At 36.3% G+C, this 72,089-nt stretch overlaps 1 protein-coding gene across 1 annotated transcript; it reads right to left on the reverse strand.

Annotated features, from left to right (window-relative positions):
* Nucleotides 1–20,233: 20,233 nt before the first annotated feature.
* Nucleotides 20,234–21,229, reverse strand: LOC131178365 (spindle assembly checkpoint component MAD1-like). Its single transcript, XM_058143327.1, has 2 exons — nt 21,157–21,229; nt 20,234–20,703 (listed from the first exon to the last, which is right to left on the reverse strand). The coding sequence occupies exons 1-2, from the start codon at nt 21,227–21,229 to the stop codon at nt 20,234–20,236; spliced, it is 543 nt and encodes a 180-aa protein (XP_057999310.1).
* Nucleotides 21,230–72,089: the final 50,860 nt, after the last annotated feature.

A 72,089-nucleotide genomic window follows, 5' to 3' on the forward strand; every position in this document is an offset into this window, starting at 1 on the left:
AAGAAATCAAAAGGAAGAGTTCTTGCAAGCTTTGGATTAGTTCCATTAGAGGTTAGTGACTAAACTTGATTTTTATCTTTCAATTCATGTTGAAGGAGTGGTATTTGATGCAAATTTACAAGAAAATTTAGTAAACATCATGTGTATGTTTTGTTTAAAATTCCAGCAGCCTTGAACTTGGTAGGGTTTTGAAGAATTCTTAGAATTAAAATGGTATTGTGGCTGCCCTTAACATTAATCTATTGTTTAGGATAGTGAAAGGTAAGTAAATGTAAGTTTTAGGATGGTTGAGCTAGGGTTTAAGCATGAACTTGAGAACTTGATTATGTAATAGTGAAATTAAGTTTTAATGGTTAATTATTGATCATTTGGCTGTGTGTGAATCAGAAATGAAGTGGTTTGTGTAGTGGGAATTGAGGTTAGTGTGACTGCCCTTGGTGACCTACAGGACTGGGTATGAGTCCAGCAGGTTTGGGCAGCAATAACTGGAGTTGTAGAGATTCAATTGGTGCAAGGCCAATTGGACATGAAACTAGACACATAATGGCACAACTTTGGTGAAGAAACTATGCCCAAAAAACCAAACCAAGTTGACCTAAAGATTGCCCTAATCCCGGTGACCTGCAATCTGCCTGGGTAAAATGACCAAATAAATAGTGTTTAGTCATTTAGTCATAACTCAGTGTAGAAAGGTCCAATTGACCTAAAATTTTACCAGCAACAATCTGAGATATATGCCTACAACTTTCATGAAGAAACCTAACCCAAATTATGACCATAACATATTCAAAAAGTGACCTGCAATCACTGCTCAAAATACTATAGATTTGGTCAGACCAGAAAATCTGGAAAATTTGTAATCTGGCCAGTTGTGGTTTTTGGGCCATAACTTGAGCTACAAAACTCCAAATGGAGTGATTCAAAAAAAGAAATATAACTAGACAAAATAAGGAACAACTTTCATGTTAACCACTTTGCCAAATTCCCACTGCAAAAATGACTAATGGAACAGTAAACACAAAGCTTGAAATCTGAAAATTTTGAACAATTAACATTAAGCTTATAAATGGTATTGGCAACCAATACCAACAATTTTAGAATGCAAAATGTAGTATGTTGGGAGTATTAAAACCAATGTACCTACTGTCCATGTAAAAGTCAATATTTTTGTTGACTAATGAGTTGAATAGTAACACCTAAATTTGAATTTCAAGAATTGTATAATTTAATAGTGTAATATGCCTAATACACCTAGCAAGATTGGTTTGGATAGGTTGGCATGCAAATGGGGTTCTGTTAGTAGTACTACATATGGCTTCATGCCATTCTGTGTTTTATGGCCTCACGTGCCATTCTGTGACATAATAGCCTTTGGCTATGTTATTTAAGTTATTATACTTGGGTTTTATCCCTGATAATTATTACAACTTATTAGCTGTTCTGTTGCACATCGGGAGACACAATGTGACCGATAGTGTGATGGTCCGAGATACTTAATACCAAGTGCCAGTTTACCCGTTTATCCAGTCCAGTCGACTAGTATGGGTTACTCAGGCAATGATAATAAATCTTACCAAATTTTAATCGAATAATACTGCAATAAATATCAGAAATTAAGTCTACCAAAAATGTAAACATACATTCTGCATACTTACTTTATTTTAGTTATTTTATTTTATATTGTCACCACTAAGCAGAATTACTTAGCGTGTCGCTTTTGCCACGCGCAGGTACTGGAGACATAGCTGGGGAGCCCAGCAGACATCAGACCGGGTGAACTTTTAGAGCTGCATACTGAGTCCAGAGTCACCTCACATCTGCAGTGCACTTGGTAGGACATTAGGACTTGGGGTAGCATTTTGTATTTTGCATTCTGTATTAGTTTTGATTGTAATTACAAACTCTTGAACTTATGTGATAATGTAAAGATATGAAATTTCATGTTATTGAAAATTTCTGTATATTATGTTGAAAAAAATGAAATGTTGAGAAATATTCATGAATGTGCTTCAAGTGATGATGTGAACAGAAAAAAATTCTGAAAATAGTATTGAGATTTTGAAATTGAGTTGAGATGTGTGTAATGGAGTTCTGGATTTGGAAATTATATTGGAAGTGCCTTTTAAATAGGTTCAGAAGAACTGTTTTTCCAATTTATAGCTGGCACTCTGCCGAATTTTCTATAAAATTTGAGGAAAAATTCAGATTAATCAAAATTATAGATAAATGAGTTTAAAAGGGGTAACTTGTAATGGAAATATGATTTGGTGCTCCGGCACACTGTGGCATATCTTGCTCAGCTACACTATAGCCGGTAAGGGGTGTCACACCTATTCTGGGAGCTCAATGTGACAAGACACCTTAAGATATTCACATCATGAATACAGACTAGCGACATTTAACAATAAGCGAGTTAAACATTTTCCTGTGGAGTGCTGAAATAATAGATGAATCAATACCGATGCCCTGTAGACCCTGGAACTACTGTAGCTGAGAAGAGGGAGTGACTTGGAGCTATTAAAAGAAATGACAATGGGGCTTTAATAACGAACTTTGATTGGGCTTCTAAGATGGTGCGTGGTTATTAAGAGTGCAAGTTACAGGACCTATAATTTCAATGAAAAGATCCTTTAGAAAACTTGTTTCTAAAGTCTCTGGGAATTTCGACAGTTTCAGAATGAAGAGCAATAAGATTTTATCAAAAATGCAGAGGTTTCTTGACCATCATCTCCTTCTTTCCTTTCGCCCCCTCTTTTTTTACTATAGTATTACTTGCAGGTATTTATAGGGAAGGGGTACTAAAACTGAAGGGTCGGGATTCCAGCAGGAGGAGATGGAGGGCTCAGATTTAAAAGGACACGATCTGACGCCTTAGAATTAAAGAGAATCAAGATTGAGGATCAGGATTTGGTTCAGAATCTTTGTCCTTTTATTCCTTAATCTAATGATCAGGAATTTCACCTTACGGGATGAATCCGAGGGCTGAGAGCGAAAGGCGCCGAATCAGTTATTCACTTTTGATCTGAAGGTCTTAAATATATCCTTATAAGCCTGATCAACGATGTAAATTGAGGTATGTAGGGCTGCTTTAACTGTTTGGGATCCGATGGTGAGGAGTTAATCTTACAAATTTGAGGGTCATGATTGAAATTGATTCTCCAAGACCTCTGATCTCTATAGGTTATTTTCTAGTTCAGTCGATCTCTTTAGTAAACTTGAGACCTCTCATTCCAATCTTTACATCTGATCTCGTTTCTTCCCGATCTTAATTTTCGATCCCCTTCCCATCCCCTAAAGCAATTAATTCTTCAATTATCGATGAACCGCTTCGAGTTCTGCACGCAATAAATGCCAAGGCCTTATATATATGCAGGAGAATTTTGTCCTTCTCATACTCACTATCTCTCTTCTTCGGTGAATTTCCAATTTTTTTATTTTCTTATTCTTAACTTTTTCGGCAAGAATTCTTCTCACGACAACCACCTTGATCTTTTTCCAAATGTTTTCTTTGTCTATCTCTTGAAAATGGACAATTCTGGTGATCAGAGGTTTATGAGGGCATCGTCTGATGACGGTGAGGGAACTGGACTAATTGACCGATCAAGGTCGAAACTGACTACCGTGTTGATCTCGGATCAGCTTACCAGTATGGCTTGCAGACTAATCTCTGACAAGTGGACCGCTAATTTCATTCTTAATATCGGTGATCGCCTCTTGAAGTTCATTTGGCTCCCAACCATATTGGGGGTCTTGACCGTAGCTCAGTTTTGGTCAATGACATCGACGGAGACATCGAGCTTCCCATAATCTTTACCATAGTTGACGAGAGCTACCCTCTCGATCTCCACGTATCTCTTGAACGACTTTTTGAAATCGGGAGTGGTCCAAACCATAGGAGCAATATAGGTAGAATGTAGTAAAGGAAATTTATAATTGTTGATCTTAAAAGATTGCCCAAGTGATGTAATCTGACCTTTTGGAGATGAAATGAAAATTTATTTGAATTTGATTGTTTATTTTATTTTATTATTGCATTATTATCCGATCTCTTATAACTGTGTCCGATTTGATCTTACAATTCACATTCATCGATCGATATCTCCTGACTACTCTTTAAATATCTAATCTCCCTGCCATGTTTCTAAAATTCACTTTTGATGAGTCATCAAAACGGTCCAATCCCGTTAACCAATGCGTTTCTTGGGGCTTCGTGAGCATTTAATGCTCGAGCAGGTATAAATAGGGAGGAGTATTGGCCATTTGCCTACTTACGCCATTTTAAGATTCTCTGAGCAACTATGACGTTCTTTCCTGCTTTCTAAAGTTTTTCGGCACTAATTTACACTCCGGTAAGAGCTTTAATCTTTTTCTGATCAATTTTATCTTTATCTTAAAAAATGAGCAGTACCAACAGTCAGAGAGCTGCCAGTCCTCCTTCTGTTCACATTTCATGGACATCAAATGAAAGTGATGTAGCCAGACCGAGTGAGTGACCTAAACCTTCTACGACCATTTTCCCGATCCATGGTCAAGCGACTAAGTCAAAACAAGCGCCAACTTCGAGGAAAGAGAACTTACCGATTAACGAGTTGCCATCGATCCTCAAGGAGACCGATCTCCAGTCTATTAGCCAAGAGTATAACCTTCTGATTAACTCATTTGAACTCATAAGATGTCATGGCGATCTTTCAGCCGATCATTTCTTTGAAGAAACCGACCTGATCATGGTGTATGAAGAACAATTAAAAGCCGAGCTTTGGTTTTCCCTTGACGAGTTCTATAGAGTCGTTCTGAAGTTCCATCTTGTCTATGTAGCCCAGGTGCATCCGAACTCCTGGGGGACTCTGGTGGCCTTCAGAGGTTTATGCTGAGCTAAAAAGCTCGAGCCCACAGTGAAGGTTTTTGCTAAATCGCATAGGCTCGCTCGATGAAAAGATGATGAATTTTGGTTTTTCCAAGCCAAGCCGAACTACGGGCTCTTCACCGATCTCCCTTCCCCATTGAAGAACTGGAAAAATCATTTTTTCATACTGAGGAGTAAGACCAAAATAGCTTTGAGGGCATTCCACGTAGTTGGCAGTATTTAGTTCCTACAGTACCAAAGAAGATCGCCCTAAATAAAGAAGAGGACGCCATGGTGAAGGAGTTAAAGGATCAGGCGACCGCTCATAGGTACTCATGTTTGGATGTGGTCATGGCCGAACTGAAATGGTGGTTAATGTAAGTGATTGTCCATGAGGACTATGAGCTACAACTCTCTGACCTCGGCCCCGAGATCGATATAATCTAGATGCTTAGTCTCTTAACTTTGGTAATCTCACTAACTTGTTCTCTGTGCAGGTATGGCAAGAGGCGAGAGTGTAAAGGAGAGCCGCAAGCGAAAGAGAGAGCTCGCCCAAAAAGTGCGAGAGATGAAAGTTGCTGCTGCTGCTTAGAAATTGAGGTGGGACTTGTAGAAGTACCGAGCTCTCCATTCTGACCTCTAGAGCAGCCAAACTCGGAGGTAGAGATCATTCTTTCTCCACCTCGACAAGCTGAACCTCCACCTCTGCCGGTCTCTTCAAGTGCAGAAGGGGGATCTTCTAGACCAGTCGTTAGGACGCTCTCCCGAGGTGCTCAGGTCCTTATCCATTCTCTGGAAAGGAATCGTTCAGTTCAGGGTAATCCTGATGTAGCCAAGGTCCTGGGTGCTACTATCTATTTTCAAGAAGACTGGAACAGGATGGCTCAGGATAGCATTGATAATCTCCTGACTCAAATGATGAGCTTGGGTTTGGAGACTATTGCAAACCAGCATATGATCAGAGAAAAGGCTCATCTGTTAAGACAAGAGATTTTAAAGGCGGTATAGGATGTAGCTACCGCCAAAGCCCAACTCTTAACTGCCTAGGACCACATCGCCAAGATAGATCGGATGAAGTCTTACGAAGAAAGGATAGCTGAATTGGAGCGAGAACTTGAAGACATTCGGGCCTGTCGATCTCACTCGATTTACTGAGGAGATCAAAGCGAAAGAAGAAAAGGCATTAACAAGAGAGTCTGGTGCCTATGTGAATGCTCATGGCGCTCTTCTGGCTGAGCTCGTGAAGCGCTATCCTGAAAAAGACTTCTCCTGGATGGAGGAGCTTGTCCTGAGAGCTGAAGATGATAGCAAGGAGGAGCCTAAGAGAGAGGAGATTGGATAGAACATTAAAATGGGAGATTGGCTATGCATTTAGAGCTCATCCAAAATATAGTGTCTACAGCTCATCCAAAATCAACTTGGATCTTGAACCCATAGGTTGATAATAAGAATTAAATACTGAAAATTAAAATCAACTTGGATCTTGAATTCAGAGGTTGATAACAAGGAATTAAAGTGCTGAAAATTAAAATCAACTTTGATCTTGAACCCAGAGTTTAATAACAAGAAATAAATATTGAAAATTAAAACCAACTTGGATCTTGAATCCAGAGATTGACAACAGAAAATTAAAGTAGTAAAAATTAAAATCATCTTAGATCTTGAATCCAGAAGTTGATAACAGGAAATTAAAGTGCTGAAAATTAAAATCAACTTGGATCTTGAACCCAGAGGTTGATAACAAGGAATTAAAGTGTTAAAAATTAAAATCAACTTGGATCTTGAACCCAGTGGTTGATAACAAGAAATAAATACTGAAAAGTAAAATCAACTTGGATCTTGAATCCAGAGGTTAATAACAGGAAATTAAAGTGCTGAAAATTAAAATCAACTTGAATCTTGAATTCAGACGTTGATAACTGGAAATTAAAGTGCTGAAAATTAAAATCAACTTGGATCATGAACCTAAAGGTTGATAACAGGGAATTAAAGTACTGAAAATTAAAATCAACTTGGATCTTGAACTCAGAGATTGATAATAAGAAATAAATGCTGAAAATTAAAATTAACTTGGATCTTGAATCCAAAGGTTAATAACAGGAAATTAAAGTGCTGAAAATTAAAATTAACTTGGATCTTGAACCCAGGGATTGATAACAGGGAATTAAAGTGCTGAAAATTAAAATCAACTTGGATCTTGAACCCAGAGATTGATAATAAGAAATAAATGTTGAAAATGAAAATTAACTTGGATCTTGAATCCAGAGGTTGATAACAAGAATTAAAGTGCTGAAAATTAAAATCAACTTGGATATTGAATCAAGAGGTTGATAACAGGAAATTATAATGCTGAAGATTAAAATCAACTTGGATCTTGAACCCAGAGGTTGATAACAAGAAATAAATGCTGAAAATTAAAAAAAACTTGGATTTTAAACCCAGACGTTGATAACAAGAAATAAATGCTGAAAATTAAAATCAACTTGTATCTTAAACCCAGATGTTGATAACAAGAAATAAATGCTAAAAATTAAAATTTGATAACAAGAAATAAATGCTGAAAATTAAAATCAACTTGGATCTTGAACCCAGAGGTTGATAACAAGAAATAAATATTGAAAATTAAAATCAACTTGGATCTTGAATCTAAAGGTTGATAACAAGAAATAAAGTGCAGAAAATTAAAACCAACTTGGATCTTGAACCCAGAGATTGATAACAAGAAATAAATACTGAAAATTAAAATCAACTTGGATCTTGACTCTAGAGGTTGATAACAAGAAATAAAGTGCAGAAAATTAAAATCAACTTGGATCTTAAATCCAGAGGTTGATAATAGTGAATTAAAGTGCTAAAAATTAAAATCAAGTTGGATCTTGAACCCAGAGGTTGATAACAAGAAATAAATGTTGAAAATAAAAATCAACTTGGATATTGAACCCAGAGGTTGATAACAGGGAATTAAAATGTTGAAAATTAAAATCAACTTGGATCTTGAATCCAAAGGTTGATAACAGAGAATTAAAGTGCTGAAAATTAAAGTCAACCTGAAGTTGACTTAACCAACTATTGTAAATAAGCTTTGTGCATATACCTTAAATGCTCACAAAGAAAATCTGATGTAGGGTGTTCTTCCAAATAAAGTTTACTTAACAAGATCCTAAAGATAAACGATTAATGGAAAAGATAAGAATGAGTTTTGAGGCTTGACCCATGATTTTCTCCAGCACCCTTTTGGCTCTCTCTTTACTTCTTTACCATTTCTGACTAGAAGTGCCCTTTCGGGTTTTCACTTCTAGTTTTTTTTTATTCACTCTTTCGGGGCATCCTTTCGGATTTTCACCTTTCGCTTATTTTGCAGAAAGCGCCATTTTGTGTTTTTGCCTCATTTCCCTCATTTTGCTAGGAGCGCCCTTTCGGGTTTGCACTTCTACCTTTTTTTTTTTTTTTTTTTCGGGGACACTTTGCTTGCTTTGCAGGAAGCGTCCTTGCAAGTTTTCACTTTTTAAATGCACCAGTTGCCTGATGATTGTTTGCCTCCTATAAATCTCAAAATAAAGTATATGAAGTTACCTGTGTTTAGATTCTCATCTTATAAGAAAGCTTTTAACAAATTAATAGTGCATAAACCAAGGTAGACGAGATATGCATAAATTTTTTCGTGGCGTAAGAAGATAATCATTAAAAAGAATAAAGGTACAATTTTATGGCTAAGAGTACAGAGATAAATCTCACAAACGTCCTCAGTTAACTTCGAAGTCCCTTAACTGCAAGCATTTTAAGTGACCTTCTGAAAAGCATTCTGTGTAATTTATTGTCCCTTGATCTTAAAATCATCCTTGTTTCTTCGTCGTCTTCGACTAGAAGCTCCCTTTTGGGTTTTCACTCCCAGCCTCTTTTTTTTTTTTTTCCTGGGGCGTCTTTTCATATTTCCACCCTTCGCTCATTTTGCAGAAAGCGTGACATTTATCTGATCTCCTGATCTTCTAAAGTGTGACAGCCTCTTTTTAACCACATAAGGCCCTTTATAAGTTGGTGACCACTTGGCCTGGGAATTGCTTTGATTCGGGAGGATGTTCTTTAAAACTAGATCTCCTTATTGGAATTCGCGTGGGCGTACGTTCTTATCGAATGCCCTGGCCATTCTTCTTTAGTACAACTACCCATGGCATACTGCTGTCAGTCTTTTCTCATCTATCAAATTTAGCTGATCTAACCTCAATTGAACCCATTCTGTTTCATCTAGTTATGCCTCTTTTAAAACCCTTAAGGAAGGAATTTCCACCTCAATTGGCAAAACAACTTCCATCCCATAGACTAGCAAATATGGGGTTGCCCCGATCGATGTTCTTACTGTAGTCCAATAGGCATGAAGGGCAAAGGGAAGCATATCATTCCAATCTTTATAAGTGACTGTCATTTTTTTTATTATTCGCTTGAGATTTTTATTGGCAGCTTCTATAGCTCCATTCATTTGGGGTCGGTATGGTGATGAATTGAGATGTCGTATCTTGTACTGATCACACAACTTCTAAATCTTCAAACCATTTAGATTCTTGGCATTATTAGTGACAATCTCTCCAGGAAGACCATACCAGTAGATAATATTATTCTTAAGGAATCTCAGAAAGGTGTTTTGAGTGATGTGAGCATATGAGGTAGCTTCAACCCATTTAGTAAAGCAGTTGATGGCTACCAAAATGAACCTGTGTCCATTGGATGCTTTTGGATTAATCGGATCGATTACATTGATCCCCCAAATTGCAAAAGGCCATGGTGAGACGAGATTGTAGAGTTGATGAGGCAGGACATTTATTTGATCAGCATAAATTTGGCATTTGTGACACTTCTGGAAGTGCTCAATGTAATCCTTTTCTAAAGTGGTCCAGAAGTAACCCTACCTTAAGATTTGCTTTGCCATCATATATCTATTGCTATGAGTAGCGCAATTCCCTTCATGGGTTTAAAATAGAATTCTCCATGCTTCTTTGGTATTTACGCATCTCAATAACTCACTATTAGAGCTTCTCTTATACAAGATTTTCCCACTAGGGAAGTATCCCATTGCTAATCTTCTGATCATTCTTCTTTCATTTCTACTTGCCTCAGGAGGATACTCCCTATTTTTGATGTATACTTGGACATCATGATACTAGGGTTTGCCGTCTGTTTCTTCTTCGATCATAAAGTAGTATGTTAGCTCACTCTTTACTTTGATTTGCAATAACTGCGTTATCTTCCCTTCCTCCATCTGAGTCATCACAGCTAAAGTAGTTAAGTAGTCAGCAAATTGGTTCTTGTCTCAGCTCAGGTGAGTGAAAGAAATCTCTTCAAATTCCTTGATCAGTTCAAGGAGATATTTTTGATATGGGATCAGTTTTGGATCTTTAGTTTGCCATTCCCCTTTGACTTGGTAAATGATCAGAGTTGAATCCCCATATACATCTAATTTCTTTATCTTCATTTCAATGGTATCCTGTAAGCCACTCATGCAGGCTTCATACTCTGCTACATTGTTAGTGCAGCCGAACCTCAACTTAAGAGCTATTGGGAAATGTTTCCCATCTTGGGCGACTAGTACTGCTCTGATCCCATTGCCGGTTAAATTAACCGCTCCATCAAAATACATTTCCCACACATCATTTAGACCCTCAGCATCATTGCCCACTGCGTTGATATATTCGTCTGGGAATTCAAAATCCAGGGCCTCATAATCATTGATTGGGTTTTCGGCCAGGCGATTAGCTATCACACTCCCTTTTACTGCCTTTCTTGCATATAGACTATGTCATATTGAGAAAGTATGACCTGCCATTTTGCTAATCTCCCAGGTATGAATGAGCTTTTAAATACATACTTGATTGGATCCATTATGGAGATGAGCCATGTTTTATGATTCAACATGTAATGTTTGAGTCGATTCGCTGTCCAAGCTAATGCACAATAGGTTTTTTCCAGGAATGAGTATCTTGACTCGCATTCGTTGAATTTCTTGCTTAAATAATAAATGTCTCTTTCCTTCCTCCCAGTGTCATCATGTTGTCCCAGAACGCAACCCATTGTGCTTTGCTGAACTGCCATGTACAGGATTAATGGCCTACCCGTCATCGGAGGAACCAATATTGGCGGATTTGACAAGTACTGTTTAATTCTTTCAAAAGCTTCTTGACAAGCTTGATCCCACTTGGCGATATTATTCTTCTTAAGTAACTTGAAAATGGGTTCAGCCTTAGCGGTGAGATTAGAGATGAATCTTGAAATGTAGTTCAACTTTCCCAGGAAACTACGCACATCCCTTTCCATTTTTGGGGATGACATCTCTTGAATGGCTCAAATTTTGTCTGGATCCACCTCTATCCCTTTCTCACTTACTAGAAATCCCAACAGCTTTCTTGATCTTGCACCAAACACACATTCAGCCGGGTTCAGCTTCAGCTGATACTTTATGAGCCTTTTGAATACTTTTCTTAATACCCGTACATGGCTTTCGGTCCCTCTGGATTTAATGATCATGTCATCCACATAAACTTCCACTTCTTTATGCATCATGTCATGGAATAATGTGTCACACCCTACTCCCCCATAAGATGTAACATGATCCCGTAGTACACCTAATGAATTACCGTACTTCGCCTACCGATAACCCACTAGATATACTACAAGGGATTTTAAAACAATTTTCGTGAAATTTTAATCATCGATTAAAATCTAGTGTTATAAAATTTTTTCTAAATTTCGGCAAAGTGCCAGCTATGTTTTGAGAAAACAGTTCTTCAAACCTAAAAAGGAAAACACTCCCAATATGTTTTCTCAAATACAACTCCAATAACTTCATTTCAACTCACAATTCAAATCTCAATAATCAAATCAATTCATTTTTAAGGCAATCTCATCATAAAGAACATTTCATTGATTACAAGACTCAACATTTATATCACAATAATTTACATTTAATTACATATCAAAATATTTTACAAGAGTTTTTATACAACTGCTCAAATAATTTACATACATATTATTACATGCATACATCAAAACCTGTGTACATGGGTATACCTGGAGCTGATCTGAATGTCTCTTCAAGGAAGCTTATTCAATTGCTCTATGCTCTTTTTACCTGCGATAGCATACAAAGCTATCGCTGAGTGGGGAATTCAGTGGTGCACAACTACAATTTAAAATATAGTATAATATACCTTAACAAAAATTACAGCAAATAATTTGGAAATCTGGATACTCATCAAATTTCAATACTCAAAATATTCATTGCCAATAATATAAATCATTTGTATGAAATAGCTTTGATCACGAAATTCAATTTATCAAATCACAACCAAACATTTAAGGTAATTCTAACAAAATCAATTATACATAAATCATAATTGAAATCATAATTCTTTACTATTCAAAAACCATTCTTTATCTCAAAAGCCATTCCTTATCTCAAAAACCATTCTTTATCTCACTAACTATGTAAGACTAATCTGAAAGGGCCATCTTCGGGGTGATTCTAACTCCCTATGGTCGGGGAGGGCGAATCAGATTCTAATTCCCTATAGTCGGGGAGGTCGAATCATCGTGCACAGTACACATCACAACAATGAAACTTCCGAAAGGGCCATAACAAATAAGAACTTAGATCTAACCTCTAATAAGAGGAGAATCTAAGCCTGTGCACGTACCATGGTAATCAAAACACAACTAACTCCATTGTCTTCTCAACAAATGAGGGAGACGGGTAATAACTTAGTCAAGCATCTATAGTGAGCTATAAAACAATATCATAATCCTTTTAGTGAGCATAAATCACAATACAATTCGATTCAAAGTCAATCCCAATATCCAATAATTTTTATGCTCATCACAATTCAAATTATAAATTTGCATTTTTCCATGCAAATTGCCCATCACAATTCAAAACATGTTCTATCACAATTTTCCAAAACATAACTTATTCAATCCACAACAATGATTAATACTTGTGGAAATACCATTTCACAAAGCTAAATTCATACATACTATAATAATTTCAATAATCGTTGAATTAAATCCAATGCTTGTTAAACATAATACATAAGAAAAATATGTCATTTAATCATATGAAATATTCAGAACAAAATCAGTTAAAAACTAGTTGTGCACAAACCTGATTTGAGTCGCTCCTAGGCCTTGACTCAATGTTCTTTATGCTTCTCAATATCCTTATCAACTAAAACACACAATTTAAAGTGTTTCAGTATTCAATTAATTTGTTTCCAACCATAAAATCCAATATCTAAATTTTCTTGATACTATTCCCTTCAATTCATTTCATTAGTCAACTTATAATGTTGATCCTTGATGCACTCTAAGTGAGTTAATTTTAATGTTCCCAATATGTCACATTTTAGAGCCCTTTAGTATTGGTATATGTTACCAATTTCATTTTCAAGTGTATTGCATTTTATTGCAATTTATTGGATTTCGGTGTACTATTTTGACTTAGCCAGACGACCTAGTTCCCTCAGTTTTCGGGTTTTGGTCCAAACTACAAACTTATAGGTCTATCTCTTATTGCACGCGGGGCAAAATTTCAGGTCATTCTGAGTTGTGTAGACCAAGATATGGTCAATTTACCAATGCTGGACAGAATGCACTAAAATGGTAGGCTTAGGTAATTTTTAGGTCACTTTTGGCTCGGCCAGTTTTGGTACCTGAACTTGTGCAAGCTATTTAGCTTGGTTCTGGCCATTTCTGGGCCTTGGTGTCTTCATAAGAATTGTAGATCTATGTCTAAACTATTCATGGTAAAACTTTCAGGTCATTTGAACATGTTTTGAGTAGGTTATGGTCAAAATACTAACTGCTGCCCAATTGGTCAATTTCCAGGCTTTCAAGTCACTAATCCGGATTTGGTCATTTTTCAAGTCACCTTCTAGGCAGAATTTTGGTAAGCTTCCTTCATGAAAGTTGGCACATTTTGTGCCTAGTTTCACCTCCAATTGGTCTCATACCAATTAGAGTCATACACTTAAAGTTCTAAGCTAAAATATACACTGCCCTACTATACACTTCTCATCACTTACCAATTACATATTCAACACTTACCAAATTACTTCATTCATGCCAATTCTGGTTTGTACCTTACCATTAACACCTTTAACAACACATTTTTGGTCATTTTGGATAGCTTGTAACCATTCTCAATATGCACACTATAATACAAAATTTTCCAAAGTCCATTTACATCATTTAACCACATGAACATACCCAATTTACATACCCAATTCCAAACCATTATACACATATCCATGCTGCCATCAATAACAACATCTTAAACAACCATAGACAAGTAAAAACAAGCTACATATACTGAATTTCCATGGCTTCCAAAATGTAAATCTCCATTAAAACATCAAACTTCAAAAATTCTTCCATAAATCAATTACCCACAATTTTTGTTACACTTTTAATGAAACAAGAATTGAAAACACTCACTTACCACTTTTGAAGTTCTTCAAAACCTCACCCAAACTTCTTCTTTTTGCTGCCAATGTTTTCCCCAAGCTGAGTATGCAAGGTTTAATGAAGGATTTATGGTGAAAGGAAGCTTGAATCATGGATGCATGGGTGTGGATGTGAGTTTGGCCATGGAGTCTCCCATGGAGTTCATTTCGGCCACTCTTCCAAAGTTTGAAGATGATGGATTAATTTTGTCCCAATTGCTTATATAGGTGGCCCAAGATGAGAGTTAGTGGATCACTTAGGAATAATTTTATGTTTAATTAATTAAAGTTTCATTATTTGCACATTTACCTCATATCTTTCACTATTTATATAATGTACCACATTTTAATTTTTTTATGATATTTTCAAAGTTTAATATCATTTATTTTTAATGGACATTTAGGCCAAAAGACAACTCGGGATGTCAAATGACCACAATGCCCCATTCGGGTTGCATTCCCGATTTTTCTGTAACACCGAGTTTTGTCGTTTTCTCGATTTCTCATTTTTCTTTGTACTAATTAATTAATTTTTCTTTGATATTTCTAATGACATTTATACTTCAATAGATGTTTATTAAATTTTAAAAATATTTTCGAGGGTTCCCCACGGTCCAGGGCTAGTGAACGGTCCACGCCACAACTTCCCGGTGCGGTCACCCATCGCTATGGTTTTCTGCTCGTTTAACTTGGTTACATTTCATTGCTATTATTTTTTCTTTATTTTTCTTGCATTTTCTTTTCTTGTATTTTATTATTTTATGTCTCCTCACTAATATTTAAGTGTAGTTCTAGGCATCCTAGCTGTTCGGACCACACTGGTCACCGGAACAGTAAAACGCACTACCGAACATAGGGGTATTACATAATGTAACCATGGCATGTTGGTAAGTAGCCCCTGCGTTCTTTAGCCCAAAGGGCATCACCCGGTAGCAAAAGACTCCCCACTGGGTGATAAAGGCATTCTTTTCTTCGTCATTGTCCATCAAGATCTGATTATATCCTGAGGTTCCATCAATACATGAACATCTCCCCAGTCCTATAGCATTGTCTATTAGTACATCTATGTGTGGGAGAGGGAAATCATCTTTCAAACTTGCCTTATTGAGATCCCTGTAGTCAACACATACCCTTATCCTGCCATCTTTCTTCATCATGGGGACAACATTAGCCACCCATTTTGGGTATTTTACCACTTTTAGGAATCCAGCATCGTATTGCTTTTTAACTTTATCCCTGACTGAGCAGTGTGTCAGGGTTCATTCTCCACAATTTTTGTTTAACTGGGACTATTTCAGGAATCAAAGGAATCTTATACGTGACTATCTGAGGGTCCAGTCCTAGCATATCATCATAGCCCCAAGCGAACACGTCGATGAATTCCTTTAACAATTGATTCGTGTCTTCTATTTCTTCATTATTCACGATTCTGAGTTCCCTTTTGTTTTCCTCCGTCCCCAAATTTAAGGTACTCATTTCATCTCCATAGGGTACCAGGGTGGGTTCATTTGCTTCTCCCTACTCTTTCACAGGCTCTTCTTCAGGATCACTTGTGTCGATGGCGATTATGGGACTCTCAAAGTTAATATAAGGGATTTCAGAGTTGATTGAATTATTATTGTTGGGTTGGTTATTGGTCCTAAAGAAATGAAAATGGATTATATTAAAGATTGGATTTTAACAATGAACTTTTAAAAGAAAATATTGGACACAGAGCTTGAAAAATACGCTATTAATTTGTTAATTGTTTAATCATAAGAAGAGGTATATTTATAGAATCACACTTGACACCATGGACGAAGTAATCAAGTGTTGATAACAAAATATACTTCACTCGAAATAAAGCATAGGGATATCCTCGGCTTCCTAATTGTTTAGTTCTTGCCTCTTAGTGGTTGGTGGGATTAGTACTTCGGGCATGGAATTTAGGTGCAGGACATTAATAGATGACCCTAAGAGAGATTCTCCATCCTCTTCTTCTAAGTTTTTAATGATCGGCCTGGTAAAAACATCTGTGATTTTTGGAACGCTTTTCCTCATTTCGAGTGATCTGTCAAATTTCTGATCCTTGAGTATATTCCTCATCCAGAACCTTCCATCAGTCAAAGCATCTTCATCATACCCCAACCCTGAGCGACCATTTCTCCAAGCAGCTGACACGGGTTCGATAATTCCTTGCAGGGTGGCATCTAATCCCTTGCCCTTTCCATGGCCATTTTTCAGCATCACTTTTGCAACCATGGCTATAGCTCCCCCATCCCTCAGGGTAGTTCCTTGCAACTCTAATGCTTGAAATGAACTCTCTAGGGATCGTTCAATTATTTCGACATAAGGAACAGACTGCAGCTTAGTGACTAGCATAGCTTCTTCTCCTCTCATCGTGATGATTTTGCCATTCATGACATATTTGATCCTTTGGTGCAGAGTTGAGGGCATCGCATTTGCTGAATTAATCTAGGGCCTTCCTAACAGCATAGTGTATGCTAGTTCAATATCCATTACCTGGAATGTAACATTGAAAGCACATGCCCCAATTTGAAGTGGCAAGTCAATATCTCTTAACACGTCTCTCTTCGTTCCATCAAATGCCCTCACAATCATGGCACTTCGGTGTACTCCAGATAGGTCTACCTAGAGCCTTGCCAGAGTTGCATTGGGCAAGACATTGAGTGTCGAGCCATTGTCAATCAAAACTTTAGCAACCATAAATCCTTTACACTTAACTGTCACATGCAGAGCTTTGGTATGCTTCAAGCCAGCCGGGTCTATTTCGTCTTATGAGAAAGTGACAAAATTGGATGCCTGAATTTGTTCAACTGTCTTTTCAAATTGCCCCGATGTGATGTTGGGGGTTACAAAGGCCTGGTCCAGAACATTTTGTAAGGCATGGCGATGCACTTTCGAGCTTAATATTAATGACAGTAAGGAGATTTGAGTAGGTGTCTTCTTTAATTGTTCAATCATGTCATACTCACTCTGCTTCATGATTTGCAACAATAGTTCATCTTCTTCCTTCCTTTCACTGGATTCTCCTCTCTCTACTACTTTTCCCACCTTTTCCCCCTTCTCGGGTGACTCTCCTACCTCCACTTTCCCCTTACTTTTCTTTTCATCAGTGCTGTAACACCTCTCACTTCTAGTAATAAATTCTACTTCTTGATCTGGTATGGGTGAGTCATTTGTTAGGGCAGGTTTCGATGTGAATTGGAGAGCAGAGTCATTGAAGGGGCCCATATAGGTCATTTTGAAGTGAGCATGGGGGGTAAAACATGGTTTAGGGGTGGTGATGGGTTGAGTGTAGGTATGGTTAAGGGTAGGAGTGGAAGTACTACTAGATGCACTCTGTGTAAAAACATAGAAATTATAATTCCAAGGCACAGCATGGGTATTAGTAACTGGCAGCTGTGGTGGGGTATGTATGACTGTCAGGGGTGGTGCTGACGGTGTTGATGTGGTGGGAATAGAAAAAACCATTTTTGGAGCAGATCTTGAGATGTCTTTGCCATATATGGTGGTGTTTTCTTCCTTTTCTTCTTTTGACTTTAATTAACACCTCAAGTTTTTAAGCGATATCATCCTCCAGATTTCCTCCTTGAATTCATCACAATTCTGCAACTTATAATTGGTTGCTCCATCATGATAAGGGCATCCTGAGCTTGACCGATAATTTTTAGAGTCAAGCCCATGTGGAATTCTATCACACTAACACTGTTCTCTTTTCCCATATCATGATGGGGTAATGGGTTTGAAGTGACATTAGGAGCAGAGCCATTTCCTTCAATCTTCAACCACCCATTCCTAATCAGGGATTGTACCCTTCCTCGAAGTGCTCTACAGTTATTTATTGAATGTCCCACAGCCCCGCCATGATATTCACATCTGGCACTGGGATCATACCACCTGGGATATGGTGGCTGGACGGGGTCTAGTGGGGTGGGCATTATCTGATTGATACCTAACAAGTAACAGTAAATTTCATTGAGTTGGAGCAGTAACGGAGGATTAGAATTCCTTGATGATCTTGGACTAGGTTGAGGAGTAGGTGGTATGAAAGGAGCAGTTTGGTCAAGTGGTATGGGATTGTAAGTAGCTTAGGGAGGATATTGTGAGTGAGGATAATTCGAGAATGAAGGAGGAATGTTTTCTACCATTGAGTTTTGGGCTGAAGGGTATGGACTTTGGGCTAGAGGGTACGGGCGAAAATTATTTTATTGTGGTAAATGAGTTTTCTTTGAAATGGAGTGCACATCCCCTTCTTTCCTTTTCCAAAAATTAATAGACTTTATAGAACTCTCCCCTACTACTTCTTGTAATCTCCCCAACTAGAGATTTGCTTCAATCCTTTCCCCCGTCTGAATGATATCAGAAAAGCTATTGGAAGTGTTCCCAATCATCAAATTGAAATATGGGGCCTTCAAAGTCTCAATGAACAAAGAGAAAAGTTCATTTTCTATCACAGGAGAATAAATCTCAGCTGCCTTTTCCCTCCATCTCTGAGCATACTCTTTAAAGCTCCCCCTTTCTCTCTACACCAGGTTTTGGAGGTCTCTCCGCATGGGGGCAACATCACAATTGAATTTATATTATTTGAAGAAAACATCCGCCAAATCCTTCTAGGAGCTTAATCTACTCCTATCCAATTGTATGCACCAACACAAGGCTGCCCCTGTGAGACTTTCATGAAAGAAGTGTACTAAGAGTCTGTCATCTTCTATAAAAGCGGACATCTTGGCTATGTAGGTGGCCAAGTGGATGCGCGGGTCAAAGCTTCCACTGTATTTGTCGAATTTTAGGACTTTAAATTTTGGCGGTACCACTACATCTGGCATTAATCTCAGTGAAGACACATCAACTGAGCCATACATATTTAACCCTTTAATAGCTCTTAGTATTTCCTCTAGAGTAGATACTTCTCATTCTCTTTCTCTCTATTTTCTCCCCCTATTGCATGAGCTATTCCCCCAGTTGGAAAATTAGTTGTAGGGTAAACTGAAGGGATCGGTGTTAGAGGATGAAGTTCTGCATTAGGGATAGCCTGGTGATAGGAGACAGGTATTTCACTACTTGGGAATGTTAGATTGAAGGTAATTGTTGGGTCAGGGATGGGAGTTTGGAAGGTGAGAAAAGTTGAGGCTTGATCGTGAAGTTTTTGGGCATAAGAATCAATTGTTATTGTAAGTGGGGGAATTACTAGTAAATTTAGTTCCGATGCTAGCCGGGTGGTTTCTTTGCTTTGGGGCATTGCTCTCATTATTTTCATTAGCTCTAAGATCTGTTCCCTTAATTTTGAAACTTGCCACTTTAAGTTCTACACTTGTTCTTACTCTTCCATTATCCTCTTCATTCGGGATCTTGTTAAGTAAACTCTTTTTGGTACAACTGGTTGCTGGATCGGATTTGCTTTGTTGGGAGCAATATTGGTTTTCTGTGGAGTAAATGCATTATCAGTTTTATTTCTACAAATAATTTTATTGTGAACAAAGTCTTGGCTAATTAAAGGATACTATGGCAAGTAATTGTCGAAATGGTGTCTGCCGAGGGTAAATTACATTATTGTTTATAATGGCATCATTTGATAGTCCAACCGTGAATGACGGGGCGTATGCATGGTTATGATACTTGTTCATATGTTGCATACGTCTTTTCGCGTAGCTCTAATGAGGATAAATCTCATGGGAGTTACACTATTCATTCATAAGTTTCAAGGTTTTAGAACGCGATTCTATTATTCGTAAAGCATACATAGTATTGTGCAATTGCCTAGGCTCAGGAAGGCTCCTTAGAATACAATGATATCTTTTGAGATACTCATATAATCTTGCTTCTTATTTCACAAGGTTAAATGTCTTCAAAGCATATTCGGATTCAGGCAGCAGTTCTTATTTCCCTTGCGCTATCATCTTTTCTAGCCGGTCAACATTCCCTCGTAGTTCTTGATAAAGGTTGGCTTGTGTGTCCTTTCCTTTCTTTCCTTGGCACATTCTTTCGAGATGTCATTGATTAATTGCTCCTGATCCCTAAGGTCAAGCTTCCTCCTTTTGTTCTCTTGCTTGTATTCTTCCACCAGTATCTCATGATATTCCAATCTTTCTCGTAATTTATCATTTTGTATCTCTTTCTCTTTTACTGTGCTTTGGAGTGAGGCCTTCTCTTTTTCCCATTGGGCTTTCTGTCCCTCATATTCCATTTCTCCTATCGTCACCTCCTTTTTAAGTCTTTTTACCTCCTTTTCCAACATTTGCTGTTGATCTTCTAACTGTTTCATGCGTTCCTTCAGTTGCTGGTTCTCAGTGGTCAAACTCTGAAGAGGACTACCCAATCCAGTATTAACTTCTTCCAAATAAACTTCTTGGTGAGATATGCTACCCCCAGAGCCTGTCAGTTTAGAGACTCAATACTCCTTGTCCCTCATGTTTCTCCATAGGGAATATTCTTTTGTTGTACTCGGCCCTTTAGGTGACCGTTCCATCAAGATCATCTGATCAAGATGGGTTGGCCCGTAGTCCATAACTTCCTCCAATAGTAATTATGACTATTAAAACTTAGAATCTACTTTTGCCATTGTTGTTCATCCTTTTGACTTATTACTAGCTTCACCATCTTTTCAATAATGGGCTGATCAGAGTACTAGGTTAGACCATTAGTTTCCAGTGGACAGATATGACTGAGGATCCAAAGATACAGCAACTGGATGCAACACTTAATGATTCCCCTACCCTGTTGATGATAATACGTCAGAGTCAAGAAGGTCTCAGAGAGAACGGCAAGTATTGGATTGACATTCTGTTTTTCCACTGCCCAAAACAATTCCGTGACGTTATGAGTTACAATTCCCAGAGGTCTGGGGAGCAAGACTAGTCCATAGATCCCCAGAGCTAGAGCTGACAAAGCCTTGTCCCATCTCTTACCCTAAATATGCTGGTCCAAATGCTTCTTAATGTAAATCCAAGGCCATCCATGTGAGTTTCCCTTAACGGTTTTTTTTTTTTACTTTCTTTTCCTCCGCCGGGACTCCTATTATGTGTAAGAACCGTTTTCATATCTGCCTATGATCAAGATGGAGATAAATACGATTCTAGGCCACATAAGGGATCTCCAGTAGCATCTGATATTCCTCTATCATGGCTATCGTATCAACATCATTAAAAGAAAATACTCTATAACTGGGATAACAAGTAGATAACATGCCCTTTAGTGTAGGAGCTTGTGCTCTGACTCGTATCAGAGAGGCAATTTTCTCATACTTTTCCTCGAACTGCGCCTGGCCATGATTGGGCAATGATTTCCAACTATTTAATAAATCATCGAAACTGGCTGTTCTGATTTCAATTTTACTAGGATCTAATGGGGGCAATGGACGAGTCTCTGCTTCTATTTCACCAGTTTGCAAAGATTCTGAGTCGTGGATTGATCTGAATTTTTGTTGAGCATTCCATTTCTGTTTTGAAACCTCTTCAGCTGACCGACTCGAAGATGCCATTTCAAAGTTTTCCTTACCCTTGGCAGACACCAATTTATAATACCTACAGAGGAAATAAGTTAGCAGAATAAATTCAGGTAATTTTGAATTATACTGCTAGCGTGATAATATCTATACACCTATCAAAGTAGGAAGGTGTTTAGACTATCCTAGCAGTATGATTCAAAACTACCCTCATATTATTTTAAAAAAAAATTTAAAGATATAAACAGAGTAAGGTGAAAGCAAGTACATCCCTTTTTATCCTAAGATAAGGGAACCGTAACACCGGGTAGGTACTATGTAATTGGATGGTCCTACCCTCAAGGATGGTTTACTATAGGTTTTGACTAACGTGACGGCTTAGCTCAAGGTCTAATTTTCTAAAGCCATAGGTCTCCAAATTGTCCCTACTGTAAACAGCAGAGCCTCATTTCACCATTATGATACTAACGGGAAAAATCCACTGGCATCACAATAAGTGAAACAAGTTCCAATATGAGCAAAAGTCTTCATGGATACTGACGGGATAAAAACCATTACATGACTCCCTTCTTCTTCCTAAAGGGTAAGAGAGCCCGGGTATAGGGCTAAAATGTGTGAGGACATTGTGTAGGTGATTGGTGTGTGAAGGGACACTTTTAACTCTTCCTTATTCAAGGGAATTTAGATGAGGATTACTGCAATAAATCAAACAATCAAAACAAACAAAATGGTTAGACAGAATAGTAATAATCAAAATATTAAAACTTTTGATTTTATAAGTTAACCCCCATAATTATCGATTTATAAGGACAGAGAATTAAATTTGCTCTTTGGACTTCTAAACCAAGGTTATTTTATGGGATACGTCCCTAGTGGAGTAGCCAAGCTGTCACAAGGGTTTTGCGGTCGTCGAACGATTCTCACCAAAGTGGAAAAAGTGAGGAGTGGCCACTTTAATTTTAAAAAAAATTAAAGAAAACCATTACTGAAATAAAAACCACTTCTAAACAGAGATTCTGGGTTCAGAGTCCGTTTACGGGTAGGGAAGGTCTTAGGCACCCCACCTCATCTCTTAACGAGAGTTAGCAAATTTAACGATGTGCTCTTTATAACTTAAGATTGATAATTTTGGGGGTTTGGAGTTATGATGTCTGTCCTTGTTATTGATAAAAGGAGCGTCTAATATCTCACCATTTTGGACTTCCCAAGAATACAGGTATATGAGATGACCCTACAATGAATTGGTGTTATGTTTATTTGATTTGTTAAATATTTTATCTAATTTCTCCCTCTTCGAATTAGAACTCTAATTCAAAAGAGGTGTTATTCAGCCCCTAAGGATTCATAATGAATGAGGAGGACCCTCAGCCCACATATTATATACCTTGTTATTTAGATAACTGAAGGCGTATGTTAAAATTTTGATTGAAAAGGATTCACGAAAGGATTCTCTTCCGATCTCTTAAAATATTCTTATTAGAATTTTAGCTTAAAGAATTCGGGTAAGGACTCTCTCCTAATCTTTTAAAATATTTTTATTAGAGTTTTAGCTAAGAGAATTCGGGTAAGGACTCTCTTCCAATGTCTTAAAATATTTTTATTACATTAGAGTTTTAGCTAAGAGAATTCAGGTAAGGACTCTTTTCCGATCTCTTAAAATGTTTTTATTAGAATTTTAGCTAAACTCTAAGAGAATTCTGGTAAGGACTCTCTCCCGATCTCTTAAAATGTTTTAATTAGAGTTTTAGCTAAGAGAATTCAAGTAAGGACTCTCTCCGAATCTCTTATAATGTTTTATTAGAGTTTTAGATAAAAGAATTCGGGTAAGGACTCTCTCTCAATCTCTTAAAATGTTTTTATTAGAGTTTTAGCTAAGAGAACTTGGGTAAGAACTCTCTTCCGATCTGTTTTGGTTAGGAACTTAGGAACGGACTCTCTCCCGGCCTTTCTGATATAGCATCAGACACTTTTATAAAAGTTTAAAATTACAGAAGTCCCTGGAAAATACTCTCCTCGAAACTCCCTATTTTGAAAAGTGAATTTGAAAATCGCGAATATTGATTCGAACCCTACGTCTATCTTTCGTGTAATTCCTCGATCATTACTCCATCTGAACTCCTTTATCTCCACCCATATGGCTTATTGTCTAAATTTTTCTATTTTGGGTTTCACGTCTCATGATCCGAGTTTGTCTTGATTCTCTGATCTTCTAGCCTATTGTTCGGGCTTGACTCATTTCTCCTTTTTTGATCTTGTAATTTATCTATCCAAGCTAATCTCGGTTTTTGACCTCATAACTCATCCGAACCTTCTACATCGATCTGGAATGTATCTAATTTTCTAATTATTTTCCTCATTTATTTGGATTGAAAATTTCTGAGGCGTTACCTTCACCCATGCTCCTCATGGTTGTTACAGAGTGTTAACGGCCTGAGCTTTTAGCCACACGAGATAAGTGAAGAATTGACATTAATGATAATCACAGACTTGCAAATGATAGGAGACCAAAGATAATATGTGACATAAACCGAACTTGATGCACCCCTATTCTGGGAGCTTAATGTGACAAGACACCTTAAGATATTCACGTCATGAATACACACTAGCGACGTTTAACAATAGGCGAGTTAAAACTTTACCTGTAGAGTGCTAAAACAATGGATGAATCAATACCAATGCCCTGCAGACCCTGGAACTGCTATAACTGAGAAGAGAGAGTGACTTGGAGCTATCGAAGGAAATGACAATGGGGCTTTAATAATGAACTTTGATTGGGCTTCCAAAATGGTACATGGTTATTAAGAGTGCAAGTCACAGGACCTATAATTTCATTGAAAAGATCCTTTAGAAAACTTGTTTCTAAAGTCTCTAGGAATTTCAATGGTTTCAAAATGAAGAGCAATAAGATTTATAAAAAATGCAGAGGTTTCTTGACCATCATCTCCTTCTTTCCTCCCCCCCCTCCTTTTACTACAGTATTGCATGCAGGTATTTATAGGGAATAAGTACTAAAAATGAAGGGTTAGGATTCCAGTAGGAGGAGATGGAGGGCTCGGATTTAAAAGAACACGATTTGACGACTTAGAATTAAAAAGAATCAAGATTGAGGGTCAGGATTTGGTTTACAATCTTTGTCCTTTTATTCCTTAATCCAATGATCAGGAATTCCACCTTACGGGATGAATCCGAGGGCTAGGAGCGAAAGGCACCGAATAAGTTATTCACTTTTGATCTGAAGGTCTCAAATTTATCCTTACAAGCCCGTTCAATGGTGTAAATTGAGGTGTGCCGGGCTGCTTTAACCGTTTGGGATCCGATGGTGAGGAGTTAGTTTTACAAATTTGAGGGTCATGATTGAAAGTGATTCTCCAAGCCCTCCGATCTCTATAGGTTATTTTCCAGTTCAGCCGATCTCTTTAGTAAACTTGAGACCTCTCACTCTAATCTTTACATCTGATCTCGTTTCTTCCCAATCTTAATTTTCGATCCCCTTCCCATCCCCTAAAGCAATTAATTCTTCACTTATCGATAAACCACTTTGAGTTCTGCACGCAATAAATGCCAAGGCCTTATATATTTGCAGGAGAATTTCGTCCTTCTCATACTCACAATCTCTCTTCTCCGATGAATTTTCAATTTTTTTATTTTCTCGTTCTTGACTTTTCTGGTAAGAATTCTTCTCATGACAACCACATTGATCTTTTTCTGAAAGTTTTCTTTGTCCATCTCTTAAAAATGGACAATTTCGGTGATCAGAGGTTTATGAGGGCATCATCTGATGACGGTGAGGGAATTGGACTAATTAACCGATCGAGGTCAAAACTGACTACTGTGCCGATCTCGGATCGGCTTACTGGTATGGCTTGTAGACTGATCTCTGATAAGGGGACCGCTAATTTCAATCTTAATATCGGTGATCGCCTCTTGAAGTTCATTTGGCCTTGGCTCCCAACCATGTTGGGGGTCCCGATCGTAGCTCGGTTCTAGTCGATGACATCGATAAAGACACTGAGCTTCCCATATTCTTTACCATAGTTGACTAGAGCTACCCTCCCAATCTCCATGTATCTCTTAAACGGCATTTTGAAATCGGGAGTGGTCCGAACCATAGGAGTAAGATAGGTAGAATGTAGTGAAGGGAAATTTATAATTGTTGATCTTGAAAGATCGCCCAAGTGATGTAATCTAACCTTTTGGAAATGAAATGAAAATTTATTCGAATTTGATTATTTATTTTATTTTGTTATTGCATTATTTTCTGATCTCTTATAACTGTGTCTGATCTAATCTCACAATTCACATTCATCGACCGATCTCTCTTGATTGCTCTTTCAATATCAGATCTCCCTGCCATATTTCTGGAATTCACTTTTGATGAGTCATCAAAATGGTCCAATCTCATTAATCGATGCGTCTCTTGGGCCTTCGTGAGCATTTAATACTCGGGCAGGTATAAATAGGGAGGAGTATTGGCCATTTGCCTACTTACGCCATTTTAAAATTCTCTGAGAATACAATGTTCTTTTTGTCTCTATCATATCCATGAGCTCAGGGTCCTTTAAATTCTTTTCTCTTCCCCAAATTTCTACTTGAACTCTGACCCATAGGTTTCTCCCTCTTCTCTATTTCACACTGCCCTTGTGGGGGTTGGGTTTGTACTTAGGCTTGGGCTGATAGACTATCAACCATTTGTTGAAAGAAGGTGGCCAGTTACTGGGCCATTTGTGCGGTAATTTGTACCAATGGAACTGGTACAGTTGGGTCTTCGACACTTTAAGGAGCTGAGGCCTCCCCTTGTGCCTCAACTGTAACTAGTTGTTCTACTGGTTTATCTCCCTCTTTCATTTCTATTCACAAAATCTTTTTTTCCCGAAATAACCTACACAAAGAGATTTCTCTCCATTAGTTCATGTTTATGATGTAAATGTACTATATGTATCAAACATTTGAGCAGTTGTATTTACCGATAAAATATTTCAAATTCACAGTTCAAAATTTACTTTAAAACCATTGCTCTGATACTATTAAACATGTCATACCTTACCCCTCTAAAAGGCATAACATGATCCCGTAGTATATCTAATAAATTACCGTACTTCGTCTACCGGTAACTCATTAAATATACTACAAGGGATTTTAAAATAATTTACGATCATTTTTATAGTGGTGGGAACGATGAATATTTATTGAAAAGCCTTTAATTGAAATTTTGGTCGTGGATAAAATCTGGTATTACGAAAATTTTTTAAAATTTCAGTAGAGTACCGACTGTATTTTGAGAAAATAGTTCTTCAAAACCTACAAAGAAAAGCACTCCTAATATTAATTTTTTTTTTACTCAACCACAACTCCAATACAAATCATTTTCATCTCCCAATTCATCACAATCAACTCAATTCAATTTTCAAGCCATACTTTTCATAAGGAAAACCATACATGGATTTCAAAACTCAGGAAGAAATTTAGATATTACATTCATTACAAAACTTAGAAATAAATTTGAATATTACATTAATTTGCATTTTAATTACATACCCAAAATAATATTACAAAAGTTCTTGTACAACTGCTCAAATAAATTACATACATATAATTACATGCATACATCAAAATCTATGTACAATGGTATACCTATGATATACCCGGAGCTAATCCGAATGTATCTTCAAGGCGCAGCTACAGGAAATCTTACTAGGCTGCTCTATCTTTACTTTCACCTGCGACAGCATACAAAGCTATCACTGAGTGGTGAACTCAGTGGTGCACAACTATAATTTAAAATGTAATACAATATACATTGACAAAATTATAGCAAACAATTTGAAAATCTAGAAATTCGTCAAAATTCCAAAATGTCAAAATATTCATTGCCAATAATATAAATCATTTGTTTAAGCGACCTTGATCAATAAATTTAATTTATCAAATCATAACTGGACATTTAAAGTAATTCCATCAACTTATGGAAATAAATATTAATTTCAATAAAATTAAGTATGCTCCAATCTCATTTAAAATCACAATTCCTTACTATTCAAAAACTATTCTTTATCTCATTAACTATGCTAGACTAATCCGTAAAGGCCATCTTCAGGGCGATTCTAACTCCCTATGGTCGGGTAGATCGAATCGGGATTTTAACTCCCTATGATCGGAGAGATCGAATCATCGTGCACATTACACACCACAATAATGCAACTTCCGAAAGGGCCAATGAAAAACTTAGATCTAACCTCTAATAAGAGGAGAATCTAAGCATGTGCATGTACCATGGTAATCAAAACAAAGCTAACTCTATTGTCCCCTCAACAAATGAGAGAGACAGGTAATAACCTAGTCAAACATCTATAGTGAGATATAAAACAATAGCATGAATCTCTTTGTCCTTTTTTTGAGCATAAATCACAACACAATTCAGTTCAATGTCAATTCTAATATCCAATAATTTTTATGCTCATGATAATTCAAAACATATTTTATCATAATTTTTCCAAAACTAATTTATTCAATCCACAATAATGCTCAATAATTGTTGAAATACCATTTCAATTGAAACACACAATCTATAGTGTTTCAGTACCATATCTCATAATTAATCAATTAATTTATTTTATGCCTACTTAATTATAGCCTTAAATTTGCTTAAAATGGTATCCTTTGAATTTTGTATTTTGGGTCACTATTCATTGCACTATTTTAGTCAAAATGTTGACTTTTTCAAACTTAATAGGTTTATTAATTCTAATTGCACCCTTATACCACATTTTGGATGTCAATTTTGTTGGCATTGATTGCCAATTCAATTTCTAATTTCCCTAGGTGCAAATCCAAAAATTCAATTTTGGGTCACTGTTTTCTACTGTTCCGTTGGTCTAGTTAGTGGGGGAATTTGGCTAAATGTCCTTCATCAAAGTTGTCTTAGCTATAATTCCCTTTTTGAATCACTCCATTTGGAGTTTTGTAGCTCAAGTTATGCCTAATTTTCTAAGGCTAGCCGAATTGGTTACAAACCCAGAATTCTGGGCACAATTTTGGTTCTGGCAATTTTGGTGTGCCAACTGCAGCTCATTTTTCGGATGGGTTATGGTCATAATTTGGGTTTGTGTTCTTCATAAAAGTTGTAGTTCTATATCTCAGCTTTCCATCGGTATAAAATTCAAGTCATTTGGACCTTCCTACACCAAGTTATGGCTAAATGAACAAACACTGTTAATTTGGTTATTTTTGTATAGTGGCAGTGTGCCAATTACGGGTTTGATCTAATTATTCACTAACTTAGAGTCATTTCTAGTGTAACACCCCTAAATTCGGTAATGCGTTCTACTGTTCCGGTGACCAGTGTTATCCGGACAGCTAGAATGCCTAGAACTATACTTCAATATGAGTGAGGAGACATTAAATAATGAAATACAAGAAAAGAAAATACAAGAAAAATAAAGGAAAAATAATAGTAAAGAAATGCAACTAAGTTAAGCGAGCCGAGAACCCTAGCGATGGGTGACCGCATCGGGAAGTCACGGCGTGGACCGTTGACTAGCCCTGGACTGCAGGGAACCTTGGAAAATATTTTTAGGACTTAAATAGACCCCTATTGAAGTATAAATATCATTAGAAATATTAAATAAAAATTAAATAATTAGTACGAAGAAAAGTGGGAAATCGAAAAACGGACAAAACTCGGTGTTACCAAAAAATCGGGAATGCAACCCGAACAGGGGCATTGTGGTCATTTGACATCCCGAATTGTCTTTTGACCTAAATGTCCATTAAAAATAAATAATATTACACTTGGAAAATATAATGAAAAATTAATTTAGGGGTACCTAATGTAAATAGCAAAAATGGAGGGTAAATGGAGTAATTATCAATTAAAACATATAATATGATTTAATTAAGGTGAGTGGACCACTATGGGAATTAAAAATTCACTAAGTGGGCAGATTACTCCACTAATGTCTTCTTCTTCCTCTCAAATCCTCACTTTGCCGAATTGAATTTTCTCTCCATTGTCCACCATGGCCACACCTTGCATGCAAGCTCCACTCCTAATGATCAAGCCACAATTTCTCCAATTGTTCTTCATTAAACTTGTTCTACACATCATGGACAGCATGTAGGAAGCAAGAAAGAGAAGTTTTGGTGAAGATTTAAGAAGTCTTATCCATAGGTAAGTTTGAGTTTTTGAATATTGCTTTGTTAAAGTTTGTAAGCATGTTATGGGTGTTTGAATTATGAAGAAATTTTTGAGGTTTGATGTTGAATGGGAATGTGTAATTTTGGCAGCCATGAAAATACCTTGAAGACAGGTTATTTGTGCTTGTAAATGGTGAATTAAATGATTGATTAAATGTATATTGTGTAGGAAATTGTTTAGGTGACGTATACTTAGTATATGTAAATGTAAAATTAAATTTAAAGCTTGAAAAGTAATGGAATGTAAGTGTACCATTGTGGCAGTTTGCTAACCCTTGAAGAATGCTGGAATTCATGCTTGGTTTATGGAATAATGATGTTAAAATGTGTTGGTTGTTATGGCAGTTTGAATGCATGTATAGTGGTGTGAAGGTTGGACATGTGAATGAGCTTGGTTATGGAGTTAAATTGTTGTAAATTTAGTTGGGCAAATTCTGCACTTGTTGGTGCACATTGAATGTAATTGTAAGCTGCCAAAATGACCTATAATGTGTTGTGAATTATGTTTAGGTCATGGTACAACCAGAATTAGTTTGAATGTTAAGTTTGGTAGTGCTAAAAGTGATGATTGATATGTATGCAAGAATTGCAATAAGGCAGTTTGAGTTTTAGGCGTATAACTTTAAGTGTGTGGCTCCAATTGGTATGAGACCAATTGGAGGTGAAACCAGGCACAAAATGTGCCAACTTTCATGAAGAAAGCTTGGCAAAATTCTGCTTGCAAGGTAGCTTGAAAAATGACCAAATCCGGATTAAGTGCAAATAAGGCCTGAAAATTGACCATTTGGGCAGCAGTTAGTGTTTAGGCCATAACTCACTCAAAACAGGTCCAATTGACCTGAAATTTTAACCATGAATAGTTAAGACCCATATCTACAAGTCTTATGAAGACACCAAAGCCCAAAAATGACCATAAGAAAGTCAAACAGCTTGCACAAGTTCGGGTCCAAAAACTGGCCGAACCTAAAATGACCTAAAGTAACCTAAAATGACCAATTTTGGTGCAATTTGACCAGAAATAGTAAAATGACCATAACTTGGTCTACATAACTCGGAATGACCTGAAATTTTTCCCCGCATGCAATAAGACATAGATCTACAAGTTTGTAGTTTTGACCGAAACCCAAAAACCGAGGGAACTAGGTCGTCCGGCTAGGTCAAACTAGTATCCCGGAATCCAGCAAATTGCAAGAAAATGCAGTATACACGGAACTGAAATTGGTAACATGTACCAACCCTAAAATACTATAGAATGTGACATATTAATAACATTAAAACCTAAATTACCTAGAATGTACCAAGGGTCGACATAGTAGGTTGACTAAGCGAATAAATGAATTTAGTGAATTAATTATCAAGCATTATCGTTAGAGACAGTTTAAATGAGTACTGAAACACTTCAAATTGTGTTTCTCAGTTAGCAAAGACTCAGGGAGGGGAAGGAAACACTGAGTCAGAGCCAAGAGACAGTTATCAGAGCTTTGTGCACAATAAGTATTTCTTTTGAATTTTTCAATTGAAATAAATTACGATTATTTATATGTTATTGTCTTAAATTGTATTTGTGCACAATAATTTTGACTTCTCATTTTCTACTTAAAAATTTAATTCAACATTATAGTTTTAAATTGTGTTCGTGCACAATACTTTTATATTCACTGCTTTTACTAGCAAATTTATGTGGAGAAATGAGTTATGAATAAGTTTTGATTGCTTTGGTTTTGGGAATATTATTTGGAACTTATTGTGTTGCCAACTTTGCAAATGGAAATTTTGAGATAAAATGTGATTTATGGTTTGTATGAAATATTGTGATTTGAAATTATTTTGATTCACACTTGGCATGACACTGTTATTATGTTCCTCCCTCTTTGACTTACCAGTCTGAGGTGAGTGTGGATGAGTACTCATTATTCAGCTAGCTTCCTCCCTCATTGATTTCGATTATTGGGGTGAGTGTGTTTTGTCGTGGTGTACAACACGGCATGTGTGGAAAAATTGTGTCATGGCCTAAATTGTGTTATCGATTGGCAAAATTGTATTATTCAGTTATTTGATCGAATTGTGTTATTGATTTGCAAAATGGTATTATTCAGTTATTTGATCGAATTGTGTTATTGATTTGCAAAACGGTATTATTCAGTTATTTGATCGAATTGTGTTATTGATTTGCAAAACGGTATTATTCAATTACTTGATCAAATTTGTGTTAGGTGAATTTTGTAAATTGTGAAATGGAATTGTGAATCATTTGATTTGTGAACTGTCAATAAAAGATTTATATATCGTATTTCAAATTGTTATTGTGCACCACTGAGTAAATTTTACTCAGCAATAGCTTTTTATTCTTTGTCAGTAGACAGATGTGAGGCGACAAACTAGGCTGCTAGTACTACATTGAGAGATCATCAGGTATATTGAGTATACCACATTTTGCATTTTGTTTTGTAATGTATGTTCACTGTATGTATATATTGTTCTTGGTTTTGAGCAGTTGTAAAATAAAATTTTACATTAAAGTTGTAAAATAAATTATGAGTTATTTTGACTTGTAAAAATTATATTATATTTCTGGTATCTCAGTCTTTGAAAAATTACTATGGATTTGAGTTGAGAAATATGTTGTGTTGAGAAACATGTTGGAGTTGAGATTTGGAAATATATATTGAAGTGCTTTTTACAGGTTTTTCTGAAGAACTGTTTTATCCAAAATATAGATGGCACTCTGCCAAAATTTTTACAGAAATTCCAAATAATTCAAATGTGTTAGTTCTATCACTTCAGTTCAAAAAGGTTTTTAACACCTGTAAATAGTGCTCACCGCTGTAAAAGAAGTAAGAAAAGTTTTTAAAATCCCTTGTAGTGTATTTAATGGGTTATCAGTAGACGGAGTTGGTAATTCATTAGGTATACTACGGGATCATGTTATGCCTTACAGAGGGGTAGGGTGTGACATCTAAGGCAGGGTTTCTCTATGAAAATTGTGGAATTATGTGTCTACTCTCATTTTCAATTGGCTTCACACCAATTGGAGTAGCAGAATTACAGTTTTGGTCCTTGAAGTGGACCAAGGTCAAACTGTCCAATTTGGGATAGCATCACATTCCATTCCCAATCCAATTCCAACCATTCAAACACATGCCAATTAACTCCAATTGACCATTTCAAGCCTCAATTAGGTCAATTGACAACAATTCCCAAAATCCATAATTTTTTCTCAATTTTTCATGGCTCAAGAACCCTAATTTTTCCAATACTCTAATTTCACAGATTCAAAGTGTATAATTCATCTTCACACCTTCATTCAAGCATGCTCACCCTTTTAATTCAATCAATTGACATCAATTCTATACTCAACCTTAATTCCAGCCGAATTCATGGAGTCCCTCTACATGAAAATTTTTTTCATGTTTTTATACCATTAAAACTTGTTTAACATTAATTCCATGCTTAAAATTCAATTCAAGTTTGAAAAGGGAACTTACCTTAATTCAAGTTTTTTCAATCTACCTCAACTATTCAAATTTCTTTAACTTCTTGCTCCAAATCTTTTTCTTGAGGGTTAATTTGAAGGTTTTTATAAACTTTTATCAAGGATTTATTATATGAAGGAGGTTTTAAGAGCTCAAATTTGTTTATCAATGGAGGATGGAAAAAAAAAATAGAGAGAGAGAGAGCAATGGAAGAGGGACAGCAAGCTTGAGCAAAGAGAAGACCAAAATTTCATTTTTAAATTTTTAGTATTTATCCCTTCATTGACTTGATCAAAATTGTAATTAAAAAGAAATTTATTTATCACATCATGCTTAGGTCATCTTGAGTGATGTCATAACTCTATTTTCATTTTATTTTCTTTTTTCTTTCTTTTTCCTGACTTCGTTAATTTAATTATATATTTTAAAATTTTCATTTCTCAGATTTTATTGCACAGTTAGGTTATGAGTCACCTCTAAGGGTAAATTGACTAATTTGCCCCTCGTCAGTCTGATCTGGTTTACTAAAAATTTAGTATTTCTTCCGGAACTCTGACCTAATTATTTGATCTAGTTCTCTACTTTTTTCTATGATTTTCACATTTCCCCTAGCTTCGCAATTTTTCTTAGCCTGTGGTGTCACAATGCCTCGTACGAAAATAGGGTTACAGTTGACCTCGTAGTCACTTCCCAGTACGGTCAACTATCGCTATGACCCCCAGCTCATTTAACCTTTTATATTCTATTTTTCTGATCTGTATTTAACCTTCTGGTAATCACCATTAATTTTCATTCAGGGCTTTTCTAAGTGCCTTAAATATGGTTTTAATCCTCTTAATTGTCTGGACCAACACCGATCACCAGAACAGTGATTTGCACAGGACTATGCATGTAGGGGTATTACATACTATGCATGAGATTACTTACCTAAATGCTATGATATAGTATACAAATGTGCTTAAAAATATCTATACAATTCAAGTGTATCAAATGCCCCCAAATTCAAACTTTTGCTTGTCCTCAAGCAAAATAAAACTCTGTTTTAAAACGCATTTTAGGGGATAACTTAGGAATATAACCAACAATTCAATAAGCAATGATTGAACTCCTCCAATCCTTCATACCGTTTACCCTCTTTCAAGGCATAAGGGTTTTAACAGCTGCCTATTTGGAACTTCACCTCCTTTCATGGTATTTCGACTAGTTATTCCTTTGTGCAAGGCTATTAATTTGTTTTATCAGGATAAATTTGAGAAACACTTACTCCTCTAAATTTACCTCTATTGTGGATAATTGTGATGAAGTAACTCAATTCTAGCTCTATAGGCATATCTCAATTTTCTTTCTCCACTAATGTAGCATACACTTTTCAAAAGATCAAAAGGTCTTTAAAAGGGTTGTAATGGAGCTAAAGGGATAATGATTTGGTTGCCAATGGAAGGTTTTTAGGGAATGCAAATATGAGGGCATCATGTGTGCATAAAATATCAAGTATACTAAGTTTATTCTATTGATTTTGTATGGAGAGGAAGGGCTTTTGGTTTCTTATAGTGCCAAGCGTGCTTCCATGATACTTATCTTGGGACTCCCTTTTTTTTTTTTTTTATGTGTATGTCCTTTTGTCCTCTCCCCCAAACTCATTGCTTTTGCTGGGTTAGGAAGGCAGGTTTTTCTTTAGTTTTAATTTCACACTTGCACTCTTTCTCGAGTTCTTCATCCTCTCTCCATTTTCCTTTTTGCACTTAATATACTTTTTACTTATGCATTTAGCTTCCTCAAAAGGGTAGGTATGTGTTTAGGCTATGGGCTAGGTCAATAATTATGGGTAAACAAGGAAAATCATATAGGTAAAAATATAGGCTCAAGTTGGGTGCAAGGAACATATTGTGACAAAGGGTGGCTAAGGCTTAATTAGGCTATATCAAAGAATGCCTTAATTATTTACTCATCAAGCATATGTTAGGATTTCGCCTTGATAGGTCCAAGAGATATGTTCTAGAGCTGGTGAGGCATTTTCAGGTTTATTTATATTTCAAGAAATTTCTCCTAACTTCACAAGTTCGATGTAACAAATTAATAGTTATGAAGGGGTTTAACTAGTCTAGTTCCACTAAAGAGATTAGGTTTTTCACAGACAACATGTTAAAATCCCTTTTTGCCTATCCAGATATGTTCATTCCTCTATCCCGTGGAGTCAAATTATTAGCTTACTAGAAATTGGTTATAGTTCTAAATTTCACAATTCAAAGTTCAAAATTTTCAAAAATTTTCAAAAATTTTTCAATATTTTTCTGAAATTTTGATACACAAGAATAATATAGTTAAATTAAGCAATGTAATGATATGCAAGACATGAAATGCACTTGTACCCCCCCAAACTCGAATTGGACATTGTCCTTAATGTCAACATAATATGCAAAATTATAGAAAATCGTACAAAAAATAATAAGAAAGCATATTATGTATTAAGCATGGAAATGTTGGATAAAAAGCAAATAAAAGAGACCTATGATTACAGTTTAGGACTAAGGTATGTAAGATTTTACAATAAAGAACCTATCCTATAATCCTATCTCTAAAAGGTCTCTGATGGTGATGATGGCGATGATGGCTCCTCTTCATCGAGCCTCTCCATTAGCATGTCCAGCTTATTGTGTGCTTCCTAGAGGCTGTCCTCGATTGCTCGCATCCTGTTGTCTATGGTGGTCTCTACATGCTGTAGGTATGCGAGGACCGGGTCTGTGGGTTGTGGTGTGTATGGAGGCACTTAAGCGAGGGACTCATGAAAGAATGGCTCTTGGGCTTCTGCATATGTCTGTGAGGTCTCGTTAGGTCCTTCTTGTGCTTCATCTCTCCGAGGGATGGCATTCCCTTCGGCATCAAGCAGGTGATAGGTGTTGCCGACCTTCTTACATATCCCCATGGATATGCAGATGGTTTGATTGATTCTTGATGTTCCGCTGATGGAGCACAGCGTATGATGTCCTGGGATGAATCCAAAGTGGAGGGCGATGGTTGTGATAAGGCTTCCAAGCACGATGTGCCTGGTAGGCTGGTGACAGGTGGTGAAGATGATTGCACAAAACCGGTGCTGCAGCGCTGCCTAATGACCATACACCATAGGAAAAAGAGCTCGTTGGCATTTACTACGCCAAGGCTGTCACCACGGCCCATGATGGTGTGGGCGGCTAACCGATGCATGTAACGCAGGGCTGGACTGGTGATACCCGAGGATTTTGACTTACTGGAGTTATACGGCTCCGTGTTCGGGGTTATGGAACTCCAGAAGTTAATGCTATTGTAGAGCATGCAGTTCTGAGGGATCTCTTAGTGGCCGATGCTGTCGAAGCCGAAGATGGCATTGAACTCATCTATATTCATTACTCGATCGAAAGTAAGGAGGCAAAATTCAATTCTGCCTCTATCTTCCCTGTCGATAGGCCATAAAGTGGCCTTAAAACTGACCAAAAACTCCAGTGTGGTGTCCCGGTATGTGAGGAATTGGAGTTAGGCAAACCTTGTCCATCCGTTGCTGTCGAGGAGTTCGTTAATCTCGTCTTGTAGCTCAATTTGCTCCAGTAGCGTGAAATCCATGTATTTTGTGGAGCTAATTTTCCGAGTGTGAAGCCGGGTGCACATGGCCTTGTGGGCATCATCAATGAATCCCTAAGGAATGGAGATTTCGGGTTATAGAGTGGCTTGTGGCTGGGGTTGCGATGGGGCTGGTTGAGAGGGTTTTGGTTGAGGAGGGGCTGGTTGAGGAGATGCTGCCCTTGTTCTTAGGCGTTGGGGTGTCGGCTGAGGGGGAGAAGCTGAGGATTCTCCTCCTTGCCTCAAAGAAGACCCCATTCTTTATGCAGATCATTTTGCAGGAGCCATTGATCAGTTTTGGGAAAGAAAAAACTAGGGTTTGGTGAAGGGAGAAGAGATTTGAGAGGTTTTTATAGGCTAGGAGAAGTTAAGAGGAAGGGTTTTGTCTTTATGAATGGTTTTAAGGTGAGGGGTGTATTTAAAGAGTCGTTAAGACTCTTCGTTTCGTGCATTTCGCACCCTAGGAGTCGCGTCTGCTGTGACACCCCTTACCCGTCTACAGTGTAGCCAAGCAAAACATGCCACACAGTGTGCCGGAGTACTTCCTTTATCTTATTTTATTACCAATCTTGATTGTATTAATTAAAATGCCTTTTATGTATCTTGATTGTATTAATTAAAATGCCTTTTATGTAAAATTCAAATATTTAAGTCCTTTAAAAAATTTTTTTTGATTAATTTAAATTTCTATAAATTTTGTAGAAAATTCGGCAGAGTGCGGGCTGTAAATTGGAAAAAGAAAATCTTCTGAACCAGTTAAAAAGACACTCCCAATATTTTCACAAATCCACAACTCTAAATATATCATCATTTCTCAACAAATTCTCATTAATTTCTCAAACTTTCAATCAGTCAATTCACATCATATTCATACTCAGATCATAAATAAATACTCAAATTTACAGATAATCACATTAATATATAATTATATTATAGAAGTTTCAAATATACATGATAAAATAAAAGTTTAATTATAAAGTTTACAAAAATTACAAAATACAAGATGTAACCTAACGTCCTACCAAATGCACTGTAGCTGAGAGGTGACACAGGATACTGGCAGATCTGAACCTCACCCAGACTGGGGTCTACTGGGATCACGCTTTGTATCTCCAGTACCTATGCGTGGCAAAAGCAACGCGCTAAGCAATACTGCTTAGTGATGCCAATAATAAAACAAAAAGAGCTAAAAAGAAATAAACATGTAGAATGTATGTTGATTTTTCATACGGACAAGTTTCTGGTAATTATTTGTAGTATTATTATTTTGATACTTTTTATATCAATAATTTATTAAAATTTATCAATATTTATTTTTGGTTGCCCAAGTAACCTATACCAGTTGATTGGACTGGATAAATAGGTAAACTAGCACTGGGTACCAAGTATCTCGGGCCGTCACACCATCAGTCACATAGTGTCTCCCGGTGTGCAACAGAACAGCTAATAAGCTATAATAAATATTGGGCACAAAGCCAAGTATCACAATAAGGTCAGAATGGCTAAGAGCCATAAAATCACAAAATAGCCATTTAAGCCATGAATCACAGAATGGCATGATGCCATGTGCAGTACTACTATCAGAACCCTATTGGCATGCCAATCTATCCAAACCAATCGCACTAGGCCTACTAGGGCATATTACACTTTTAATTATGCAATTCTTTGCAATTGAAGTTCCTTTGTTACTATTCATTCCATTAGTCAACTAAAATGTTGACTTTTTTTTATAGACAATAGGTATATTGGTTCTAATATCACCAACATAACATATTTTGCATTTTAAAATTGTTGCCATTGGTTGCCAATACCATTTCAAAGCTTAGTGTTAGTTATTTAAAATTTTCATATTTCAAGTACTAAGTTTACTATTCCATTGGTCATTTGTACAGTAGGAATTTGATAAAATTCTCTTCACAAAAATTGTTCCTTTATGTGTCATCTTTAATTCCCTTTTTGAATCACTCCATTTGGAGTTTTCTAGCTCAAGATATGCTAATTTTAGCAAGGCTGGCCGGATTGATATCTATCCAGAATTTCTGGGCAGAATTCCATTCTGCCAGCTTGGTGTCCTGAATGTTGGTGGCCAATTTCATTAAGTTATGGTTAGAATTTGAAGTTGTGTTCTTCATAAAAATTGTCCTAAATTGTCTAAGCTTTCCATTGATATAAACTTCAGGTCAATTGGACATTTCTACACTGAGTTAAGACCAAATGAATAGTGTGACCAAATGAATGAACACTATTCATTTGGTCATTTTGCCCAGGGCAGAATGTATGTTACTTGAATTAGGTCAATTTTTAGGGCCACTTAGTTTAGTTTTCTGGGATAGGTTCCTTCATCAAAATTGTTGAATTTTGTGTCTAGTTTAACCTCCAATTGGCCTTACACTAATTGGAGTTACCTAGCTTGAGTTATAACCCCAAGAGCACACTAGACTCAAAGGGTCCATAATGCACACTTAGGGTAGCCTAATCTTTACCTTAATTAATGTCACAATTCATTCAAATTCTTGTTCAAACTACCCCAAATGGTCACTAATTGACCATTACAACATCGATTTGTGTTCAATTGCATCAACCCCAAATTTTTTAGTTTCAAACCCTAGCCCTAAATTTCCAAAGTCTTTAATTCATGCAATTCACTCCCAATGGTTATGCTAATTATGGAATTCATGTTAAGGGCATCTTACACACTCATTTAATTCAAAGAAAACATCACAACCTTAAGATAACCATGGTTGCCAAAATTTGAGGGGAAGTATACAAGAGCTTCTCATGCAATTTTTCTTACAAATATCAACTTATTTCAACCCTATAAACATGAATTCAAGGAAAAAGAGAAGTGGTTGGACACTAACCTTGTTAGAGCTCCCACTTGAACTTGCTAATCTTCAAGATTTCTCCCTCTAATGGCTGCTTAAAGGTGAGTTAGGGTGTGAGGAGAAGTTTTCATAGAAAGGTCAAAAGTTTATGGTGATTTATCAAGGGATTCCAGTGAGAATTTTTTTATAAAAAATGGTGGAAGTAGTGAGAGAAGGGAGGCCAGCTGAATGAGGAAGAAGAGTGCAGAAATTGTGTTCTAATTTTACTCATTTTTATCTATTTTAATTAGGTTTATAAGTAGCTTTCACAATGTGATTGGATGGAATTGCTTAATGACACCATAGTGATGTCAAAATTCCTATTTACTTCATTTTCTTCCCTTTTTCTTTTCTACTCATTTTCAATTAAATTTTTAGCAATATTTATTCATATTTTATATCATAATAATTATTTATTTAACTGGACAAGTTGACGAAAAATCATCTCTGAAGACGAAATGACCAAAATGTCCTTCGTCTTGCTTAACAGACTAAAATTGTCTGTACCGATCTAAAAATTTTTCTAAGCATTTTCTTGGCATTCTAATGCCATTGAAACCTCAATGACTCTTCTCTAGAGTCTTTAAAATTATTTCATGAAATTTTCGCTAGGTTTAGGTCTTCTAGCTGTGAAAACAGTAACTTCCTGTTAGGTTACCCATCGCTAGGGCATCGACTCACTTAACTTGATTGTATTTTATTTCTAAAATTTTTCCTTGATTTTTCTTACCATTATTTGAGTTATTTATGACTCCTCACTCTAGTCTAAAGATTGTTCCAGACGTTCCAGCTGTCCGAACCGACACCGATCACCAGAACAGTAGAATGTACGGTCAGGCTCAAGTGAGAGTGTTACATCTGTGAAATGATACATGGTTTGTGTATCACTACACGGGTCCTGACATATTGGGCCGTGTAATTTTCTGCTTGAAATTTCGTCACTTTTATTGAGTTACACGGGCCGTGTAATTTCGTTCGGGGACCCGTGTAACTTACTGCCCAAAATTTTCTTACTCATGCTAAGATGCACGGGACGTGTAAATGGACTTAAGGACCCGTGTAACTTATTGTACTCCAAGTTACCTTGTTGACGATATTACACGGACTGTGCATTTTACCCGGGAGACCCGTGTAACTTTCTGTCTCCCTCAGAGTTAAAATTTGCAAGAGTTTACGGACTTTTAGAAAGTTACACTGGGCGTGTGAAATCTATACACGACCCGTGTAATTTTCTGATTCTCCATTTTTTTTTATGAAAAATTTTATCACCACAATGCATAAAATAGATGTAAAGGTTAGCAATAGAGCTACTTTGTAACATCCCCATTGTACGTGTTCTGTACGTTCTGTTACTCCAGTGGCCAAATATCATTCCAAGCAAGTCAAGATGTCTGGAACTACACTTCGGTGATAGTGAACAGACATATAATGACGAAATAAATAAAAAGAAAATACAAGAAAAATCAAAGAAAAGTGAAAAGAGAGAAAATGAAGCTAAGTTAAATGAGCCGGCACCGCAGCGATGGGTGACCGCACTTGGAAGGCTGTTGCCGACCCCAGGACAGTGGGGAACCCTCGGAATTTAATTTTGAGACATAAATAAAGGTTTATTAAAATGTAATTGACACTAAAAACATAAAAAAAATTAATAAATCAGTACAAAGAAAAATGAAAAATCGAGAAACAGACAAAAATCAGTGTTACCGAAAAATCAGAAATATAACCCGTAGTGGGGCATTTTGGTCATTTGACACCAAGAGCTGCCTTTTGACCTCAATGTACATTAAGAATAAATGATATTACACTTAGGAAATATCATGAAAAATTAAAATAGGATACAATGTATAAATAGTAAAAGAATGGATCTAAATGAGCAAATAAGGAAACTTTAACTAATTAAACATTAAAAAGAACATAGTGCTCCACTAACTTGGATATTGGGACACTTATCTAAGCCTTGGGATAGAAGATAGCACCCATTATCATCTTCTTCTTCATCCCACTTCACCTTGCCGAAATGAAGTTCACCATGGAAATCACCATGGCCGCTCCACATGCAACCTCCATGGGTGCATGATCAAGCCACTATTTCTACTTGGTTCCTTCATTAAAGCTTGCGTACTTACCTTACGGAAGATATTGGCAATAAGAAAAACAAGATTTGGTGAAGTTTTGATAAGCTTCAAAAGTGGTAAGTGTCCAAAACCTCTCCCTTGCTTTAGTAAACCTCGTGTTTAGGTTGAGGTAAGTATTTTGGTGAAGAGAAATGAAGAAAATCTTGAGAAATGAAATGGTCCATTTTCGGAAGTCATGATTATATGTTGTATTTGAGTTTTTATTACCTCTAATTGATGGAAATTATGGTTGATTAACTCAAATGGAGGATGTAGTAAGTTAAAATCTAAGTATGTGCATGTAGTGCTTGAATTAAGGGTGTGAAATGGAACCTTAATGCTTTGGACAAACTGCCATGTTTGGTAGCCTATTAAATCATGAATTTGTGTGTGAATATGTAGTTTATTAATGAAATATGCTAGTGTTAAATTGTGAGCAACATGTGTAAGTGATGTTGAAGTATGATTATGTTGAAGTGTATGTGTAATATTGACATTGAGATATGTGGAATTTTGGTGGAAGTGAATGTTGAACTTAATGGTGAATTGTGTGCATTGAGCACTTGAATGTTCTACCCAAAATTGTTGCTGGAATTGTGTACAATATATATATGGAAGTGTCATTGATTGAATATTGAAGTAATGAGGAGGAGAAGGAATATCAAATTGGAAGTGTATGTGCTTTGTGCAGGTTGTGTATTGAAGGCAGTGCCTAAATTAGGTCGTAAGTGCCAAACTGTAAACCCAATTGGTATGAGTCCAATGGGGGGTGAAACTAGACACCAAATAGGCCAACTTTCATGTAGAAATGTTGCCAAAATTCTGCCTAGAAACTGATCTTAAAAATGACCAAATCCGGAATAGCAACCTTGCAACTCAGATTTTTTACCATATGAACAGTAATAATTAGGATGACCATAACTCACTCAAAACAGGTCCAATTGACCTGAAATTTTTACCATAGATAGCTTAGATATAGAGCTACATTTCTTATGAAGACACCAAAGCCCAGAAATGACCAGAACCAAGTCAAATAGCTTGCACAAGTTCTGGTACCAAAACTGCCAGGACTAAAAGTGACCTAAAATTGACCAAATTTTGCACTAAAGGTGTAATCTGTCCAGCTTTAGTAAATTGATCATATCTTGGCCTATACAACTCGGAATGACTTGAAATTTTGCCCCGTGTGCAATAAGACATAGAGCTACAATTTTTCTTCTTTGACAAGAAGTTAAAAACTAAGAGAAATAGGACTTTAAGCTAGACCAATCTAGCACACTAAAAATTGAGAAATTGGCATTTACATACAATGATGCTTGAAGCAATTTGGCAATGAATGCCAACTTGTAAAAATGCTAAATTGCACTATATTGGCAGCATATTGAATTACAATATGTGACATGTTGATGCTAGAAACAACTTATCCATAGTACCTAAAAAGGTCAACATATGCATTGACTTATGAATTACATAATAGTTAGTAAACTCTAAAAATTGAAGAATTAAACAATTAATTTATAATATGCCCTAGTTTGCCTAGTTGACTAGTTTGGATAGGTTGGCATGCCAATAGGATTCTGACAGCTGTTCTGTAAATGGCTTCATGCCATACTTTGTTTTTACGGCTCATTATGCCGTACTGTGACTTTAATAGCCTATGGCTATACATATTGTGTATTTATTCTTGGCTTATCGCCAGATTGACTATATGGCTTTTTAGCCACACTATTTGCACATCGAGAGACACTTTGTGACCGATGGTGTGACGCCCCAAGGTCCTAGGTACCCAGTGTCAGTATATCCGTTTATCCAGTCTGATCAGTATATAGGCTACATAGGCAGTAATTCAAGTGCTATTAAATTCAAATACCTAAATCCAGTCTACTGACATACAGCACCACCAAAAATTCGTAAACACTTTATTTACTTTATTTTAGTGTATATTTCTTTATATTTGGCACCACTAAGCAAAATTGCTTAGCGTTTTGCTTTTGTAACGCGTAGGTATTAGAGACACAGCTGGGGATCCTAACAGACCTACGACCGAGTGAGACATCAGATCTGCACAGGAGTCCAGAGTCATCTGCACTGCATTGCATACATGGTAGGACTTAGGATATCTTGTATTTTGTACTTTTGTTGTATTTTTTAAATTCGACCTTGTATTTTGTAATATTATGAAAGCTCTAAAGTTTGTAATATCTTGTATATATTAAATAATATGGAGATTTTTTAGATATATTTAAATTATTATGGACTGTATTGTGGAACTGTTTAATGACTGTAAAAGTCTATTGACTTTACTGAGAAATAGAGACTGTGAAATATCTGAGATTTTGATATTATCATATTAAACTGTTTTCAACAGGTTTGGAAGGACAGTTTATGCGAAATACAGACGGCACCTTGCCAAATTTTTATTACAATTTTTGAAACACTGATTTTATCAAAGTATGAAAATAGTATCAACATGATATGAATATTACATAAAAGACTTCTTAAAATCAAATTGAGTTCAATAAATGAAATAATCATAGACTAGGTGTTCCGGTATGCCGTGTAGCACGCCATGCTCGGTTATACTGTAGACGGGTGAGGGGTGTTACATGTAGTGGTATCAGAGCACGGTTTAGGCATTTCTGGACCTAGATAGTTTGCATATCATGCATTGCATTGTAAGTGTTAAGATGACTCTAATGCAGATCTTTTGATTTGTTTTGTTATTTTGATCAGAATATGGACTCGACATCTCAGAGAACGGTCGATGAGGAAGTGGAAAGTCATGCTCCATCTATGACTGAACCAGGAGACAAGAGGGAACCTGCTCCACCAGTACCAGGTGCACCAGCCACTTTTCAGCAAATGGCTGAGTTCTTTAGACAGATGGCAGGAGTTATGCCAGCACCACCACCTCCACAAAAAAAATCTCATATAGAGAGACTCAGGAAGTTCGGAGCAGTGGATTTTCTGGGCAAAAGGGAAGATGATTCTGTCACAGCTAAAAACTGGTTGGACAGAACTGGAAGAGTCTTGAAACAGCTTCATTGTACTCCAGAGCAAAATTTGGAAGCTGCTGTATCACTACTACAAGATGATGCATACCGGTGGTGGGATACAGTAACTAGTGAGGTGCCACCAAAACAGATAACTTGGGATTTCTTTCTCACTGAGTTCAGAAAGAAGTATGTGGGCAATGTATACCTGGAAGAGAAGAGAAGGGAGTTTATTACCCTACACCAGAGACAGCTGACAGTGGCTAAATATGAAAGAGAATTTGTCAGACTGAGCCGCTATGTTGGGAAATAGTCCCTAATGAGGCAGAGAGATGCAAGAGATTTGAGGAAGGACTCAATGATAACATTAAAGTAATGATTACAGCCTTGGGGATTACAGAGTTTGCCAAATTAGTGGAAGCTGCACTGAAGGTTGAAAAAGTTAGAATGAATGAGCAAAATAGAAGGGACAAATAGCAGAAAAGAGGTCAGGGTCAGACTGGTATATCTTCTGCCCCCAGTAAGAAATTCAGAGGTTCGCCTACTCAGAGTTTCAGTAGAGCACCAAGTTAAGGTCAGTCACAGAGGCCCAAATCTCAGTTTGCACCAAGGAGAGGCCAGTCCACCCCTTCAATGGCTAGCTCTCCAGGGACAGGGTATAGGGACCAGCCCCAACAGTATCTGTTGCTTGCCCACATTGCCAAAAATGGCATAAGGGCGAATGTTGGAGGATGATAGGTGCTTGTTTACGGTGTGGATCTATAGACCACCAAGTCTGATATTGTCCTAGCAGAACTGCTACATCCACTCCAGTATCAACTGATAGGCCTGCTCCTCCAGCTCCAAGGGGTAGAAAGTCGGGTAAGGCTGAGGCGTGCACTTCACGTAAAACCTATGTCGAGTGCGTGGAGAGAGCGTATGCGAAAACCAGCCAGAGCCTATGCTATAAGGGCACAGGAGGAACATGATGCTCCAGATGTCATCAAGGGTACGTTCCTCCTCTATAATACTTTTGTGCATGCATTAGTGGATCCTAGATCTACTCATTCATATATTTGTATCAAGCTGCCCATAGAAAAGGGAATACCAGTAGAGGAAAGTGACCAAGACATCCTGATCACAAATCCACTGGGCCACAGTGTGGTAGTAAACAAGGTGTATAAGGGCTGTCCATTGAAGAATCAAGGGAAAGAGTTCTCAGCAGACTTAATCGAACTGCCTTTCAATGAGTTTGATGTGATTTTGGGAATGGACTGGTTATCCTATCATCAGGCAATAGTATATTGTAAATTGAAGAGAATCTCTCTGAAAATTGCTGAGAACGAAGAAATAACAGTTGTGAGTGAAAGGACAGATTTCTTGTCCAATGTCATCTCAGCTACAGCTGCATGGAGATGGTTGAGAAAATGGTGTAAAGCCTATCTGGCACACATGATTGACACTAGGCAGGAGAAACTTAACTTGTCTGACATACCCATAGTAAGGGATTTCTTTGAGGTATTTCCTGAGGAATTGCCTAGTTTGCCACCAAAAAGGGAAGTTGAATTTGTTATTGAGATTATGCCGGGTACAGCTCTGATTTCAATTGCTCTGTATAGGATGGCACCTGCTGAATTGAAAGAGTTGAAAATCCAGCTACAAGAATTACTAGACAAGGGGTTCATACGCCCTAGTATATCACAGTGGGGAGCTCCGATACTGATTGTAAAGAAGAAAGATGGGACACTGAGGTTATGTGTTGACTACCGACAGTTAAACAGAGTAACAGTGAAGAACAAGTATCTGTTGCCTAGAATTGATGATCTGTTTGATCAGTTGAAAGGAGCCGGTGTGTTTTCTAAGATTGATCTCAGATCAGGATATCATCAGCTAAGGGTTAAGGATGCAGATGTGCCTAAGACTGCATTTAGAACCCGGTATGGGCATTATGAATTCCTGGTGATGCCATTTGGGTTAACAAACGCTCTAGCAGCATTCATGGACCTTATGAACTGTATCTTCCATCCATACTTAGATCATTTCGTAGTGGTCTTCATTAGTGACATCCTGGTGTATTCCAAGGATAAAGCAGAACATGATGAGCATTTGAGAATTATTCTGCATACTCTAAAAGAGAAGAAATTGTATGCTAAATTGTCCAAGTGTGAGTTCTGGTTGTATGAGATTGCATTCCTTGGACATGTAGTATCAGCTGAAGAGATTAGAGTAGATCCCAAGAAGATTGAAGCAGTGATGGAATGGAAGCCTCTTAGAAATACAACTGAGATCAGAAGTTTCTTGGGGTTAGCTGGATATTATAGAAGATTTGTAAAGGGATTTTCCCTGATAGCTGCTCCAATGACCAAATTACTACACAAGAATATGAAATTTGACTGGAATGACAAGTGTCAAGCCAGTTTTGAGAGTCTGAAGGCTATGTTAACAGAGGCACCAGTGTTAACACAGCCAATGTCTGGAAAAGACTTTGTAGTCTATAGTGATGCCTCATACAATCGGTTAGGGTGTGTACTCATGCAAGAAGGGAAAGTGGTCGCATATGCTTCCAGGCAGTTAAGGCCACATGAAAAGAATTACCCTACTCATGATTTAGAGTTAGTAGCAATTTTCTTCGCATTGAAGATATGGAGGCATTACTTGTATGGAGAAAAATGCTATATATACACAAACCATAAGAGTATGAAGTATCTACCAACCCAGAAGGAACTTAATTTGAGACAGAGGCGATGGATTGAATTCCTGAAAAATTATGATTGTGTGATTGACTACCACCCTGGGAAGGCAAATGTAGTCGTTGATGCTTTAAGTAGAAATTCTATTGTAGCATTAAGATCTCTGAATGCCCAACTGTCCTTAACTCATGATGCAGTTATTTTGGCTGAGTTACAAGTGAAGCCGAATCTGTTACAACAGATACAGGATGGGCAGAAGACAGATGAGAAATTAATGGCTGTTATAGGCAAATTCAGTGAAGGGAAGGAAACTGAATATGAAGTGAAAGAAAATGGGTGCCTGTACTATAAAGAAAGAGTGTGTGTTCCAGATGATAAAGAATTGAAAACCAGTATTTTGAGAGAAGCACATAACAGTGTGTATGCTATGCACCCAGGAAGCACAAAAATGTACCATGAGCTGAAACTCCGATACTGGTGGCCAGGTATGAAGAAGGACATAGTTGACTATGTAACTAGATGCTTGACATGTCAGCAAGTCAAAGCAGAACATCAAGTTCCATCAGGTTTGTTACAGCCCATAAACATACCTGAATGGAAATGGGACCAAGTCACTATGGACTTTGTCAGTGGTCTACCTCTCACTCAAAAGAAGCATGATGCAGTATGGGTGATTGTGGATAGGTTGACCAAATCAGCACATTTTCTGCAAGTCAGAACTGACTACTCACTGGAAAGGCTAGCAGAATTGTATATCAGTGAGATAGTTAGACTACATGGAACTCCGCTTTCCATTATATCTGATAGAGACCCGAGGTTGACATCTAGATTTTGGAAGAAATTACAAGAGTCCTTGGGCACACAACTCCATTTTTGTATGGCTTTTCATCCTCAGATAGATGGATAGTCAGAAAGAATAATCCAGGTAAATTCTAAAACTCATTGAGTTATTGTAAACAATAATTGAACTGATAATGATAATAATAACCAAACATATGTGATAGGTCCTCGAGGATATGCTGAGAAGTTGTGTTATTGAGTTTGAGGGAAGTTGGGACAGATACCTTCCACTGGCAGAATTTGCATACAACAATAGCTATCAAGCTAGCATACAAATGGCTCCCTATGAAGCACTGTATGGGAGAAAATGCAGAACACCTGTATGTTGGACTGAGTTAGGTGAAGATAAGCTAGTGGGGCCAGACCTGATAAAACAGATAGAGGAAAAGGTGAAACTGATAAAGGCCAATTTGAAAGTTGCTTCAGACCGATAGAAATCTTATGCTAACTTGAGGAGAAAAGACATTGAGTATGAAGTTGGCGAGAAGGTATTTCTCAAATTATCACCGTGGAAGAAAGTGCTGAGATTCGAGAAAAAGGGAAAATTAAGCCCTAGGTTTATTGGCCCATATGAAGTTATTGAACGTGTGGGACCAGTAGCCTACATATTAGCCTTACCACCTGAGCTGGACAAGATACATAATGTGTTCCATGTCTCGATGCTCAGAAGATATAGATAAGATCCTTCACATGTCATCTTAGCAGAAGAAATTGTTATACAACCTGACCTGACATATGAAGAAGAACGGATTAAAAGAAGAACGGATTAAAATCTTGGCACGAGAGGTAAAAGAGCTCAGAAACAAAACAATTCCACTACTGAAAATCCTATGGAGACACCACAACCCGGAAGAGGCAACCTGGGAGAGCGAGGAGACAATGAGGCAGCAGTTCCCTCAGCTCTTCACATCAGGTAAATTTCGAGGACGAAATTTTTATTTAGAGGGGAAGAGTTGTAACATCCCCATTGTACGTGTTATGTACATTCTGTTGCTCTAGTGGCCAAATATCAGTCCAGGCAAGTCAAGATGTCTAGAACTACACTTCGGTGATAGTGAACAGACATATAATGATGAAATAAATAAAAAGAAAATACAAAAAAAATCAAAGAAAAGTGAAAGAGAGAAAATGAAGCTAAGTTAAATGAGCTGGCACCGCAGCGATGGGTAACCGCACTGGGAAGGCCGTTGCCGACCCCAGGACCACAGGGAATCCTCAAAATTTAATTTTGAGACATAAATAAAGGTTTATTTAAATGTAATTGACGCTAGAAATATCAAAGAAAAATTAATAAATTAGTATAAAGAAAAACGAAAAATCGAGAAATAGACAAAAATCGGTGTTACTAAAAAATCAAGAATATAACCCGAAGTGGGGCATTTTGGTCATTTGACACCAAGAGCTGCCTTTTGACCTCAATGTCCATTAAGAATAAATGATATTGCACTTAGGAAGTGTCATGAAAAATTAAAATAGGATACAATGTACAAATAGTAAAAGAATGGAGCTAAATGAGCAAATAAGGAAACTTTAACTAATTAAACATTAAAAAGAACATAGTGCTCCACTAACTTGGATATTGGGACACTTATCTAAGCCTTGGGACAGCAGATAACACTCATTATCATCTTCTTCTTCATCCCACTTCACCTTGCCGAAATGAAGTTCTCCATGGAAATCACCATGGCCGCCCCACATGCAACCTCCATGGGTGTATGATCAAGCCACCATTTCTACTTGGTTCCTTCATTAAAGCTTGCCTACTTACCTTGAGGAAGATATTGGAAACAAGAAAAACAAGATTTGGTGAAGTTTTGATAAGCTTCAAAAGTGGCAAGTGTCCAAAACCTCTCCCTTGCTTTAGTAAACCTTGTGATTAGGTTGAGGTGAGTATTTTGGTGAAGAGAAATGAAGAAAATCTTGAGAAATGAAATGGTCCATTTTCGGCAGCCATGATTATGTGTTGTATTTGAGTTTTTATTACCTCTAATGGATGGAAATTATGGTTGATTAACTCAAATGGAGGATGTAGTAAGTTAAAATCTAAGTATGTGCATGTAGTGCTTGAATTAATGGTGTGAAATGGAACCTTAATGCTTTGGGCAAACTGCCATGTTTGGCAGCCTATTAAATCATGAATTTGTGTGTGAATATGTAGTTTATTAATGAAATATGCTAGTATTAAATTGTAGGCAGCATGTGTAAGTGATATTGAAGTATGATTATGTTGAAGTGTATGTGTAATATTGACATTGAGATATGTGGAATTTTGGTGGAAGTGAATGTTGAACTTAATAGTGAATTGTGTGCATTGAGCACTTGAATATTCTGCCCAAAATTGTTGCTGGAATTGTGTACAATATATATATAGAAGTGTCATTGATTCAATATTGAAGTAATGAGTTAGAGAAGGAATATCAAATTGGAAATGTATGTGCTTTGTGCAGGTTGTGTATTGAAGGCAGTACCTAAATTAGGTCGTAAGTGCCAAACTGTAAACCCAATTGGTATGAGGCCAATGGAGGGTGAAACTAGACACCAAATAGGCCAACTTTCATGCAGAAATATTGCCAAAATTTTGCCTAAAAACTGACCTTAAAAATGACCAAATCCGGAATAGCAAACTTGCAACCTAGATTTTTGACCATATGAACAGTAATCATTAGGATGACCATAACTCACTCAAAATAGGTCTAATTGACCTAAAATTTTTACCATGGATAGCTTAGATACAGAGCTACATTTCTTATGAGACACCAAAGCCCAGAAATAAGCAGAACCAAGTCAAATAGCTTGCACAAGTTCGGGTATCAAAACTGCCAGGACTAAAAGTGACCTAAAATTGACCAAATTTTGCACTAAAGGTGCAATCTGTCCAGCTTTAGTAAATTGATCATATCTTGGCCTATACAACTCAAAATGACCTGAAATTTTTCCCCGCATGTAATAAGACATAGAGCTACAATTTTGCTTCTTTGACTAGAAGCTTAAAACCAAGAGAAATAGGACTTTACGCTAGACTAATCTAGCACACCAAAATTGAGAAATTGGCATTTACATACAATGATGCTTGAAGCAATTTGGCAATGAATGCCAACTTGTAAAAATGCTAAATTGCACTATATTGGCAGCATATTGAATTACAATATGTGACATGTTGATGCTAGAAACAACTTATTCATAGTACCTAAAAAGGTCAACATATGCATTGACTTATGAATTACATAATAGTTAGTAAACTCTAAAAATTGAAGAATTAAACAATTAATTTATAATGTGCGCTAGTTTGCCTAGTTGACTAGTTTGGATAGGTTGGCATGCCAATAGGATTCTGACAGCTGTTCTGTAAATGGCTTCATGGCATACTGTGTTTTTACGGCTCATTATGCCACACTGTGACTTTAATAGCCTACGGCTACACATATTGTGTATTTATTCTTGGCTGATCGCCAGATTTACTATATGGCTTTTTAGCCACACTATTTGCACACCAGGAGACACTTTGTGACAGATGGTGTGACGGCCCGAGGTACTAGGTACCCAGTGCCAGTATATCCATTTATCCAGTCTGATCAGTATATAGGCTACACTGGCAGTAATTCAAGTACTATTAAATTCAAATACCTCAATCCAGTCTACTGACATACAGCACCACCAAAAATTCGTAAACACTTTATTTACTTTATTTTAGTGTATATTTCTTTATATTTAGCACCACTAAGCAAAATTGCTTAGCGCGTTGCTTTTGTAACACGTAGGTATTAGAGACACAGTTGGGGAGCCCAGCAGACCTACGACCGGGTGAGAAATCAGATCTGCATAGGAGTCCAAAGTTATCTGCACTGCATTGCATACATGGTAGGACTTAGGATATCTTGCATTTTGTACTTTTGTTGTATTTTTAAAATTCGGCCTTGTATTTTGTAATATTATGAAAGCTCTAATGTTTGTAATATCTTGTACATATTAAATAACATGGAGATTTTCTGGATATATTTAAATCATTATGGACTGTATTGTGGAACTGTTTAATGACTGTGAAAGTCTATTGACTTTACTGAGAAATAGAGACTGTGAAATATCTGAGATTTTAATATTATCATATTAAACTGTTTTCAATAGGTTTGGAAGGACAGTTTGTCCGAAATACAGACGGCACCTTGCCAAATTTTTATTACCATTTTTGAAACACTAATTTTATCAAAGTATGAAAATAGTATCAGCATGATATGAATATTACATAAAAGACTTCTTAAAATCAAATTGAGTTTAGTAAATGAAATAATCACAGACTAGGTGTTTCGACACACCGTGTAGCACGCCTTGCTCGGCTATACTGTAGACGGGTGAGGGGTGTTACATACTTCCCCGGTTTTGTTCAATTTTCTCTTATGTGGTTTTGACTTGATGATTCCTCTCCTCTCTTGCTTCCAGCTCCTTGCTTTTCCAGAAGGTCCTACAAAATGAAACACTAATGAATATGAAACAAAAATAAAAATAAGAAAGGGAAAGAAGAAAAGTTCAGAAAAATTCTGGGTTACCTCCCAAAAAGCGCTTGTTTATAGTCTTTAGCTGGACTTTGCTTTCATCTTTCATGGTCTGTCAGGAGGGTTTTCGAAGGTCCAATTGACTCCCTTCTCTATGGGTTTCTCCTTAAAAGTAAGGCTTTAACCTTTGCCCATTGACTTTAAATGCTCCTAACGTTTCACTCCAGACTTCTACTGCTCCATGCGGGAAGACTTGAGTGACCTTAAAAGGTCCAGACCATCTTGATTTCAGCTTCCTTGGAAAGAGTTTCAATTTGGAGTTGAATAATAGGACAAGGTTTCCTTCTTTTATTTCTTTCCTTGCTATGCGCCTGTCATGCCATCTTTTGGTTTTATCTTTGAAGATTTTGGCATTTTCGTACTCATCCTGTCGGATTTCTTCCAACTCATTCAGTTGTAGGAGCTTTTTTTCACCAGCAGCTTTGAGGTCAAAGTTTAGGATTTGAACTGCCCAGTAAGCTTTATGCTCAAGTTCGACAGGGAGATGGCATGATTTTCCATAAATCAATCGAAAGGGTGTTGTGCCAACTGGGGTTTTATATGCAGTGCGGTATGCCCACAATGCATCATTTAACTTCATGCACCAGTCCTTCCTGGATCGGTTTACAGTTTTCTCTAAAATCCGCATCAGTTCCCTATTTGAGATTTCTACTTGGCTGCTGGTTTGAGGATGATAAGGTGTGGCCACCTTGTGAGTCACTCCATACTTTTTCAATAGTATTTTGAATTGTTGGTTGTAGAAGGGACTTCCTCCATCGCTGATTATTGCTCATGGTGTGCCAAATCTTGTAAAGATATTTTTCTTAAGGAACCTTGTGACCACTCTAGCATCGTTAGTTGGTGTGGCTATTGCTTCTACCCATTTTGGCACATAATCAATACCAACCAGAATATACTTGTTTCCATGGGAAGAGGGGAATGGACCCATGAAGTCTATCCCCCATACATCAAACAATTCTACCTCAAGTATACAATGCAGTGGCATTTCATTCCTTCTTGAAGTGTTACCTATTCTTTGGCATTGATCACAAGCTAGCACGAAGGATCTCACATCCTTAAACAGATTAGGCCAGTAGAATCTAGCTTGTAAAATTTTAGTTGCTATTTTTGTGATGCCAAAGTGTCCTCCATCTAGTGATGAATGACAGTGCTGGAGGATGCTTTCCATATCCTCCTATGGTATGCATCTTCTTATAAGTCCATCATTGGATCTCTTGTATAGCAGAGGTTCCTCCCATGTGTAGTATCTCACATCATGTAAGAATTTCTTTTTTTGCTGGTAAGACATATTGGGTGGCAAAACCATGCATACAAGGAAATTAACAAAGTCAACATACCATGGAGTTTGGGAGAGTGCTAGTAATTGCTCATCAGGGAATAAATCATTGATTGGTAAATCTTTAATGTCCCCTATGTCTTCTAGTTTCAGTCTGGAGAGGTGGTTAGCTACTACAATTTCGGATCCCTTTTTGTCATTGATTTCAAGGTCAAATTCTTACAGGAGTAGAATCCATCGAATAACCTTGGTTTTGCTTCCTTCTTATTCACAAGGTACTGAATAGCAGTATGATCTGTGAATACAATGACTTTTGACCCAATTAGGTAAGATCTGAATTTATCGATTGCAAACATTACTGCCAGAAATTCCTTTTCTGTGGTAGCATAATTTATTTGTGCATCGTCAAGTGTCTTGCTAGCATAGTAAATGGCATAGAGTTTTTTTATCTTTTCTTTGCCCAAGCACCGCTCCAACTGCAAAGTCACTCGCATTGCACATCACCTCGAATGGTAGCTCCCAATCTGGTGGTTACATTATTGGTGCTGAGATTAGGGCTTCTTTTATCCTGTTAAAAGAGACAAGGCAATTTTCATCAAAATCAAATGGAACATCTTGACTTAATAGGTTGGTAAGTGGCTTAGCTATTTTGGAAAAATCTTTAATGAATCTTCTTTAGAACCCTGCATGTCCCCAAAAGCTTCGCACTCCCTTTATTGATGTTGGTGGTGGCATGTTTTCAATGATCTCAATTTTTGCCTTATCAACCTCAATTCCTCTTTTTGATATCAAATGTCCCAGAACTATACCTTCCCTTACCATAAAGTGGCATTTTTTTCCAATTTAGGACCAGGTTTGATTCTTCACATCTTTGCAACACCTTAGATAAATTAGCTAGGCAATCATCAAAAGTAGTTCCAGAGACAGAAAAATCATTCATAAAAACTTCCATGATATTTTCAATATAATTAGAAAAAATAGCCATCATGCATTTTTGGAAAGTGGCAGGGGCATTAAAAAGATCAAAAGGCATTCTCCTATATGTAAAGGTTCTATAAGGGCATGTGAATGTGGTCTTTTCTTAGTCTTCTGGGTGAATAGAAATTTAAAAGAATCTCGAGTACCCATCTAGATAATAGAAGTAAGAGTGTTTCGCTAACCTCTCTAACATTTGGTCAATGAAAGGGAGAGGAAAATGGTCTTTTCTGGTGGTACTGTTCAATTTCCTATAATCTATACACATTCGCTAACCAATGACTAGCCTAGTAGGGATCAGTTCATTGTTTACATTTTGGATAACAGTTGTCCCACCCTTCTTAGGAACTACATGTACTAGGCTAATCCATTTAATATCAGCAATTGGGTATATGATACCTGCATCTAATAGTTTCAAAATTTCTTTCTTGACTACTTCTTTCATGTTTGGGTTTAGTCTTCTTTGGTGCTTGATAGTGGGTTTACTATTTTCTTCCATAGGTATCCTATACATGAAAATCGAGGGGTTAATCCCTTTTAGGTCTTCTATTTTATACCCTATGGCCTTGTTATGGGTCCTAAGTTCTCTTAGCAATTTTTCCTCTTCTATTTTAGACAGGCTAGCATTGATTATAATAGGATATTTAGAGTTTGAGTCTAGAAATGCGTACCTTAGTGAGGAGGGGAGAGGTTTAAGCTCTACTTGTTCAGTGGTGCTCTCTAGTTTGCTTTTGGTTTGTTCCTCCTTCAACTTCTCCATCTCGGAAGCTTGAGCTAAGGATAGGGGTGGATGAGCTGCTAACTGTTGTGCACAGACTACTATTTCTGTGTTTTCATTATTCGCTGTGTGGTTGTGCACAATGCATGCTTTAAGAGGATCTTTAGGATGTATCTTATGAAATTCTTCTTCAACTTGTTTGTTAATTATGTCAATCTTAAAGTATTCGACAGGTTCGAATTTGTGTTTTATTGTGTCGAACAAGTTGAATTTCACTTCTTTTTCTCCTACCTTGAAGGTTAGTTGCCCATTTTTGATATCTATGATTGCTCCGGTGGTTGCCAAGAATGGTCTTCCCAAGATGATAGGGATCTGAACATCTTCTTCCATCTCAAGGACAATAAAATCTACTGGAATGAAGAATTTTCCCACTTTGATGGGGATGTTCTCAAGTATGCCCTCAGGATATTTAACAAATCGATGAACCAATTATAGTGAAATTGTCATGGGCTTTATTTCTCGGATCTCCAGCTTTTGGTATATTGATGGAAGTATTAAACTCACACTTGCTCCAAGATCGCAGAGGGCCTTGTCTATTTTCTTGTTGCCAATGAGGCAGGGTATGAAGAAGCTTCCTCGATCTTTTAACTTTGGAGGCAGTTTGTTTTGCAGTATGGCACTTGTAACACCCCTATTTGCATAGCCTGGTATATTTTACTGTTTCGATGGCCGGAGTCGGTCCGGACAATTAAGGGGATTGGAACCACACTTAAGACAACTAGATAAGCCATAAACACAAATAATTAGTAATTGCCAAATAGTTAAGTATAAATAAGAAAAACAGGACATAAGAAGTTAAACGAGCTGAGAGTCACAGCGATGGGTGACCTTCTCGGGAACGACTGCGAAGTCGATTTAAAGTCAAATTTCGAACCGTAAAATGTGACGCTGCGGTCCTTAGGACCATTACGAAAACACAGTGGAAAAGAGAAAATCACGAAAAAGAACTGTTAAGCCAATCAAATAATTAGGTCAGGAAGCCGGAAGAAATATTGAATTAATTGCAAACCGGGTTGAATCGTCAAGGGGCAATTTGGTCAATTGACCCCGAGAGCTGACTCCTGACCTAACTGTCAAATAAAATCGGAGAAAAGAAAATTTTGGGATCAAAAATTAAATTAAAGAACTAATAAAAAAATAAATAGAAAAAAAAAGAAAATTGAAAAAGTTTATTTACATGACTTGGATGACATCATCACGATGTCAAAATATAATTGTAATTTCCCTACATAATTGACCAAGTCAAAAGCAAATTTTTAAGACATAAAATATTAAAAAAAAGAAAGAAAAATCATTTTTCTTCTTCTTCCACCAAATGTGCTGCCCCACATCTCCCTTAACACCACCATTACCACACCTCCATGAAAGCTTGCTCCAAGCTTTAAATCCCCCATTAAACCCTAATTTCTTCCCCAATCACTCCATAAAACCTTATTTTCTTCCTTTGAGAAAGAGATTTAGCAAGAAAGAAAGAAGAAAAGAGGAGAAAAATTGAAGATTGAATATCAAAGTTGAGGTAAGCTATTTACTTTGGAATTTTGAATTTAATACATGTGTTTATGATTGAATGAACTTAGAAATAAGCTTAAAATGAAATGAAGACAAGTGTTAGGGGACAAAGTTGAATTTTGGCCAACTAGAGTTTTGATATATGTATGCATAAATTTGGTGGATTTGAAAGTGTATGTGAGTTTAATTGTGTTGAATAATTATGATTAAATGCATTGAATTGGTTAAATGCAATTAATTGGTGAACTAGGGTTTTGGACACTTAGGGTTTGGAATACAAAATGTGGAGAAATGGTGAAATGATGTGGTTGACCTAGTTTGAGGTGAGAAATGGTCAATTGTGGCCTAATGAGGTGTGTTAGGAGCGTTTGAATCAAAACCAAATTCGGATTGAGTGTGGTCATGCTACTGGCAACATGACCAAGTTACCTTTGAGGGACCAAAAATGAAAATTTACAAGTCCAATTGGTATGAGACCAATTGGGAATGAAAATAGACACTAAATGACACAATTTTCATTCAGGAAGCATGCCCAAAAAGTGACTAAAACCTAGTGAATAAATTGACTCAATTTAAAAAATCTCAGTCTGTCCCTGTATAAACTGACCAAATGAACAATATTTGTTCATTTGGTTATAACTTGAGCTAGGCAGGTCAAAATGACCTGAAATTTTACCAGTGGTTAGATGAGATATAGACCTAAAACTTTTATGAAGAACACAAACCCAAATTATTCCATTAACCAAGTTGTTTGGCCACCCAAAGTTGGTGACCCAAAACTGCCAGAACCAAAAATTGCCCAGAATTCTGGGTTGAGTCCAATCCGGCAGCTATGGTTCAAATGGCTATAACTTGAGCTAAAAAAATCCAATTGGAGTGATTAAAAAAGTATAATAAACTTAAGACAATAGGAAACATTTTCTATGAAGAAAGTTTTACCAAATTCCAACAGTAGAATGACCAATGGAACAGTGCAACCTAAGGCACCAAAACTGAAAATTTGCAATTTTGCCTAAAGGACTTAAGTTTTGAGAAAATGACCAAAACCAACAAATTTAGTGACCAAAATGTGGTATGTGGGTGAAGTTGGAATTCCCATACCTATTAAGCCTTAGAAAGTCAACAAATTGACTTGAATAGTACCATGAATAGTAACTCCAAAATGAAAATTTCCAAGAATGTTAGTTTAAGCATATTTGGGCTAGAATTAAGTATTTATGAATTAATTATTGGATTTACTGTGAAATAAGGTACTAAAACACTATAAATTTTTTGTTTCAGCTGAAAAAGACCCGGAAGACTTAGAGGCGATTAAGTCCAAGTTTGTGCACAATAACTTTAAATTATTGTTTTCCCACTGAAAACTTGATTTGTATGCATTGTGTTAATTATAGGTTTTGAGAACTATGGTGTTGCCACTTGTTAATGGAAATTTGATTTTGAAAATTGATTGTGTTTGTGCACAAAAATTTTTAAATTATAGTTTTCATAATGGAAATCGATTTGTTATACATTGTGAATGTTTTTGTTCATTATGAATTTCGAGAATGTTGTGTCGCTTATTTTACAATGGAAATTTGGAATGAAAATTAATTATTTATTTGTATGAAATATTTGAACAATATGGTTTTGAATTTAGTTATGGCTTTAAAAATATTATTTGAAAAATAGTTTATTGCCTACTTTGTAAATGAAAAGTTTGGAATGAAATATGATTTGTGAATTATGTGAAATGTTTGAATAAATTGATTTAAATTGTTTTTAATTCATACTTGGCATGGCAATACTAATATGTTCCTCCTCCACTTGTGGGGTTAGTGTGATATTTGATCAGTTTCCTCCCTCTCTGGCTTCCCAGTCTGAGGGGTGAGTGTGGATGAGTACTCATTAGCTAGCTAGCCACCTCCCTCATTGATTTCGATTAGTGGGGGTGTTTGCCTTGTCGTGATGTACACACGACATGTTCAGAAATTTTGTGTCATGGCCTAAGTTGTGATATTGTTTGGCAACACTATGTTTATTAAATTGTTTGATCAAGTTGTTCTCTATATTAAGCTTTGAAAATTATGATTTGTTATAAATGTGATTTGAGAAAAAAAAAATTATGAAATGCGATTATGAGATTTTTGAATGAGGATTTGTTCATAAATGTTTTATATTATGCATTTTATGCTTTATTGTGCACCACTGAGTATTTATATACTCAGCGATAGCTTTAACTTGCTATCGCAGATAGAGAAAAGGACATAGCAAAGCGAGCTACTGATTAGAGAAGAGCATAATTGAAGAATTTTTGTACGGGTATTTGGCTATACCCTGGTAGTTTAGTTTGATGTAAATATGATAGTATGCATATGTATATCTGTAATTTGAGCAGTTGTACAGATAAAATTGTAATAATATTATTTCGAGATTTTGCATCTATAAATTAACTTATGATTGTAAATTAATGATTTAAAATGTAATGTGCATGAGTTATGAAATGTTTTGAGATATTAATTCTTGATTTGAAATTTGGATTTTAAATTGAAGTGTTGCTATTGCTGTTGAATTGAAGTTTGGTGGTTGCAAATGGAGTTGTGATTGAGAAATATATTGGGAGTGTTTCTATTTTCAGGTTTTGAAGAACTGTTTTCACAAAATACAGACGACACTCTGCCGAAATTTTTGTAAAAATTGTGGAGATTTTAAATATTCAAAAATTTGATTTATGTTTAGACTCTAAATGAAGGTTTTTTAAAATTTGAAAAAAAATTTTACCCACCAATTCTAAACTGAATGAAAATTGTTTTAAAATCCCTTGTAGTATATTTAATGAGTTACCGGTATGTGAAGTATGGTAATTCATTAGGTGTACTACGGAAACATGTTACATCTTATGAGGAGTAGGGTGTGACATGTTTAGTGGTATCAGAGCAAGGTTTTAAAATAAATTTTGAACTGTGAATTTGAAATATTTTGTCAGTAAATACAACAGCTCAAATGTTTGATATATATGACATATTTACATCATAAATATGCACTAACGGAGGTCAACCTCCTTGTATTTGTTATCAGATAGTAGAAAATTTCTGAAAATGGAATGGAAGAGGGAGATCATTCCGTAGAGCAATCTATTGAGGCTGAGGCCCGAGGAGAAGCCCCAGCACTCCAGAATGTGAGTGGGTCAGCCACTCCAGCTCCTCCTCAAGCACTGCAGTTCCCTGCTCAGTTTGCACAGCAGATGGCAACGTTCTTTCAACAAATGGCAGGAAATGTGCCACCTCAAGCACAGACACAAGCATCTGTAGCACAACCATAGCCTCCGACTCGGCAATATGAGAAATTAATGAAATTTAGAGCTATAGAATTCAAAGGAACAGTGGATCCACTGGAAGCAGAACAGTGGTTAGAGAGGATGGAATGGGTTTTCAGAAAACTACAGTGTGCTGAAGAGTTGAAGTTCGAATATTCAGTATCACTTCTCCAAGGGGTTGCATATGAGTGGTGGAAGACCATCCCCTATAGTCTGATAGAGCTACCAGTCCTCACATGGGCAGACTTTTTAAGGGAATTTCAGCAAAAGTGGGTCCCCGATACTTATGTAGACATGAAGTTGTAAGAGTTTTTAAGTCTGAAGCAAGGGGACAGAACTGTAGCAGAGTATGAGCGGGACTTTTCAAGGCTAAGCCATTATGCTGGAAGCTTAGTCTCCACCCCCAGAAACCGGTGTAAAAGGTTTGAGGTTGGGTTGAGGCCTAGCTTGAGAATGCAAGTGGTAGTGTTCTGACACCAGAATTTTTCTGAATTGATTTCACAAGCCCTGGAACTGGAAAGGATAGAATCAGAATGGGCAGTGAAAAAGAGTACACAAGAGAAAGAGAAAACTGAAAAGGTTACTGGTCAAGCTACTGAGAGTGGCTCTGGGAAAAGAAAACATTTTGGAGGATCTAGCTCACACGAATCGGGTAGAGGTATACCTTCTAGACAGAAACCATCCCAATCCAATCAGCAAACTCAACAGAGACGCAGAAATATGCTATCGGATCGACTTTGTGAGACTTGTGGTAAACCACATAGTGGAGTATGTTATAGAGCTATAGGAGTATGTTTCAATTGTGGAGGGACTGGTCATTTTGCTAAGGATTGCATAAGTCCACGCCGTTATGGATCATTTACCACGTCAAAAGGATCAGCTCAAGTTTCTACCCCGAAGAGTTTACCAACAGTTGGTAGAGGTAGAGGTAGAGGCAGAGGTAGGGGTAGTACACCTGGAAGTCAGAGTATTGTGAATCAACCAGGACAAGGTGATGCTCCAGTGAGAGTATACACTATGCGACAGAGGAACGAGGATGAAACTTCTGACATGGTTCCTGGTATTTTCTCGATTCTTTACTAAGATATGAATATGTATAACAAAAAAAAAAAATTTTACTTTAGTGACTAGTCTTTTTAAAATTAATTTTGGAAGAGTTTGTCAGTGAAAAGTATTTGCTAGCACACAAGAATCTGTAAAGTTAATTAGTAAGCCTAATTATGTAAGGAAAAAGAACCTAAAAGTAAGTTATAGTAATATAGCTACCTTAGATGCGGGTAAGGGTATTACTGCTGATAGATGTCAGTGGGTACCATAATCAAAATAAGTTCAAGATATTAGTGAATTTAAAAGAAATAAGATATAGGGAAGTTTGTTCTATTGGGATGTATCGTAGTAACTATGCAATATTCTTGATGTTTGTGCTGTAAGCTGCAGATTACAGTACTAACTTGGGATTTATTGTGTAGAGCTACGTACTACCCAATAGTACACAAGAATAAGAATAGTTGCAAATGGCATCTGTTTTGGTACAGTTATAATAAGATAAAGTTTTCTTATTGGAAAGGAGTTTGAAAATCCTAACCTGGGATTTAAAACTCTAAAGTTATAGTTCAGTACAAAAGACAATAATGACTACACATCAGTGCAAAATAAGCTATAGAATATCGATAGATAAAAATAAATAGAACAGTAAGAAATGAGAAAAAATACTAGATGAGGAATTGCCACCAAGGCAAGCAATTTACTTAAGATGCATAACGATATTCCAAATTATTTTATCAAGAAAGAAATAAGTTAAACCAAAGCAAACAAGATAGTGCAAAATGGCACATAGGCCTTGGTCATAAATGGAGATGGTAAGATAATGGTTATGGACCTATGGCTAAGAAAGAAACGACCACAAAAGAAAATAATTACTAAAACAACAGCAAGAAAAGACTAAAATATTCTAAACTAAACTGAAGGTTACATCAAATGATTAATTGATTTGATAAGAAAAGAGTAAAACTAAGTTCTCACCCATAGGATCACACGAGGTCCTAGAAAAGCGGATCCACTAGCACACAGATTTGCTTACCTCTAAAATTGAAATGAATTTGAATCTAACTTATGATAGAAGCTCATAAGAAACTTGGCACACGAGGTAAGCAATCGATGAGAAAATAATATTGGTTAAAGTACTAAGGAACCATCATTCAGGCCAGGAAGCTACTTAGGAGTGTGAATAGGATATGAGGAGACAGCACCCACAACTGTTCAGAGACTGATACCAGGTAAAATTTCGAGGATGAAATTATTTTAAGGGGGGGGAGAATTGTAACACCCCTATTTGCATAGCCTGGTATATTTTACTGTTCTGGTGACTGGAGTCAGTCCGGACAATTAAGGGGATTGGAACCACACTTAAGACAACTAGATAAGCCATAAACATAAATAATTAGTAATTTCCAAATAGTTAAGTATAAATAAGAAAAATAGGACATAAGAAGTTAAACGAGCCGAGAGTCACAGCGATGGGTGACCTTCTCGGGAACGACTGCGAAGTCGATTTAAAGTCAAATTTCGAACCGTAAAATGTGACGCTGTGGTCTTAGGACCATTACGAACACAGTGGAAAAGAGAAAATCACGAAAAAGAACTGTTAAGCCAGTCAAATAATTAGGTCAGGAAGACATATTAAATTAATTGCAAACTGGGTTGAACCGGCGAGGGGCAATTTGGTCAATTGACCCCGAGAGCTGACTCCTGACCTAAATGTCAAATAAAATCGGAGAAAAGAAAATTTTGGGATCAAAAATTAAATTAAAAAACTAATGAAAAAATAAATAGAAAAAAAAGAAAATTGAAAAAGTTTATTTACATCACTTAGATGACATCATCATGATGTCAAAATATAATTTTAATTTCCCTACATAATTGACCAAGTTAAAAGCAAATTTTTAAGACATAAAATACTTAAAAAAAAGAAATAAAAATCAATTTTCTTCTTCTTCCACCAAATGTGCCGCCCCACATCTCCGTTAACACTACCATTACCACACCTCCATGAAAGCTTTCTCCAAGCTTTAAATCCCCCATTAAACCCTAATTTCTTCACCAATCACTCCATAAAACCTTATTTTCTTCCTTTGAGAAAGAGATTTAGTAAGAAAGAAAGAAGAAAAGAGGAGAAAAATTAAAGATTGAATATCAAAGTTGAGGTAAGCTATTTACTTTGGAATTTTGAATTTAATACATGTGTTTATGATTGAATGAACTTAGAAATAAGCTTAAAATGAAATGAAGACAAGTGTTAGGGGACAAAGTTGAATTTTGGCCAACTAGGGTTTTGATATATGTATGCATGAATTTGGAGGATTTGAAAGTGTATGTGAGTTTAATTGTGTTGAATAATTATGATTAAATGCATTGAATTGGTTAAATGCAATTAATTGGTGAACTAGGGTTTTGGACACTTAGGGTTTGGAATACAAAATGTGGAGAAATGGTGAAATGATGTGGTTGACCTAGTTTGAGGTGAGAAATGGTCAATTGTGGCCTAATGAGGTGTGATAGGAGTGTTTGAATCAAAACCAAATTCGGATTGAGTGTGGTCATACTGCTGGCAGCATGACCAAGTTAAATTTGAGAGATAAAAAATGAAAATTTACAAGTCCAATTGGTATGAGACCAATTGGGAATGAAAATAGACACTAAATGACACAATTTTCATTTAGGAAGCATGCCCAAAAAGTGACTAAAACCTAGTGAATAAATTGACTCAATTTGGAAAATCTCAGTCTGTCCCTGTATAAACTGACCAAATGAACAATATTTGTTCATTTGGTTATAACTTGAGCTAGGCAGGTCAAAATGACCTGAAATTTTACCAGTGGTTAGATGAGATATAGACCTAAAACTTTCATGAAGAACACAAACCCAAATTATGCCATTAACCAAGTCGTTTGGCCACCCAAAGTTGGTGACCCAAAACTGCCAAAACCAAAAATTGCCCAGAATTCTGGGTTGAGTCCAATCCAGCAGCCATGGTTCAAATGGCTATAACTTGAGCTACAAAACTCCAATTAGAGTGATTCAAAAAGGAGAATAAACTTAAGACAATAGGGAACATTTTCTATGAAGAAAGTTTTGCCAAATTCCAACAGTAGAATGACCAATGGAACATGTTCGAAAATTTTGTATCATGACCTAAGTTGTGTTATTGTTTGGCAACACTATATTTATTAAATTGTTTGATCAAGTTGTGCCCTATATTAAGCTTTGAAAATTATGATTTTTTATAAATATGATTTGAGGAAAAAAAATTGTGAAATGCGATTATGAGATTTTTGAATGAGGATTTGTTCATAAATGTTTTATATTATGCATTTTATGCTTTATTGTGCACCACTGAGTATTTATATACTCAGCGATAGCTTTAACTTGCTGTCGCAGATAGAGAAAAGGACAAAACAGCAGAGCGAGCTGCTACAGTTAGAGAAGAGCATAATTGAAGAATTTTTGTACGGGTATTTATCTATACCCTGATTGTTTAATTTGATGTAAATATGATAGTATGCATATGTATATCTGTAATTTGAGCAGTTGTACAGATAAAATTTTAATAATATTATTTCGAGATTTTGCATCTGTAAATTAACTTATGATTGTAAATTAATGATTTAAAATGTAATGTGCATGAGTTATGAAATGTTTTGAGATATTAATTCTTGATTTGAAATTTGGATTTTAAATTGAAGTGTTGCTATTGCTGTTGAATTGAAGTTTGGTGGTTGCAAATGGAGTTGTGATTGAGAAATATATTGGGAGTGTTTCTATTTTCAGGTTTTGAAGAACTGTTTTCACAAAATACAGACGGCACTCTGCTGAAATTTTTGTAAAAATTGCAGAGATTTTAAATATCCAAAAATTTGATTTATGTTTGGACTCTAAATGAAGGTTTTTTTAAAATTTGAAAAAAAATTTTTATCCACCAATTCTAAAATAAACGAAAATTGTTTTAAAATCCCTTGTAGTATATTTAATGGGTTACCAGTAGGTGAAGTACGGTAATTCATTAGGTGTACTACAGGAACATGTTACATCTTATGAAGAGTAGGGTGTGACAGCACTACATTCCTCTGTTAAAGCAACTATCTCATAATCTTCCAGTTTTCTTTTCTTTGATAGAATTTCCTTAAGAAATTTGGCATAGGATGGCATCTGAGAGAGTACTTTAGTGAAGGGAATATTAATATAAAGTTTCTGTAAAACTTCTGAAAACTTCCTAAATAGCTTGTCCAATTTGGCTTTTTGAAATCTTTGAGGAAAATGCAAGGGAGGCTGGTATGGCTCTGGTAACTTCTTTTTCTTCCCTGCTTCCTGTTACTGCTCTTTCTTGGCTTCTTCCTCCTTTTTCTCTGCTTGGCTTTTAGATTTTTTTGAGGTTTCCTTTGTCAGTTCTTCCTCTGGTTGTACTAGAGTTCTCCCACTCCTCAATGTAACTGCCTTACAATGCTCCCTTGGGTTCATCTCTAGTTGGCTAGGCAGTTTACCAGCAGCCTGACTTGAAGAATTTGCTTACTGAGCAATTTAATTCTCTAGCATCTTGTTATGGGTAGCAAGTTGGTCCATTCTAGAAGTTAGTTGTTTAATCGATTCATTCTATTTGTAACACCCTCACTGTAGCAATTCCGTACATTCTATAGTTTCGGTGACCGGTGTCGGTCCGGATAGCTAAAACGTCTAGAAAAATATTTAGACTAAAATGAGGAGCCATAATTAATTCAAATAATAATAAGAAAAATTTAGGAAAAATGTTAGAAACAAAATACAATCAAGTTAAATGAGCCGGTACCCTAGCGATGGGTAACCTAGTGGGAAGTTGCGATCCTCAAAGCTAGGAGCCCTAAACCCGGAAGAAAATTTATGAAATAATTTTTTAGACTCCAGAGAAGAGTCATTGAGGTTTCGATGGCATTAGAATGCCAAGACAATGTTTAGAAAAATTTTTAGATCGGTACAGACGATTTTAGCTCGTTAAGCTAAACGGAGGGCATTTTGGTCATTTTGTCTCCAGAGATGATTTTTGACCAACATGTCCAATTAAGTATATAAATTATATGATATCAAATATGAATAAACATTGCAAAAAAATGAAATTTAAAGTGAGTAGTAAAGAGAAGAAAAGAAATAAAGATAATATTGATTTATCAAGTAAGCATGAGGTCATTTAAAATTTTTGGCCAATCAAAATGCAATAAAATCTTTCATAATACATTAAAAAGAGAGAAAAGAAGTCAAAAATCTGGAACAAACCATCAGCCATCTTCCTCCATTCCAAGCCGCACCATATTCCTCATCCCTCTCCTCCATTGCCAAGTTTTCCAAAGCTTGGTTCCTTAGTTTTTCTTCAACCAAACCCTAAGTTTTCAACACAAAACCTTAATATTTTATCTTAGTGAAGCTTTTGGGAGCAAAAAGAAGTAAAAAGGAAGAGCTTTTACAAGCTTGGAATTAACTCCATTCAAGGTTAGTGACCAAACTCTTCCTTCCTATTTAAATTCATGTTGAGGGAGTGGAATTGAGTGCAAATTTACAAGAAAATTGAATAAAAATATATGTATACCTTCCCCAAAATTTCAACAGCCTTGGACTTGATAGGGTTTTGAAGATTTCTTTGAATTAAAATGATACCATAGCTGCCCTTAACACTAATCTCTTGATTTGGATAATGAAGTATAAGTAAATGCATAATTTGAAATGGATGAGTTAGGGTTTGGAAACAAATTTGAGACTTTGTGTATGTATTGGTGAAATAAAGTTTTAATGGTCAATTAGTGACCATTTGGTCATGTGTGATTAAGAGATGAAGTGATTTGTTCCATGGGAATTGAAGTTAGGTATGCTGCCCTTGGTGACCTGCAAGACTGGGTATGAGTCCAGTAGGTTTGGGCAACTATAACTTGGGTTGTGTAGGTTCAATTGGTGCAGGACCAATTGGACATGAAATTAGACACATAATGACACAATTTTGGTGAAGGAACTCTATCTAGAAACTAAACATAGGATGCTCTAAAAATTGATCAAATCCTAGTGACTTACATTCTGTCTGGGCAAAATGACCAAATGAATAGTGTTTATTCATTTAGTCATAACTCAATATAGAAAGGTCCAATTGATTTGAATGTTTACCAGTAGAAAGCTGAGATATAGCCCTACAACTTTCATGAAGAAAACAAACCCAAATTTTGACGCTAACATATCCAAAAACTGACCTGTAGTCAGTGTACAAAAACTGCAGAATTGATTCTGCCCAGAAATTCTGGAAAAATTACAATCCGGCCAGTTATGGTATTTAGGCCATAACTTAAGCTACAAAACCCCAAATGGAGTGATTCAAAAAAATAAATGTAACCAGACACAATAAGGAACAACTTTAATGAAGAACATTTGGCCAAATTGTCACACCCTACCCCTCTATAAGGCATAACATGATCCCGTAGTATACCTAATGAATTACCAACTTCGTCTACTGATAATCCATTAAATACACTACAAGGGATTTTAAAACTTTTCTTACTTCTTTTTACAGTGGTGAGCGCTATTTACAGGTGTTAAACTTTTTTTTTTTTTTGAACTGAAGTGAAACATCTAACACATTTGAAGAAATAATAATTTCTGTAAAAATTTTGGCAGAGTGCCATCTGTATTTTGAATAAACCAGTTCTTCAAAAACCTGTAAAAGGCACTTTAAATATATTTTTTAATCTCAAACTCCAACATTTAATCAACACAATATATTTGACATCTCAAATCCATAATAAATTTTTTAATATTTCCAACGGTGAGATAAAAGAAATATAGTACAAATTTTACAAGCCAAAATAATTCACAATTTATTTTACAACTTCAATGTACAAATTTAATATACAACTACTCAAAACCAAGAACACTATATACATACAGTGAACATACATTACAATACAAAATGCAAAATATGGTAAACTCAATATACCCGATGAACTCTCAATATAGCATTAGCAGCCTAGTCTGCTGCCCTGTCAGTCAGTCTATCTACGACAGCAATAAAAACCTATCGCTGAGTAAAATTTACTAAGTGGTGCACAATAACAATTTGAAATGCGATATATAAATCTTTTATTGACAATTTACAAATCAAATAATTCACAATTTGCAAAGTTCATATAACACAAATTTGATCAAATAACTGAGTAACACAGTTTTGCTAATCAATAATACCATTTGATCAAATAACTGAATAATACAGTTTTGCCAATCAATAACACAATTTGATCAAATAACTGAATAATACCATTTTGCAAATCAATAACACAATTTAAATGCTGCACAATTACATTTCACAAATTATCAAGCTCATTATAGAAAAATTTTGGGTCAAATAATTTAATAAACACAGTGTTGCCAATTCATACACAACTTAAGCCATGACACAAAATTTCTGATCAATGCCGTGTTGTACACCACGACAAAGCAATCTACAACCCCACTAATCGAAATCAATGAGGGAGGTGGCTAGCTAGCTAATGAGTACTCATCCGATCTACAACCTCAACTGGTAAACCAGAGAGGGAGAAAAATAATCACACTCACCCCAGACTGATAAGTCAAAGAGGGAGGAATATAATCACACTCACCCCATAAATGGAGGAGGAACATAGTAACAGTGTCATGCCAAGTGTGAATCAAAATAATTCCAAATCACAATATTTAAATATTTCATACAAACCACAAATCATATTTTATCTAAAATTTCCATTTGCAAAGTAGACAACACAATAATTTTCAAATAAGATTCTCAAAGCCAAAACAATAAAAAATTATTCATAACTCATTTCTCCAAATAAATTTGCTAGTAAAAGCAGTGAATATAAAAGTATTGTGCATAAACACAATTTAAAAATATAATGTTCAAATAAATTTTTAAGTAGATAATAAGAAATCAAAATTATTGTGCACAAACACAATTTAAAACAATAACATACAATTAATCGTAATTTATTTCAATTGAAAAAATTCAAAAGAAATAACTATTGTGCACAAACCTCTAATAACTATCTCTTGGCTCTGACTCAGTGTTTCCTTCCCTTTCCCTGAGTCCTTGCTAACTGAGAAACACAATTTGAAGTGTTTCAGTACTCATTTAAACTGTCTCTAACGATAATGCTTAATAATTAATTTATTGAGTTCTATCATTTCTTTAGTCAACCTAAGATGTTGACCTTCGATACAGTCTAAGTGAATTAGGTCTTAATGTTACCAATATGTCACATTTGATAGCCTTTTAGTGTTGGTACATGTTACCCAATTCATTTCCATTTATAGTGCACTTTATTGCAATTTGTCGGATTCTGGTATATTAATTTGACCTAGCCGGATGACCTAGTTCCCTCGATTTTTAGGTTTCAGTCAAAACTACAAACTTGTAGATCTATGTCTTATTGCACGCGGGGCAAAATTTCAAGTCATTCTCAGTTATGTAGACCAACTTATGGTCATTTTACTATTGCTGGTCAAAATGCATCAGAATTGGTCACTTTAGGTCATTTTAGGTCACTTTTGGTTCGGCCAGTTTTTGGACCCGAACCTGTGCAAGCTATTTGACTTACTTATGGTCATTTTTGAGCTTTGGTGTCTTCATAAGACTTGTAGATATATGTCTCAACTATTCATGGTAAAAATTTCAGGTCAATTGGACCTGTTTTGAGTGAGTTATGGCCAAAACACTAACTTTTGCCCAAATAGTCAATTTTCAGGCCTTAAATGCACTAATCCAGATTTGGTCATTTTTCAAGTTATCTTACAAGCAGAATTTTGGTAAGCTTCCTTCATGAAAGTTGGCACATTTTGTGCCTAGTTTCACCTCCAATTGGTTTCATACCAATTAGAGCCACACACTTGAAGTTCTAGGCCAAGATGCACATTGCCCTATTGCACATTGTCCATCACTCAACAAGGATACATTTAACACCTACCAAATTACACATTCATGCCATTTCTTTTTTGTACCATAACCTAAACACATTTCACAACATATTTTTGGTCACTTTGGCAGCTCATAACCACACTCAATATGCACCTTATAGTACAGAATTTTTCAAGTTCAAATTACAAACAATTCAATCACCTAACCTAGCTCATTTACATGTCCAACCTCACACCATCATACATTTACACAAGCTGCCATAGCAAGTACCACAATTCAACATTAATATTCCATAAACCAAACCATGAAATAACATTTTTATGGTTCACCATTCAAGCTGCCGATTCATACATCTCTCTCCATTAATTTCCAAACTTCCAAATTTAAGTGTACATTCATAATATACTTAGTATACATCTCCCAATTTATTCCTACACATATAAACACATAATGAACCCTTTAATCTACCATTTACAAGCAATAATAAACTGCCCTTAAGGAGTTTCCATGGCTGCCAAAAGTACACATCTCCCTTTAAACATCAAACCTCAAAAATCTCTCCACAATTCAAGTACCCATAACATCCTTACTAACTTTAATGAAGCAATAATAAAAAAACACAAACTTACCACTTTGGAAACTCTTCAAAACCTCTCCAAAATTTGGTCTTCTTGTTGCCTATCTACTGCCCAAGGTGTATGGACAACTTTTAATGAAGGAAAGTGCCAAGAAAGGAGCTTGAATCACACTTGCATGGAGCTTTCAAGTCATGCGGCAATGGAGGTTTGTTGGGAGCAATTTTGGCTGGTTCTAAGGTTGAAGATGAAGATGTGTATTTTGCCCAAGATGATGAGTTAGTGGTCTACTTTGATGGGTGAGTGAAGCACTAAGCTTAAATTAAATATTAGTTTATTCATAAGTTTTATTTTCCCACATTTAACTCCCCATCTTTGCTATTTACATTAGGTACCACTAATTTAATTTTTCATGACATTTTCCAAGTGTAATATTATTTATTTTTAATGAAAATTTAGGTCAAAAGACAACTCGGTGTGTCAAATGACCACAATGCCCCTGTTCGGGTTGCATTCCCGATTTTTCGGTAACACCGAGTTTTGTCTATTTTTTGATTTCTCACTTTTCTTTGTACTAATTAATTAATTTTTCTTTGATATTTCTAATGGTATTTATACTTCAATAGGTGTCTATCTAAGTCCTAAAAATATTTTCCAGGGTTCCTCGAGGTCCAGG

This window comes from Hevea brasiliensis, chromosome 3, assembly GCF_030052815.1.
Source record: "Hevea brasiliensis isolate MT/VB/25A 57/8 chromosome 3, ASM3005281v1, whole genome shotgun sequence".
Classification (NCBI taxonomy): domain Eukaryota; kingdom Viridiplantae; phylum Streptophyta; class Magnoliopsida; order Malpighiales; family Euphorbiaceae; genus Hevea; species Hevea brasiliensis.

What these genes read in the sequence shown, in the direction of transcription:
- LOC131178365 (XM_058143327.1), bottom strand. Translation starts at nt 21,229, where the DNA reads ATGGGACAAGGCTTTGTCAGCTCTAGCTCTGGGGATCTATGGACTAGT. An exon ending in TCCCCAGACCTCTGGGAATT is followed by an intron (nt 20,704 to 21,156) that starts GTAACTCATAAC and finishes CTAAACTGACAG; the next exon opens with GCTCTGGGGGTAGCATATCT.